At 38.2% G+C, this 57,551-nt stretch overlaps 1 protein-coding gene and 2 long non-coding RNA genes across 14 annotated transcripts; 2 read left to right on the forward strand and 1 right to left on the reverse strand.

Moving 5' to 3' along the window:
- Positions 1 to 229: 229 nt before the first annotated feature.
- Positions 230 to 29,070, forward strand: LOC112176061. Of its 4 annotated transcripts, none has more exons than XM_024313878.2 (9): positions 230 to 487; positions 677 to 909; positions 1,171 to 1,698; positions 1,964 to 2,827; positions 4,089 to 4,241; positions 20,004 to 20,105; positions 20,347 to 20,394; positions 20,499 to 20,935; positions 28,340 to 29,070. In XM_024313878.2, the coding sequence occupies exons 3-9, from the start codon at positions 1,278 to 1,280 to the stop codon at positions 28,955 to 28,957; spliced, it is 2,643 nt and encodes an 880-aa protein (XP_024169646.1). In that variant the 5' UTR covers positions 230 to 487; positions 677 to 909; positions 1,171 to 1,277; the 3' UTR covers positions 28,958 to 29,070. The 4 variants fall into 4 exon arrangements, with proteins under 4 accessions (XP_024169646.1, XP_024169647.1, XP_024169645.1 ...); XM_024313879.2 differs by having other exon boundaries at positions 584 to 909; positions 28,527 to 28,754; XM_024313876.2 differs by having other exon boundaries at positions 231 to 487; positions 584 to 909.
- Positions 29,071 to 44,173: 15,103 nt separating this feature from the next.
- On the forward strand, positions 44,174 to 44,813 carry LOC121050342. The gene is made up of 3 exons (XR_005802711.1): positions 44,174 to 44,192; positions 44,391 to 44,518; positions 44,605 to 44,813. It is a non-coding gene; the product is annotated as an uncharacterized LOC121050342 (long non-coding RNA).
- A 3,640-nt stretch (positions 44,814 to 48,453) lies between these two features.
- LOC112180681 lies at positions 48,454 to 53,352 on the reverse strand. 9 transcript variants are annotated; one of them, XR_005803522.1, is made up of 5 exons: positions 52,884 to 53,352; positions 51,785 to 51,934; positions 51,071 to 51,153; positions 49,701 to 50,945; positions 48,454 to 48,770 (listed from the first exon to the last, which is right to left on the reverse strand). It is a non-coding gene; the product is annotated as an uncharacterized LOC112180681 (long non-coding RNA). The 9 variants fall into 9 exon arrangements; XR_002928406.2 differs by having other exon boundaries at positions 48,454 to 48,798; positions 52,884 to 53,351; XR_005803524.1 differs by adding an exon at positions 51,592 to 51,687 and having other exon boundaries at positions 48,454 to 50,945; positions 51,822 to 51,934; positions 52,884 to 53,341.
- Between the last annotated feature and the right edge of the window lie 4,199 nt (positions 53,353 to 57,551).

Consider the following 57,551-nt stretch of genomic DNA (forward strand, 5'->3'; position numbering starts at 1 on the left):
TGATACTGAAACTTCTCTACTAAGTCTCCGGACACCGTTGATTAATATTCAGTGAATAGTCAGTGAGGTAAAAATGCAGAGGCAGATAAGGGAGAGAGAGAAGAGAGTAAGGGTAAAATAATAAATTCAGTGTCAGTGCACCGTACTGTCGCCAGCGAACTAACATGCAAGTGGCACATATGTTAACGACACATATTGAATGATAGGACGTCCGTTGTGGCACATCACACATTGAATTGATTGTACGAGTCTGACGAACATCACCAAAACTCATTCAAGTCGATCCCCACCCAATTACTTTCGAAACCAAAGCCTTTAATTTTTGGTCGTCGAAGTCTTTTTTATTATTATTAATATTGTTTTATTTTATTTGAAACGATCATAAAGAGAAATTCAACTAGAGTTGTATCTATAAATATGAAGTTGCCCCTGATGCCTAGCGGAATCTACAAGCAGCAGCGTTGCCGAAGATTTCTTCAATTCAACTGTGAGTACAATTAGCTTCATTCATTTTTCTCAATTGTTCTTCGTATTTTTACATATGCTGGACATAGATCTGATTAACGTCTGGATAAATTGACAGATTCATAGCTAGCATGGCAAGTACTCTAGTTGGCTCTAATGCACTTATTCTGGAAATTCTTGACCGTACTAACTATAAATATTGGAGATCCAGATTGAAAGCTTATTTGTTGGCTGAAGATCTCTGGGAGGCTGTCGAAGCAATAGTGGAACCTACAATACTCAAAGATGATCAAGCCGATTATAAGGCCTGGACCAAAAAGAATGCCAAGGCTTTGTATGCAATCCAAAATTCATGCGGGAGAGAGTTGTTCCCTTTTATATGTGACATTGAGACGGCAAAAGTTGCCTGGGCGGCTTTGGAACAAGAGTGCAAAGTTGTGCAAGGTATGCTCTTCGTCAATTACGTACGGCACATTTTTATGAGTAATTATTTGTTGTTAGTTGTTACTTCTCAATATCGAATTTTGTGCCGTTTTGCTTCTTGCGGCACTACTCTAGATCTTTTATTAATAAACTTATCTGTTGTCTACTGCTAAAAAAATGGATAGATCGAATTGGGGTAAAACTAGCTAGAAAATAATTGGAATGGCGAAAGTGATAAAAATTAATGAAGATAACAACTTTTGCAAAACAATTGGCCTGCAGGATATGATGAGAACAATGCCGACCACTTAGTGCGCTTTAAATTGTTCATAGAATCAGTGAGCAGTGGTGATTGGGATAAGGCAAAGAAGTGTCTTGGAGAAGTTGATATGCGCAGTGTAGTATTAAGGGCAGTACGTGGACGACATGGAGTAATAGCTCTTCATGTAGCAGCCATGGAAGGGCACGCGCATATCGTAAAAGAGTTGGTGCAGCTGATGACACAAGAAGATTTGAAAACGAAAACCGCTCATGGTCACACAGCTCTTCACGCAGCAGCATGGATGGGGCATGTGCATGTTGTGAAAGAGTTACCGGTGCCGTTGATGGGAGAACTAAAAGACAGTGATGGTGACACAGCTCTTCATATAGCAGTCCAGGAAGGGAAGGTCGATATTGTTAAAGAGTTGGTGTTGCTGATAAGACAAGAAGACTTGAAAATAAAAAACGATGCTGGGTACACGGCTCTTCACCTAGCAGTCAATAAGGGGAATGTGCCTATGGTCAAAGGGTTCATGAGAAAAGAAAAAGGTAATTAATCTCGTCTTTAAAAAGACTTTGATCTTTAAAAAGACTTTGATCGATCATTTGCATAGTCTTCGGTTTTTTTTTTTCCTCCACTTATTAAATTTGTCATGATCCATGTCAAGTAAGTTAAGTACAAACGGAAAAAGTTGTTGGATGAATGATTTAACATAATTCAGGGTAAAACAAAACAATTTGAATTGTATCTGGCACTGGCAATTATATTAGATCGAGTATATGACTAACTAATACAAATTTTATTCATTTGCAGATGAGAATAATATTGGCAAGGACGACTTTAAGCATTATATATCGTTTATCACCTATGTGACAAATGGTGATTGGGATCAGGCGAATGAGTATCTTAAAGAACTAGATAATCCTTGTGGTGCAGTAACAGCAGTAGATCCAAGAAACAACTATCGAGATACTGCTCTTCACGTAGCAGCCCTGAAAGGGCATGTGGATGTTACCAAAGGATTGGTATTGTTGCTGAAAATGAGACAAGAAGATTTGGAATTGAAAACCGCTGAAGATTTCACAACTTTTGGTTCTGGTATAACTTTAGGGGTCAGTGAAGAATTCCTCATGGAAAAGGCCAAATATATGGTTGGACAGTACGAGAAAACACTTGGCAGCTGTTTGGAGATACAAAACGCTGAAGGTTTCACAGCTCTTCACCTAGCAGTACTGCGGGGGTATAGGGATATTGTCAAAGAGTTGGTGCCATTAATGAGAAAAGAAGGTTTAGAAATAAGAGACGCTTGTGGACGCACGACTCTTGACATTGCAATCTTACTAAGGCATGTGGATTTTGCGAAGGAGTTAGTGCAATCGATGAGACCAGAGGCTTTGGAAGAAAAAGACGGTCAAGGTTTTACAGCTTTAAATCAGGCTATTCAATGTCTCAATGATGGAGACGTTCAAGAAATGGCTAAATACATGGCTGAAAAGAATGTTAAAGTATTTGGCATATCCTCGGCTCCCCATGATGACATTCCAGTTGTCGACGCTCTTCGTCGGAATAAATGGAAATCGGCTCGCTATATGTATTCTGTCACTCCACTTGAAGCTCTCGAGGGACCCAATGGCAGTTTACTTATTTGCTTATGTCTCAATGCTAGCAACACGATTGGTAAGACTATTTTCAGTTTTTAATAGTAAAACCTGAATGAACAAAAATTTAATCATCTCAAACAAATTAAGAGCTAAAAATTTAACTATCTCACTCTATGTAAACTACACATAATTTATTTATTTATTTTAATTTTCCAAATAAGACACACACATATCATGTTTTCCTTCTAGTATTAAGTTAAGAAAGAGTATAATAAGTTATTCAAAAATTTAAGCATTTATCAAGGAGTTTGCTTGATCTGTACTATAATTAAGAGAAGCAGGTTTGTTTCCCCACTTTGTCCAAAACGAGAATGACGACCCTTTCATTCTAGAAAAGTTTAATGATAGAAGGATATATAGTAGTAATTAGAAAAATAAATATGTACATAAATACCAAGACCCATATTTTTCTCCCACTTTCCTGCAGTAACCAACTTCTTCACCAGCATTTCTCTCTGCAATAATTATTTTTTTATTAATTTAAGAACAAAACGTGACTTCTCCTATCTCTAATTCTCTATGCACTAATTATAGTGTGCGTACTGTGTCTAGTTTGTGCATATTTCATTATTTTGTAGAGTTAAAAAAGAGCGTGAGAGCCCGTAAAAAAAAAAAGAAAAAAGTGTGGGGTATTTGGGATTTATTTTGATACTTTTTTATTTGACTTTATTGCCCTTTCTGAATAAGTTGATATTTAATGTATTTTAATATTAAAAGCGTATATATGTCAAGAAATCTAGTTTTTGATTTTGGTTAACAGAAGGTTTTCTGTTACATATAGTATGGATGATGATGATATAATCATATATATATATACAGTCCGGCCATGGTGCGGATGGTACGGATTTCTCGTTTTCCCTCACTGTCCGATCAAATTTTCACATCTTAACCTTTCAGTTTTTAGGTCCTAATGTATAGATCACCTCTGTAAAATTTCAGCAAATTTGGTGATCGTTAAGGTATCCAAAACTGCAAATTACAACAATGTACACGAACGGTTCCGGTTTGACAGATTCGGTTCGTTCGTGTAAATTGCAGTTTTGGATGCCTTAATGATCACCAAATTGGCTGAAATTTTGCAGAGATGATCTATACATTAGGACTTAAAACCTGAACGGTTAAGATCAAAATATGTGATAGGAAAGTGGGTGAAAACAGGAAATCCATACCGAAATTTCGGTACAGACGTCCGCACCTGAGAAAAATCCTATATATATATATATATATATGTTGTGAACTAATTGTTATGCAACTCTTCCACTTTTACTCTACTTTAGATTTGGCATGGGACTTGCTTCAACATTTGCCAAATTTGGCTTTCACTATCACTAAATCGCCTGAATCTACTCCTATGTTGAAATTGGCTCGCATGCATTTTGCATTCTTAAGTGGAACACGACTCACACGTTGGCAGAGATGGCTTTATGATCGTAAGTTCAAGACATTTCATTTCGTTTATCTTAATATTAAGTAATTAATATCTTGTATATTAACAATTAGGAATACATAAGAATTACTCCTCTATGAGTTAAACTCAGTATCTCACTTATAACGGGATTAATAATGCTATTAGACCAAATGATACTGGTCTAAACAGTCACTATCTTATAATTGTGAAATAGAAAATATTTTTTGAACGAACAAAATTATATTCAACGTTCCTAATACATTATGCAAAATACTAAACGAATTCAAATACATTCAACGTTCCTGATACATTTTGAAAAATACTAAACGAACAACAAGTGAAGAAAATATTAATTATGGTAAAGAATAAAATTAAATTGGTAAATTTTAATTTACCTCCATGATCTTTACAACCTAAATCAATTGTGCCCCTACATTTTTAATTTCATCAAATATACCCATGTACTTACTATTTAAATCAATCTTGTATTGATTAGTTAGTCTGTCAATTATTTTGTTAATTGATAATGTTACTTTAAAGGCTCCTATTCTATGATGATGTTTCATTGATGTGGGATGCAAAACCATATAACACGTGACGATTTCAAGGAAAAAGAAAAAAAAAATCTAAGGGTTTGATAAGATTGATTAAAATTGGTGAGTTTTGGACACATCTGGGCATTTGATGATATCAAAAGTTAAGGTGTAAAGGTCAGGAATGTTAATTGAAATCTACTCAATAAAAATATTTATAAATCTATAAATTCACTAAATTGTAATACCCTTGCTAAAAATGGAGAACTGTAATTTAAAAAAAAAAAAAAAAAAATATGGAGAACTACAAATAGACAACTACAAATGACTACCAGACAACCTTTTGTTTAACACAAAAGTCCACAACATTTCCCCTTATACAATTAAGGACACACCCTATTCTCTTTTTACCTTTTCACAGTTTTTCACAGCATTAGTCAATATTTTCTGCTAAAAATTCTTCACACAGTATCACCCTAAGGACTAGCCTTCAACATGCCACAACTTCACCTAACGACTTCCTGTCTAAGCGGCTACTAACAGTGCGGAATTACTGCTGCCTTAGTATGACAATGGGTTCAGATTTTAAACCAAAAAACATAACAACTGCTACTGTAACAAACTGCTACTGCTACTTTCAAAATGCAGAAATTCAAAAATATTTTTGTGACAGCGTAATGGGCGTAAGCTGAATTTATTTATTCAAACATAAATACAGATACAGAACTCAGAGCCTCACTCTTGGGCAAACAGCTAGACGCTGTTTAGCTACTCATAATTGATTACAAATACTTACTTGCAATAGGATGCACACTGCATCCAAAGACTTATTGAAAGCCTGCTGCTACTGCTTATAGCTTTGAGAGAATCTAGAACTGATTTAGCTATTTTTCAGTTTAGAACTAATCTCTCCTCTCTCCGAATGCCTTCTAAGAGAAGCTAAAGCTCCTTATATAGGGTGCGGAACTCAAAATACAATTGAAAACAATTAAATGTACAGGATAACTCCGTGAACTCTTGCTTTTCTGAGTGCTCTTGCGGGTAGAGGTCAGACAGGGAAAAGCAAAAGTGGTTGGGTGAAAAACGTGAAATGTTTTTCACCTTCCTTTTGAAAAGCAAAAGTATATTTTTGAAAAGATAACAGTTGCCTTTTTGACTTGGTGCTTTTTTCTTTCACCCGTGGTTTCACCCGTGATGCTACATATTCTCATCTGTTTCTGAATTGTGGCCAAAGACAAAGGAGTTATTATCTGCCTGGGCCATTCTAACAGTGGTAGCATTATCTTCGACGTCTATATCAACATACATCTTGTAGTGGTTGCCATTTTCAAGCTTTTCCACCCAGTGCATGCATGCCATTGTCGAATCTATCTCTTTTCTGGTGAGAGATAGGAATAGGTCACTGCTGACTACGTCAGGATGATCGTATGCAGTGATAATAATTTTTTCTCCTGTTGCCAGGAAGGTATTGCTGATATCTTCAGAGATGATCTTTTTGATGTAGTCTAGAGCCATGGCCTTCATCCACGGGATGCTTGAGTTTGATTGGCCATTGTATCCTACACAGGCTGGTTGAAGATATTTCCTTTGAATAATTCTCACATAATGATATGGAGGAATATATTCAACCTCACCGTTTGCCTTTTGGATCCATTCTGGAGGAGTGGATCTGAACTTCAGACGAAGCATACAGTCATTTTTTTTAGATATTTTTGACTGTGTTGACAATGATAGGCGGCAAACCCTTTAGATCATCATTTGTTTTTGTCCACAGATTATGGACAAACCCATTTTCAACAAGCCAGAGCTTGTGTTCTTGAGGATGTTCACTCTGAACATTAACCAAGTATCTTCCAATATAGGGACCTGAAACAATGAAGAGAGTTGGAGGAACTAGGTCTTCTGAATTATGTCTTCCTATCAGATTATGGAATTCATGCCAATCTGATTCATTAAGTGCCATGATAGGGACCCTAGCACTTTCTGGACTTTCAAGGAAGAGAATTTTTTCTTTCTTTACAGCACTCTGCTGTGTATGAATTTCTTCAAATTGTGGCCTTCCATTTTCGTAGAGTTCTTCAGCTAATGCAAAGAGGGCTGGGAACATTAGACCACTGCTTCTTTCTTGAAAGGCAAATAAGAGATTATCCAGGATTGCCTTCTGGTGATAAGCTAGTCTCCTGCCAGTTCTGAACACAGGAGTATCAAAAGTTCTTAATTCATAATTAAAAATATTTATAACTCCAGTTGGAGTTGGTCTGCTTTTTGGCAAAGCAGCAGCCATCAACGGTCTTGATGAGCCTTTATCGTCTGCCGTTTGAGACGGGCCAGCCAATCCTTTACCCTGGGATTGATCAGTTGAGGCCAGGCCTTTTGAGCCAAGCAGAAACCTTTTAAGGATTTTTTCCTTGGTTTCTTTAGGATCTTCTTCAAGTTCCTGTTCTTTCCCAGTTCTTCTGCTTTTGGGATTACGACCTTCGTCGTCTTCTCTTTGGCTGGACATTGCCATTTCTCTGGTTAATGCGTCTGGAAGATGGTTTTTGTTTCCTGCAATTAATTCAACAATATAATCATATTGGTTAAGAAATAATTGCCAGTTGGCTAATCTTCCTCTATCAGCAGCTTTATCAAGTTTGAAATTTTTGAAATTCTTTACTCTAGCACAATCGGTGCGGACAGTAAAGGATTTTCCAAGAAAAGCTGGAGAATTTAAAATTGTTTTCTTGACAGCCAAAATTTCTTTTTCCCCTGTGGGATAATTTAGTTCTGCAAGGCTGAACTTGCCGCTACAAAATTTACAGATCTTTTCAATGTTAGTTCCAGGCGCTTTCGCTAGAACTACACCGGACCAGTAATTATCACTCGCATCTGTTTGGAGGATAATTTCATCATTCTCTTCTGGTTGTTGAAGAGGAGGGAGGTTTTTGCAGAGATTTTTTATCTGCTTCACGATTTTTTCATCATCTTATGTGAAGTTCCATTTTCTTTTAGAACTTGTCTTCGGAGATAACATTGCTGTTAACCCTGAGATTTTAGGGATGAAATCTCTCCCATAATTTATGACACCAAAGAATCTCTCTAGACTCTTAGCATCAGAAATTCTATCTGGGAACTTCCAGATCTTTTCAAGAATATGTGGTTGGAGTTTTATTACTCCATTCTTGATGTTTATTCGTAGGAAATCAACTTCATCGAGGATAAAGAAGATTTCCTAAGATAATTCCATGCTGAACTATCAGCTTTACTACCTCATAGAGGTGTTTCATGTGTTCTTCACTGTTTTTGGAGAAGACCAGAATGTCATCTATATAGACGACGCAGAACTCCGCAATATGTTTGAAGATGTTGTCCATCTTTCTCTAGAAGATTGAGGGAGCTTGCTTTAGACCAAAAGGCATTACCAGCCATTCGTAATGACCTTGTGGTGTTCCAAATGCAGTGAGAGGAATACTCTCAGGATGCATCTTGACCTGCCAGAATCCCGACTTTGCATCGAATTTCGAAAAGACTTTAGCTCCTCTGAGCTGGTTGATCAATACTCTTACTTGAGCGATTTGATAACCGTCTTTGACAGTCTTCTTGTTGACATCTCTGTAGTCAATCACCATTCTAGCTTTTCCTCGTAAATTTTATGCATGATTTCTCACGTAGAATGCTGGAGCGTGATGAGGGCTAGTGGAAGGTTGAATTAATCTCTTGTTCAGGAGATCTTCAATATCTTTTCTGAATTCCTTTTGATCTTCCTCTTTGTACTGAGGAATGGCTTTGACATGACAGATAGCATTCATGTCATGTAATCTCAATTCACAGACCACTGGGTCTTTTTCCCAAAACTTATGAGGATCTACGTCGATATTCTGTTCGAGTAGTTTCTTGATTTTTTCAAGAGTGGGAATTTTCTGAGACTCAAGCTTGTTCTGAAAGTGCTTGAGGTTATGCTTATGGATGAAACTAGCTTCTTCTTCTTCACTAGTTTCTTCTTCTTCTTCTTCAGAAGATGTTTCAACAAGTAATTCTTCTTGTTGCTTGATTTGGAGTATGGGTTGAAATTTGGGTTTGTAGGGGGTAAGATCACCACTATTCTGTTGCGATTGCTGATATTGAGTAGTAAAACTAGGACCTACTACACTTTTTGCGTGTGTAAGTCGGTCTGCCCAGAACACCCGTTCTCCTTTTCTGAAGCCTATCGCTTCTTCATCCTGAATGAATCGTTGTTGGAGAATAAAATCATTTTCCAACAAGAAATCAAATCCTTGGCCTTCAGATTGCCAAACATTCTGGATGATAAATGTTCCTCCACCAATGGTGATTTGAACATTTTTTGCTACTTTTTTCATGGTGAGATGGCTCCCATCAAATGTAACACCAGTAGCAGATTTTTTCTTATCTTCTTTCCAGAGTGCATCTGGAATTGCAAATCTCTTTGCCACAGTAAATCCTGATCCATTATCTACAAAGGTATGTAGATGATATTTTTTGTGATCAGGGAATTTTAGTCCAATCTCTATGTAGTTGCTGTATCTACTAGTAGAGACGACCTTCGATTGTTGAAGCTCATTTTTCTGAGCTTGTTCCTTTGGAATGAATGGTTTACATTCTTCTGGAACAATTTCTGGTGTTTCAACCAGTTCAATATTTTCATCGATTTTTTCTTCACCGATGATTTCTTCCTTTATTTTTGAGGAAGATGGTTCCATAATTTCTTGGAACAAAGTTTCTACTTCTTTCGCTTTTTGCTCAGCGAAATATTCTTCATATTCTTGTTCAACCAACTGGCTGACAAGACCGTTCTTGGTTTTTCTTCTTGCTTCAGCCATGAAGCATTCTTTGTGATAAGTCTTCTTAGACTCTTCACAAAACATAGGGAGACCATTCTTTTCGTGACATAGGTAGTAGTCACCAATGAATGTACCAGGGTTCACCTGATAAGAAGACAATAATGAGTCTGTCTTACTTTCTTCCCAGTTTTTGATTCTCAAAACATTCATTTGTCTGGATTCGAAGTACTCTACTTCAGAATCTATCTCAGACGACTCTGATGAATCTCCTTCTTCAGACCAGGCAGAATAAACTGACCTGTTGTCTTCTTCGTCATCAGAATAGGCTATTTCGTAGCCTTTCATATTTGCTACTTCTACTATCTGCTCATATTCTTCAAAGAGAGCTTTAGTAGATCTTTTACCCTTTTCCGGGCATTCATTGGCATAGTGCCCTTCAGCTTTACATAACCAACATTTGCAAGCCTTCTTGCTTGGTTGTTTATGCTGATAAGTATTCTTCTTTTTCTTGAAGAATTTCTTTTTAGGATCTTCATCCTGCTGTTTCTTGTAATTGGAACTTTTCTTGAATTTCCAATCTCTTATACTCTTTTTGAATTTTTTAGTGTAATATTTTTCTTTCTTTTTCTTGTGGAATTTGGATTCATGACATCCCCAGTTTGTGGGCATATCCAGTATTCCATAGCAGAAATTTTCAACTCCTTTGAGTTGTTTCTTGGCCATCTTAGCTCTAAGATTGGCTTTGCATTGCTCTTTCAGTAATTGCCGGATTCTGTCGGCAATCCCTCCAACTGAAAATCTTTCAATTGGTTTTTCAGCTATGCTATCTCTCACAGCTGTTCTCCATGGTTCAGGGAGCTTTCTGTGCAACAGATTAACTAGATCAGTGTTCTCTAGTTCACCAATTGTACAGTAATATTCCTGAAATTCATTCAAGTATTCCTCGAAGTATCTCATGTCACAGATTTTGAGAGCATAGATATTCGATTCTGCCGTTTCTTTGGCTTTTTCACTCAGATTTGAAAGATCTCCACAGAACTGATCGTACAGGGGTACTGCAAAATCATAAGGAGACTTTGAATTTTTTATCTCTTCAAGCCAGTCTCTTCCTCTGGCAGTTTCTTTGAAGGATAGATAATACTTTTTTGCTACTCCAGTAAGAGTAGTTTCATAGTATACATGCAAATCTGGTGCTTCAAATTTGCCAAGGGTAAGTGCAGAAGCCATCATCAGGCTATCTACCCATTGGTCAATGGTTTTTCTTTTATCTAGACTTTTGTCTAGATTTAACCAGATGCCATAGTTCGTGATAGGAACTCTTGGCAGATTGTCCTCTGGGACAAATCTTTGGGAATTTCTTTCCCCTTTTTTACCCGTGGGGGCTTTCTGAAAAGGGATTTTTGTTTCCCTTTTTTCTCTGCTAATGAAAGTTCTGGAGCTTTCTCCATCTTCCATTTCAATATCTTGATAAGGAAAGACTTTTCTCGTCTTTCTGATTTTGAATTCTTTCATTTTTTCGATTAGTTTTTCTAATCTTTCAGGATTTTCACAATTCTCAGCTTCTTCATAAAGATCATAGAGCCTCTCAGCTCTGAGCATATGGACTGGTTTGTTTAGATAAGCTTCCAGATCTTCTTCTGATATTGGTTCTTCAATAGTGGGTTTTGTACCACTGACACTAGCTTCTCTAGTGCTGTAGCTTCTTCTCAGAAGACTGCTGTTTATCCTGAGGTTCTCAGGACAGACATCACTCTTTCTGTGATTGTCGAAGTTGAGGCTGATTTCTCCAGTTTTTCTACTCTCGTAGATTTTTGCTTTTGCTCTTTCCGGTTGCTTTTTTGGACCGGATAATTTCCATTCAAGAGGAAAAGTCACTTCATTCCAAGTAACTTTATGAATCTGTTGTGAATGGTTCTTCTGATTGGTGAGGAATCCAGTAGTAAGACCTGGGATATTTGTTATCCTTGTCTTAGGGGCTACTGTAGTACTCATCAATTTATAGTATATTCTATATACTATTGCCAGTTCCTGCATATCTTCTTTCATGGATATGCCATATGTCTTGACTCTCAGTCGTAGACAATGAGCTGCATCTTTCAAGCTGGTGGTGAAGTTGGGGAAGCAGTTGAAATATGCCACTTGATCGCATAAGGATGCTTCTAATCTTCCCAACAGACTAGCTTGGAAGTCTGTTAACCTGTTGTCCTGTAGAACACATAGGACTGAACAGTTGATGCCTTCACGAGCAAGCAGATTTATGCCTACTTGGACTGCTCCAATATGCATAAATTGATATTTTTTTGCTTGAGCTCTGGCAACTTCTGAAGGAGTGATCAATAGAAGATCAGTCTCTCCTCCTGCTGTAGCGGGAGTTGTAATCTCCAATAGTTTAAAATAATGGCTGTCCATTAAATCAAACTTTCCCCGTTTGTAGATCTGTTTAAAATCTAATTTGGGATTGAGGAATTTTTTACCTCTTGTTCGATTTCGTTGAATTCGAACTCTTTAGCATTTAGGAGCTGTACTCCTTTCTTTTTTCCAAAGATGCTTAACATCTTCATTTCTCTTTTCTCCGGGTTTTCATACCGGATACTAGTCTGACTAGTAGATGGTTCCAGAAAAATCATGTTTGGAACAAGATTTGAGTCTGGTTTTTCTAATGGTTTGAATCCATTAGACTTGTTTTTTACTGTAGGCACTTTCTTGTCCTTCAGTAAATTTTTCATAGAATCCAGCGTTTTTTGCTGTTCATTGATTTTTCTACTGACGACTGTCAGCTTTTCTTCTTCCGTTTTTGGAAGTTCCTTGATATAATCCAGTTTGTTTTCCAATCTATCCAATTGGTGGATTATAGCAGGTAATTTTTCTAGATGAGTTTGACATCTAGATATTTCTAGTAACAGCTTCTGATATTTCTCATCAGAAGATTTCAATAGAGAATTTATTTTCTCTAATAACAATTCTGACATTGTCCCCATTAAGGAGGGGTTCTCTTTTGAGCTATTTTACAAGCTCTGATACCAGTGAAGTGTGGATCTAACCAATGCTCAAATAATCCAGAGGTTTTTGTTCCTCTTCAAGCACATATAAAAGATTATCAATATTTTGCTCAATTCTATAGATGCTTGTTTGGATTCTATAGATAGTTTCCCAGTAATAAGGCGTACTTTTGTTGAGATTATCTCTAAAGATTTTCAATTTTCTCAACTTTTCTCTTTCTATTTTTAATTCTTTGCTTGTATTCTTACAAATAGCAAGTAACTCTAGTCTATCAACAATCGAAATTATGAAAAGTAAAATAACTGTTTACCTTCAAGTATAGAGGATGAGTTTATACCTGCAAATGTTTAAACAAATTCTAAAGCATGGGCCCACTATGCTCCGACAATTTTATTTTTACGAAAGGAAGAGATAAAAATTAAGGAAAGTAAAAGACTCACAAAAGACAAAATGTCCTTAAGTGTAAACTTTTGTCCTTAAATGTGTAAAACCAAATGGTGAGGAGTTATTTGTGTTTAGGAATCTTAGTAGGGGGGTATATGTAGTTTACTAAACTACAAATGACATTTTGAAGAGATGAGGTCCTGAGGTTGTCTTCAACAGTAGTAGTCAGAAGTGGTACGGTGAAGTTTAAATATGCTTAGAATATACTGATTTTATCTATACTATATTAAAAATAACCCATTTTATCCAGAGTAGGTGTACAAAGTCAATAAAATTCTTAGCCCTTACATTAATTTTAAATTATTTTTTAGTACTTGATTAGCAGTATGGTAAATAGAAAAATAAAAACTAAACTAAAAAGAAAAGAAATAACGTGGTCACTTTTTTCTTCTTTTTAATAATTAACTTCGTCACACATACGAACTTGTGCCTAGACAAGTAATCAAGTTGAATAGCTTTCGCTCCACTTTAGACTCTTTAGTTCATATATAAAGCATTCAACCTATAGTTATATGACTCGATAACTCGATCATCATCAAGATAATTAAATTATCATAATATAATTACTCAAAAAAATAAATTAATATTTAAAAATTATTAACAGTTATCTTTATCTCTTCTTTGTCTAACGGCTATAATAGGACGCCAAAAAATTTAGTGTTTTCTTAGTTCCTACGATCACTCCATGTAAGCAAACCCTCATAAATTTCCTTTCTGTCACTTAATATCATGTAATGCAGTAAAGCAATATTCTCTCAGAAGTTGTTCAAAACGAATTTATTCTACCAAATTGTTGACCCGGTGGATAAGAAAACTACCAGAACTGAAGTATAGGTACTGAACCACGTGGTGTGGTGTGTTGGTCGAGCTGCCTAGTCTGGAACCCCCAGGTCTAAAGTTCGAATCCCAGCTCCATCCCATGGCCAGCAGATTTGAGGGACCTGGGTTAGTTAAAACACCCAATGGTTCGTGTGTCTGCGGTGCAGTGATTAGTCTGGCTATGCTGGGATACACTGCATGGGTGTGTGTGTTGGTTCTATTGACGTTTTCCACTCAAAAAAAAAAAAAAAGTATAGGTACTGGGCACAGAACTCAAACGGCTCAAAAGTCATTTTTAGCTATTGTGTATGAGTTTTAGGTCACTAATCTCTATCTAGGGGTCATCCTTAAATTTTAGGGTTAAGGTCGGGTAGGGTCAGCGTCAACAATATTTAGGGCCGGGCTGGGGCTTAAATATGCTAACCTTTATCCACCCATTAGGGCCGGGTCGGGTAAGGCCGGCCTTCCTAATAGTGGGCCGAAAATGGTCTTATTTAGTTTAATAAAAATAAATACATATTTTTTTCCCTCAAAATGTAGCTTAATGATTATATAGGTAATCAAAGTCTCATTTTTTTTTTTGCTCATATTTAATATATATATATATATTCTATGGCACCTAAATTATAGTTAGAATTATATTCCAAGTCTTGTTCATTAAATCTACTGAAAATCAACGGTTGAGATTAAGACAATTTATTAATTCTTTTTGAATAAATACAATATAAAATATCAATTCAAATAATTATGCATTAATATTTTTCTCTCTCTCTCTCTCCTTTAAATTCTTCTTAATTAATATCTTTCATAACTACCCTCTTTTGGAATATCCAATAATTACCAAAATTAGGAATTTAAGCAACATACGGGCCTAACCTAAACTTCATCTCCTTCTTCTTCTCCACGAGAAGTTGAGCTCTTTATCAATGAAGCATATTGAGAAAAATTCTGACCTAGTCGGTGACCATCTTTTCCTTATTGGCCTCTTACAGACAACAATTATTCCACGTGGTCATACTTTTGTTGTGCCGCTAGGATGCTATGGGCTTCAAATGGTGGAAGTTTATAATAGTTGATTGCTTCCTTGTGAATGAAAAGTATGAAATGTTTTACCAGGTTAAGCAATGAGCCTTTGCAAAAAATAAAAATAAAAAAATTCAGCAACAAATGTTTATACGAATGATCGTCAAGATCAGTTAAATTGATTTAAATTGATATGCACTGAGAGTATGATGTGCTCTGTCATCTTGATAAGGGAAAAAAGGGAGAAAGAAGTAGAGAAGAGATTGAAACTCAATCAATTTTTATTGTGCTCCGTCAAAGACTTCATTTAGATAATTTTTCTTTTCTTTTTCTCTGCAGTAGTTGAGTTTCAATAGGAAAACAATTAAGCTATTAATTTCTTTCCATATCGGAGTAGTTTTCATTTAATTTTATTATGTCTTACATAATTAGATTAGATTAATTAGTTCTATAAAAGATAAAAGAAAAGGAAAATAATGGATAATGATTTATTCTTAGGACTCATCTCAACTGTTAATTGTTATTAAATTTAACGGATAAGATTTAGAGTATAATCCTAACTATAATTTAGGTTGCCACAGATCTGCCCCCGATATATATATATATATATATATATATATATATATATATTTTTGACAGAGTAATAGAGATTTAATTTAATCCCAAAGCCAGAACGGCACATACAAATAAACCCTATATGCTTGTACCCTAAATCAGTGGTCAAGCAGGTAAGGGAATACGGGTACCATCCACTAGTACAATGATGCTCATTTGAATTTTACGAGCCTACACAACTACAAATCTCAGTGTACACTAAGAAAACTATTTCGAATCTCCCTTCGTCATTGCACTCAATTGTGGTACTCCAGGAGATTTATTAACTTGGTGTAAGAAGAAACCATAGCAATATAGACTAAATCCCACTAATAAAGCAGGCCTAAACTGGGCCAAAACCCATTACTTTCCCTAAACAAACTAGGGAGTTATTGGATAAAAAAAAAAAAGAAACCTTTAAAAAACCCTAAAGCCCAACAGAAAACCCTAGCCCAAGATCCACCCGTGGCCCAGCCCATTCCAAGCATCCCTTCCCTGTGCAGCACTGCCGTACACACCAAACTCGCCGCTAACTTCACGCCGCCGCAAGCAAGCCTGAGCCACGACGCCTGAAGGACGATCACCAGAAAGCACCGATGAAGCCTGAACAAGCAAGCCAAACTTGGATCACCGTCTCAAGCTGCTACCAGCTCCCCCCGAAGTAGCCATCCCCGCTGCCGAAACCCACCTCACGCTGTGAATCGCCTCCCTCGAGATGATGTCCATGGCCTTCATGGCGTAGAGAAGAAAGATCACGAACTACGCTGCCACCACAGTCAAACCCCAGGCCAGAAATCTCTAAGCCAATAGGGTACTAGCCCAAAACCATTCCCGTCCGGCAAACGATACATCAACAGCGAGACAGAAACCGCCAACGCCGTTGTCGATCGCCGCCGGACGAGAGGAAAAGATCATGAGAGTCCGACTTCTCCTTGCCTCCGACTCGTTCATGCCTTTACAATAATCAGGATCCAGATATCCGTTTTTTACAACTTACATATGGAGAAGTTCAGCCTATCCTAAAACCGTAGCATGGTGTATTATATAGATTAGATAAATTAATTCTATGAAAGATAAAAAGAAAAGGAAAATAATGGATGATGATTTATTCCTAGGACTCATCTCAACTGTTAGTTGTTATTAAATTTAACGGATAAGATTTAGAGTATAATCCTAACTATAATTTAGGTTGCCACGGATATGCCCCCGATATATATCAAGAAAGATATTTAAGATGGCTCGTATATTGTGACTTGTAATAAATGTTTCTCCGTAAAGGAAGGGAAGAGCCATTTTTTCATTTCAAATTTATTCCTACAAAACATCTAGGAACAAGAAGATTTAATCGGAAATATCGACAGATTCCCGCGCAGTCCAAAGAAATATGAAAATAATAATAAAAAAAAATCCGATTTTATCTCTATCGAATTTTAATATCAGAATAGTGAATAGAATTATGATGCAATGGGTTAGGTCCACTTACCTTTTCTTTTATATATATATATATATATATATATATATATTTTTTTTTTTTTTTTTTTTTTTTCTTGGCTAAGGATGTCCTTACCTTAGCTTAGGAACGGATTTCCAGTTTTTGACAACTTTTCGATTATATATTCACATCTTAACCATTCAATTCTTAGGTCCTAATGTATAAATCATCTCTGCAAAATTTCAGCCCAATTGATGATCGATAAGGTATCGAACTCGATTAAACCAATGAACGAATCGAATCTGACGAACCGGAACTGTTCCTGTTTATTACTGTAAATTGCAGTTTTTAATGCCTTAACAATTATCAATTTGGCTAAAATTTTGCAGAGATGATCTATACGTTAGGACCTAAGAACTGAACGGTTAAGATGTGAATATATGATCGAAAAGTGGTCAAAAATTGGAAATCCGTTCCTAGGGCTAAGGTAAGGACGTCCTTAGCCAAGAAGAACTGTATGGACCCGCCCTGAATTTCACCCTGAAATCCGAGGTGGCCCTGTGGGGCCCATCTTAGGAATAACTCTACCAAAAAAAAAATTCGGCAAAGGCACCCTTAAATATGGACTACCCAAAATCTGTATAACACATTCACACTTCTAACAATTCATCCATAATCTCTTGGAGCCACCCTGCTCCCAAAACTGAACAACTCCACAATTTAGAGTATTAAAATTATCCAAGTATCACAAGTTACAAACAAGTCAAAGCTTACAATATTATAACAAAGTCTCATGGTTATCAGAGCAGTCTAAAGCCACAAAAACAACGATATACAAAGTAGGTTAACGGTAACCTACGAAGGATAGATGGCAGCGGTGGTGCTAAGTCTTAACCCCTAAAGCCGAACAGCTAAGACCCCGTTTGGGATTGCTTCGCTTTAAAAAAAATCAGCTTTTATTCAAAATTTTAGATTTTATTGTGTTTGGTAAATAAATAAAAAGCAGCTTTAATTGAAAGTTATAGGTCACTGGCAGCAGATTTTAGAAGCAACCCAGAGGTTGCTTTTAGAAGCTGCTGTGGATCAAAACACGCTTTGCAGTTGTTTTATGTACTGACAGCACTTTTAAAAATATTATTTACCAAACACGAAACTGTTTTAATTCACAGCTGATTATTCTCACAACACAGCAGTAATAGTTTTTTTTAAAAGTCACAGTAATCCCAAACTAGCCCTTAAATCCTTAGATACCATTATGATATTTCCCAAAACTTAGGTATGAAAGTTAATAGTCTGGAAAAGTTCAGGTACTGTTTGAACGATTTTCCTTTATTTACAAACTTCCCCTTTCTCATTTCTTTTTAACAAGACTTCTTAACTAACAAATGGGTGTCTTTTCTATCCAATAAACCCATCTATCTCTCTTTACTAATAGAACAAAAAACTAATGTACTTGCATGCATGCCACACTAAAATTTTCATAAACTCACGATAACACTTCTTGAACGCAAAAGAGAAACGAAACCAAACTCATGGAATAGTTTAAATTACTTCATAAAAATATCAATTAAAATTTGGGGTATTACATACTGCCACCCTAATATTGAATTTAGTCTTGTGAATGCGACGTACCTTGGAATAGATGCGGATACACGTTCCTCATTTCTTCTTCCATGGCATTGTTCCTTGCGATCTAATCTGAAATGGTTGTTCTTCAAAACTCATGTCATTTTTACTACGAAGTTGTTCGAAGTCCACAGCGTGAGAATGATCTCTTAGGACTGGGCAAAATGATCCAAGAAATCGAACCAAACCGGCCGGTTCGATGCAGCTCTTGATATAAAATCGCTTTCCCTACCACATTACTTAAAAGTACAGGTTTGTTAACCTAAGAAACAGTTTTAAGGGACTGTGAGTGACAAATGCATCTCAACCGCATGTATTAAATTAAAAGGCTGAAATTATAACAACTTAAAACTGTGTATTTATTTTCAGCCGTCAGATTCACTTGTTCCTCGTAGTCCATAAAAAACTGTCTCTTACGTAAGTAGGCCTCCTTGTAAGTAATGTTTGAATTTGGGACTAAAATTTTATATACATGACAGATGCTACATAATTGCCAAAATACACTCTAAATTTGGCAATAATTGTAAATTTTGACCTCCAACTTGCAATTGCGAAAATTAACACCTTGAATTTGGGGAAAATTGTCTATTTGCATCTCTTTCGTCAAATTCAACATTTTCCATCCAAATATGAGGTAGTAATATGGTCATTTTATATTTATTTCTTTGAATAATAAAAATAAATGAAAAGAAATTCTTTAGAGGGAGATTCATGCCCTTCCATCTACTTATTTATTTATTTTTGTAATTTCATCTACTTATTTACTCATTCACTTCATGACTCTCTTTTTTTTTTGGCAAAATTATGCCTACATTATATTATTTCGATATAAGAAAAATTAAGTTGAGAAATAAAAATCAACACTGCAATTTTGGACGCAAGAGATAAGCCTATCTTACCAAGCCTTGAGAAATTGAGGACTTACCTTATGCTAAGGATTGCCAAGCAAAGATAAACCAAGCTAAATTTTATTTCTCCACTTAATTTTTCTAATTGAAATAATATAATGTGGGCATAATTTTGCCCAAAAAAGTCGTGAAGTGAATTAGTAAATAAGTAGATGGAATTGTAAAAAATAAATAAATAAATAAGTAGATGGAAGGGCACGAATCTCCCTGGCTCTAAAGAATTTTTTTTTAAATTTTTGATTATTATACAAAGAGATAAAATAACCATATTAGCCCTCAAATTTAGATGGAAAACGTTGAATTTGATATAGGGGTGCAAATCAGCAGTTTTCACCAAGTTTAATTTTCGCAATTGCAAGTTAGGGACGTAAATTGACAATTATTGTCAAGTTTAGGGTGTATTTTAACAATTACGCCAATTATTTATTACCGTTCCATTTACTTGGTGAGAATTAAAGGAGTGTTTTTATTTTTTGCAAAATTAAAAGAATGAGTACCCCCTAATTTTTATGATGACTATGTACTTCTAATGTTGTTATTTTGAAATATATCAAAGATTCTCACTTCAAGTTAACGGTTCAATTTGTAATTGTGCATCTATGTTTTTCTATTGTTTTGTGGAAATAGGTATACACATACCAGAAGTTGATGTTAACATTCATGATATCTCTATAAATGTTGCTGAATCAGAAAATGATCATGACAATAAAAGGGATTTCATTTCCTCAGGTACGCAGCATCAAGTTCTCTTATCTTGTCCCCTTAATACGTATCATCCATCCCTTCAAAATTATTAAAACTTTTGTTTGGTTTTATTTTTTTTTATAAGTTAAAATTAAGTGGTTCAGTAACAAAGTAAAACAAGTTTAATTCCTTTCTGTTTTATATATATGTTGTTATGATTATAATTAACATGTTAATTACTTCTAAGAGCTTGCACCAACCAGTGTGGTTTTGGAATCCAATGCAGTTATGACTTTGTTTAGAAGATTTGCCAAAAGTGTCTATATATTTTGCGGTACGCTTCATCCACACCTTATTTTAATTTTTAGTTTATGCTTTAAATGTAAATGTTCACAAAAAAACAAAAAGAAGTTAATATTGTTTCCAATGTTGACCTAGGACTTCATCGTATATATTTAATGAAATCAACACATAAATGGATCATTCAATTTCTACATTGCATGGGTGAAGCGACAACAGTTTTTGGTCTCACACCTGATCAATACGACATGGTGACAAGATCAATTTTCAAAGCTATAGAACAAGGGCATCATGAGTTTGTTATTGAACTGTGTAAAGCAAATCCACAACTACTCAGGGACACTTGTGATGAAAAGGGGATGACTATATTTGATTTTGCCATCCGATATCGTCAAGAAGAGGTTTATAATCTTATATATGAGCTTGAGGAAGAAAAGCGAAATGACATTGGAATTCGTCTAGTGAACTCTGACAATAGTATGCTACATTTTGCCGCTGATTTGTTCTCGTTTTCATATTTTGATCATATTCAAGATGCAAGTTTGCAAATACAGAGAGAACTACAATGGTTTAAGGTAAAAATTTCTCATTACACGCACACACATATTTACATTATTACTTTCCAGATTAAACGTTTAGTTAAGTAATGTTCCTTCAAACCTAGAAAAACAATGTTCCATCAGTCATTTCATTAATTAAAAAAAAAAAAAAACCATATGCCTAACATATCAACGTGGTAGTGACAAAAATATGCAGCCAAATCAAGTGCGGGGAAATTAATTTGCTCTGCGTGGAATATTTTTTGAGCGGAAGACAACATAAATATTATATAAAAAAATTACAGGCACTAAAGCATGATTGGATGCATAGAAGTGAAAATTAGCCTAACCCCCTACAATTGTGATAATCTTAAATTGGAGCATCTGTTCAGATAGGCCGAACCGTAGATCGGTCGCCATCGGCGTAGAGACCTCGCACAACCTAGTGTTTCTCTAGAAAGAAAATATCTATATATATATATATGTTTCCTAAAATTGTCCTTATGACGACTATGAATCAAAATCTGAAACCGATCAAGACCCGACCCAGTTCAAATAAGCAAATATAGTAGCTTGGGAAATCTCGATTTAGATTCCAACCGAATCCCAGATTTTGAAACGAGTTGACAAAAGGTGCACTCTCCTTACGCAACTCCACCAACCATTGGCAACCATCTAATGAAAACAATAATCCATCAATAAGTAGAATTGACCAAAAAAAAAAAAGCCTTTAAACACATTTGGATCTACCGTTACTCGAAGTAACTTGTATGCAAGACAAATGATGAAAAAAGAACAAATAGCTCTAACTAGCAACCTGAAAGCACCCCGAGCCAAAACTAAAGCCCAATACCATTTAGTCTAGTTACATTAGCCCCCCTTTTATATGTAGAGGGTGCTGAGTTCGATTAACAAACTAGTTTTTGTGTATTCTTAATTGTTATATAATAAAAAGAATATTACAAAAGTAAGTCTTCAAATCAAGAAAAACAATTTAGTCCGGTGACATAAGGGTCCATTAATATAAGTAATTCCACATGTTCCACCAGTGCAACATAAGCCTAAGTAATTCCATGTGTTCTTTAATATCTAGTACAGGATGTGCACAAAACTTGGAACCAAAAAACTAAATAAATTTGAACCTCAAGGCTCTAATCCAATGGTTGTTGTTTTAGTCAAATTTAATCTCCAGGTTTTTAGGCCCAGATGGGTTTTTTTTTTTTTTTTTTTTTTTTTTTTGAAAATGGGGTTTGGAACTCAGCCTAACTAGGAGGCTCAGCCCCACGCCTGTTATTTATATTATTTAGATTTTGTTGCATCGAGGGGGACGTAATACCTGAACCCTGAGCAATTATAGTTGCGTTACAATTATCCTCATAGAGGACATCCTGTATGAAAGAAGGAGCCTCATCTAAACAAAGATCCACAACAAGATCTAAACTAGTAAAGTGAGCCAATCTATTTGCTACACTATTTGCTTCACGAAACACATGTCGAATCCTAATTCAATCAAAATCTTGCATGTAAACTTTGCAATCATCTAGAATTCGACCAACCTCCGAATTATTCTCACCTTGTTGGTTGAGAGCAGCCACTAAGATGATGCAGTCACTTTCGACCTCAACTTCCTTCCACCCCTGATATATTGCCAACAGTAATCCAGCTCGACAGGCCTCCGCTTCGGCATGAAAAGCCGAGCATAGATGTGATAACCTCGTAGACCATGCACCACAAAAGCAACTAGTTTCATCCCGCGCAACCACCCCACAACCACCACTCCCATCACTTTTGTAGGCACCATCAACATTCAGCTTAAGCCTCCCACGAGGGGGAAATATCCACTTTGCTATTGTTCTTTTGTTCTGAGCATGAATCTTCACTGGGTGCAACCTCTGGTATTCAAAAAGTAGGTGCATGGACGAACTCACAGTGTGCATGGGATTAAAAACACCCCCATTCCAAACAAGTTTGTTGCGTTCAGACCATATAGCCCATAATAGCATAAAAAATACCTCTATCTGCTGCTTGTTGAGAATGCCTAGCATGTCCATGACCCAGTCTTTAATTGACGTAGCAACATGGTTTCTGGCACGCAAACCAAGAGAGCTATGTAGCCACATGCATGCAATTACATTGCAATCCTTGAATACATGCAACGTAGACTCATTATCCCATCTACAGAAAGGACAAGTTTGATCCTCTAAGCTTACCCTTCTGCTCAAAGCAACCTTTGTTGGCAATATATTCCTTACCAACCTCCAAACAAATGTCTTAACCTTAGGCTGGACTTTGGCCTGCCAAATTAGCTTCCACAACCCCTTATCACTCTGGGCATTTGACGTGGACACTTGAGAAGATAACGAAGCGGCACATCTAGCCACATGGTACCCGCTCTTTACCGAATACAACCCGTGCTTATCAAAATGCCATACGAGTCGGTCCACGGGACTTCTCACACTGAGGGGGATTTTCCGAATTATATCCACTTCATCAACAAAGAAAAGTTCCTCTAATAAGTCCACCATCCACTCACGTGTCTCATGGTCAATCAATTCCGCAACTTTCATATCTTCCAATCCATCCATAGGAACATAATACGGCCTGAATGTATAAGGTCTGGGAAGCCATGGATCAAACCAAATAGAAATGGATGAACCTGTGCCAACTTGAAAACAGATTCCCTTCTCCAAAAGCTCCTTGCCCTTCATTAGACTCCTCCAAGTGTATGAGTTGCCCGGGTGCACGCATGCATGCAAGAAATCGCTAGTAGGGAAATACTTCGCCTTCAAAGTTCTACCCAAAAGTGAGTCAGGTTGTCGTAACAGCCTCCATCCCTGTTTTGCTAGGAGGGCTTGGTTAAAAAGCTCCATGTTACGAAACCCTAGCCCTCCCTCTTCTTTTGGCATGCACATCTTGTCCTATGCAAGCCAATGGATTTTCCTACCTTGGTCTGAATCCCCCCACCAAAACTCCGCCATACAACGCTGCATCTCATGACAAAGGTGCCTCGGAAGCTCAAAGCAACTCATGATGTATGTGGGCACTGATTGAACAACAGCTTTGATCATCACTTGTTTTTCGGCTGCACTTAGAGTCTTGTCTTTCCAATTCTTCATCTTATTCCGGGTTTTCTCCATAATGTATTGAAAGGCTTCCGTTTTGGAATAACTAACTTCAGTAGGGAGCCCAAGATATTTATCATGTTTATCCACATAGACAACATTGAAAACAGCAGCCAATTCTTCCTTCTTTAGATTCATAGAGATGCATGTGGCCGACTCATAGAGATCCCCATAAGAACCACTTGTAAAACCAACTGATTAGCTGATCGTAGGTCAAATTCCCCATACAAACCAAAGGCTCTATTGTCTAGGTGTGATTTCGCTGAGTTCCGGCTCTGCTTGACGCAGTCGGAAGTAACCTCGGTTTCAAGCAATAAACCCTAAAAAGATAAATTTGGAGTCCACCAAAGAGTCTGAGAAAAAACTCTCATATTGTATGATAAAACTAATCTTAATACATAGCATGATGGTGCTTATATAGGCATCCAAGTCATAATCTAATCATAATCATAATCTAACAAAGAATTCTGAAGAATCCAAATAAAAAAGAAAACTAAAAACCTAGAAATAAAAGAATCATAAAACAAATGTAAAACTAGCCTAAAAATATTAAATTCCAAATTGGATAATTAATATGATATATTTTGGCTTAAATCTGTTAGGGCTCAATAATGTGAGTCTTGAAGATCTCGTTGTTCCCATTCTGGAAAGGGTCTCAAACAAACATTCTAGCCAAAAGCTGATCTAATCTGATTCACAATAAAGACCTGACTTTTCACACGATAAACTCGAAAAGTCCAAAACTAAACCTTCTTGATCATTCCAGCGGCTAGTAACCCCATTACACTTGAGTTACCTATTTTCCGATCATTCTTCTTGATTCTACGCCGCTTCTTTATTTTTTTAATTTTCCAGTTAAATCGGGCCCATTCTCGTCCTATATCATTCTCCTCCACTATGAAAGAACTTTCCTTCAAATTCGTCTTAAATAAAAGACCAGAATTGGTAGACAAGAAACTCGATAAAAAATTAGACACTTGAACCCGAGGGTTATTGGTCTGATTTTCTGCATACTCTAATGGCATAATCATAAACACAACACCAAAAATGAGTTTGTCATATGCATTTTGGCTCTCATAGGCAAAATAGTAGATTCTTCTCTGCTCTGAAGGTTGCATTCATGAATGACATCTAGTTCTGAATGGTTTATTTCAGGCTCCAAGACTTCATCATTACTAAGAACCATGTCTACATGAGCAATTTCATCTTTAACCTCTTCTTGGTCATCATGGATGATTTCTTGTGGAGCTTCTTCCATTAGAAATTCTTCTGGCTTTTCTTCAGTTGAACTATTACTCTCAATGGGCAAAGAAAACTCTTTGGACTTTGACTTCTTCTCAAAACCTTAAGAGTGTAATTCTTGATCGAAAAATCTTTACGCAGAAATTTTTCTCTAAGAAGACCTTTCATCTTCCGCCATGTCCAAACAAGCTCTTTTCCTTGCCTCTGACTAGACCTCTGCAGCTAGTCCCACCAATAAGCAGCGACCTTCCTCAGCTTCCGAGACCATCTTAACTTGCTTATTCTCTAGGACATCCATTAGATTGAAGAACCTCTAAACCTTAAAAAGCCAATCCAGGAATTCCTCCACGCTCATGTGACCAGAGAAGTAAGGTATATCAGCCTTGGTTTTGAGATCCTTGAAATCATAATTAATATCACCCCACCACCACGTGGAGCTCTATCATGCTCTCCTTCCCCGCCTCTATTACGGTTACTGTTGTTCCTTCCTTCCAACATTTCATAAAATTCTCTCATCTTATTGTTCATGGTATTGATGGCAGTAGTAAAGACTACGATAATAGATGCGGCAAAAGCATCTAGATCCGCTCTTGTAACTGGAGTAGCACGTTCGCCACCCATTGATAACAAAGGTAAATAATAGAGACAGGGAATACCTGCTCTGATACCACCTGACGCAGTCGGAAGTAACCTAGATTTACAAGCAATAAACTCTAAAAAGATAAATCTGGATTCCACCAAAGAATTTGAGAAAAAAAACTCTCCTATTATTTAATTTGATATGATAAAACTAATCTTAATACATAGCAGGATGGTGCTTATATAGGCATCCAAGTCATAATCTAATCATAATTATAATCTAACAAGGAATTCTAAAGAATCCAAATTAAAAAGGAAACCAAAAACCTAAAAATAAAAGAATCCTAAAACAAATGTAAAACTAGTCTAAAAATATTAAATCCCGAATCGGATAATTAAGACGATATATTTTGGCCTAAATCTGTTAAGGCTTACTAAAGTGAGTCTTGAAGATCTCGTCGCTCCTATTCTGGAAAGGTATCATGAGTCTTAAACTGACATCCTGGCCAAAAGTTGATCCAATCTGATTCACAATCAAGACCTGACTTTTTGCACGAGAAACCCGAAAAGTCCAAAACCAAATCTTCTTGGATATTCCAGTGGCTAGTAACCTCATTAAGCGTGAGTTACTTATTTTCCAATCATTTTTCTTGATTCTAAGCCGCTTCTTTATTTTTCTAGTTTTCTGGCTAAACTAGGCCCATTCTCATCCTACATCGCCACTGGAGATTGATTCCGCTAGTACTACTTCTGGTCCTCTCTGCTGCTCTTCCAATTCGCTAAAGGCTGTTAAGAGAAGAGAAAGTCATTAAGAAGAATTCCAAAATTGTTCGGACTTTACTCCTCCGACGCTCAAGTTAGGATGCATAATGACAGGAAAAGGGTTAGAAGTTTACATTGAGAAAGGAGATTACCCCACTGAATGAGGAGCAAGCTCCCATTTATAACCGTAAGGAGTTGGTGCCAATTGTAGCATTGACTCTCATTGAGTGATCTTGTCCGTCCACGTGTACGGATATGCTCCGATCTTTTAGAAGTCAATCTCTGATGCATAGAGCCCCGCGCGCGCGCGTGTTGATGTTGGGCCCCTCACGAGTGCCATTTCATATGCTCTGCAGGCGGGCACACCAACACCTACAGACAAGTAGACAACATAAACAAAGCAAAGAAATGAGTTTTTGACGGAGATACTAATTCCTCAACCAGTCTAAAGAGGGCATCCCTAAGAGCAAGTTCACCCGTTAGGTTACTGGGTCAGATACTATTCACTGCTTTTTAGTGTTTATCTTCACAATCTGGGTCAGTTTCGTGACCTACAAACTAACCTGGGTCACCGGGTCAATTTGCAGGTCATGAAATTGATCCAGAAAGTGACCCAAAGTGACCTAGGTCAGTTTGGAAACTGTGCCCGTGACCCAGATGGTGGAAATAAACATAAAATGTAATGAATAGTAACTGACCCAGTGACCCAACGAGTGGACTTGCTCTAACCATTTCTGAAAATTAAAAACTTTGGAGGAAAGTACAAGATGTTGTTGCCTAGTGGAAACGAATCACCTATTGGAGGAACAGAGGAAGATGGTAGGTTTAGCTGCCATCTACTTTTAGGGAGAAAGATTTAGATATCATTAGTCTTTTTCTTGATTCTATATATTATAGTCTAGCACCATGTTTTGTTTCGCTTTTTTTTAGAAAATAAAATTTAATTATTGAACCAAAAGATTACATCGAGAGAATGACAAAGTAAAATCTCAATCACTCCAAAAGGAGAAGAGGTACAAATATCCTTAATATAGAACGGCCACTATATATACCATGTGCTAATGAAGCTCAAATTCTAGCCACAATAATTGACTAATGCCGAGTGTCACAATATAGCCTAGCAACCAATATCAAGACGAACCACTTCACCTTCTTGACACTGTGTTCCAATACAGCCAGACCACGTGAAAAAATGTATTAAAAAATTATGAAAATAACCTTTAAGAGTGGTCCCTTTTTTTTCTTTTTTTAATGAATAAGTGATAAACAATTAAGATATAACTTTTAAAGATTTTACTCTATATATATACACGTTTAATTACCTTAAAAATATAAATGTTTAAGGATTTGTAGTCCAACAAAACTAGAGTGCGGCTATTGTCACCCTACTAAATTTTTTGTTTACCCTACATGTGCTTCATTTATTGAAAGCAAAAACTCTAATACAAAATTACAATTAGAGCCAATGTTCTATTAGAAAATAAGTTTATTTATTACATCCTACGAAAAATTGGCACATATAGAAATCCTTCATTCCAAATCTCATGAGATAATAAACTTTTGTTTTAAGTTTGAGGAAATGTTACACGCAAATTGGAAAATATAAATGGATAACTAATTGAATTGCAATTCAAAAATTTATCAGTAGGGTGAAAAAGAGTTTTGTTGGCCCCTAAAACTAATTGTCATTCCTATTTGTGGTTAGATGTTTAAGTTTACATTTAATCTAATGTAGGAGGTGGAGAGATGTGTACCTCTTGAAATGCATGAATATCGAAATCGTTCAAATGATTTGACAGCACGTGAACTATTTACCAAGAATCACAAGAGATTGATAGAGGATGCAAAAAATTCAATGAAAGAAACAGCAAGTTCTTGTACACTTATAGGTGCTCTCATTGTTACAATCATGTTTGCTGCAGCTTTCACACTTCCCGGTGGAAATAATGATAACACAGGCCTTCCCTTATTACAAAATAACAGGTTGTTCAAGGTTTTTATAGTTTCAGATGCCGTATCACTTTTTTCTTCCACAACTTCAGTAATTACATTCTTGGGAATACTTACGTCACGTTTTGCGGAACAAGATTTCCTCAAATATTTGCCCACAATGATGAGGACCGGCGTATTCACCCTTTTTTTCTCTATTGCCACCATGATGATTGCATTTTCTTGTGCACTTGTCATTATGCTTGATGGAGAAGCATGGATTGTTATACCAAGTATTTTGTTTGCTAGTGTTCCATTGATATCATTCGTATGGTGGTTGTTCCCTCTCCTCGTAGATATGTTCAAGTCTGCTCATGGACCTGGAATATTGGCCAAAGAAAAAGATAATGAAACCATGATTTAAAAATCTGACATTATCTATGATATGGGTTTTTTTTTTCATTCAACATTGTAATTGTAATGACTTGAATTTTCGTTGTTAATTTCTTGAAATTAATAAAGGATCAGTTTGTACAATTTCTTGTTTTTTTTTTTTTTTTTGAAAGAGAGGACGCCATATTTGATCGAGAGATACTAATTGTTACAAAAGAAATTGCCAGTTTCTGGAGGGACATGCCCATTCCAAGAAACATGCAATCTTGAAGCCAAAGCATACTTAACTAGTCTTTGAGCTAGCATATTTGACTCTCTGTAAACGTGAGAGAAAAAAGAACCACCAAAGAAGAAATGGACAAAGAAATATCGTCAACAATTCTACCCAACTATGAAGTGTCATCTCCATCAGTTTGGATAGGTTGAACCAACTGCAGGCAATCTGATTCAAAAATAAGTGGAGCTAAACTTATCCTCCACTAGCTTGCAAGCTAATCTGCTTGCCAGGGCCTCCATTACGTACTATTGGCATCAACACATCAGAACATGTGAGATCTCAGAATTTCAGTATCCTATTTTTGAAATGAAAAATAATTTCGAGCTATTTTTATTTGAATTTTTATTAATTTCATTATTTGCTATTGAACGTGAGTAGCATTATATGCTATTGACTGCCAGTAGCATATGGTTAGTAGAGTTGTTTTTTATAGAATAACAATACATGTTATGGGCTTTCTAGCTCATTTAAGAATCTTTGTTTGCTATTTTGTTTCAACAAGATTTTATGATCTTTTGATTCACATTCATTTTGCTCTATTTGGTTTGGTTTGGGCTGTAACTTGCACATTTATTATTGATAATCAATAACATTATTTACTATTGGCGATCAATAGCATTAGCTATCTTAGCATAGCAATGCAACCACAACTAAAATCGAATCTCTAGTTCTTTCAAAACCACATTCAACAAAAGGCTTAATCAAAATCTTTCGACATGTCATCCATCTGTTGAAACCCCAAAGCAACAAATTCTGAACTATAGTGGTTTGATCCCTTCACAGGGTATGTAGCAGTCTAGAGACCCACTAGATGCAACCGCAACTCCAAACATAATCTTTGACTCCACCAGTTAAATTCGGCCAGTTCCAAATGAATCACTTACTCCGGTGAAATTCCCCTAACACCAAAAAAACAAAATCATTCCCAAATCAAGCAAATAAAGTCCTACCAAATTCGAGGGCTTTAAACCCTCTCCCAAACACAAATTCAAAATAAATGGGTCATCGACCTATTTAAATCTCAAATGCCGGAACTACATGTGGTTTGATCCCACAAAGGGTATGTAGGCAATCTAGAATCAAATTTATCTAGATGCAACTGCGTCCTAAACACAAAATGTCCATTTCAACCAAATTCGTCCCAAACACTATTCTCATTCTAAAATCAAAACTCTCCTATGAGTCATTCACTCATTGGAACTCTTGAACTATGAGTGGCTTGATCCCTCTCCAAGGGTACGTAGGCAACCCATTCCAAAATTAGGGTGTAACCGCAAAAACAAACAACCACACATTGGTTTCTTTATAAATAGAATCAAAGGGTGTTCCCTTGTAACAAGAGATTGTAATTAAGAGACACATTATGTCTTGAATGGGCCGAACCCAAAATAATTAAAACTCTATTTTGTTAATGAATACGAGTGAAATTACGTTGGGTGACATTTTACATTTTATGCAATTTTTAACACCCTCGACTGTGACTCCTCAGGTCATGAAGATCACATAGAGGTATGTCCATCTTCTGCTCCAGATAATCAAGGTGTGACTAACCCCACGAAATATGTGGTACTTAGTCGGTTTACCTGTGGTCAACCTGCAAAGAAATATGAACCATGTCTCAAAGCAAATGCTAAGTATCCCATAGCAAACTTTGTATCTCACCATAGGTTGTCAAAATCATTTGAGTCTTTTGAGAATCAAATATCCTCTGTGTCTATTCCTAATAAAGTGCAAGAAGCCTTGGGAGATCCGAAATAGGCAAGAGTAAAGAAGGAGGAGATGGATGCTCTATAAGAGAACAATACCTGAGAACTGGTACCACTTCCACGTGGTAAGAGGATTGTTGGATGTCGGTGGATTTTTATAGTCAAACATAATGTAGATTGATCAGTTAACAGGTATAAAGCAAGGTTGGTTTCCAAGGGATTAACACAAACCTATGGCATTGACTATGATAAGACGTTTGTATTAGTGGCAAAGATCAATACCATTAGAGTTCTACTGTCACTAGCAGCAAACATGAATTGTCCATTTCGGCAATTTGATGTCAAGAATGTCTTCCTCCATGGTGACTTGACTGAAGAAGTTTATATGAGTCTTCCACCAGGTTATGTAACAACTTCAACTATAGATGTTGTGTGCAAATTGAAGAAAGCACTGTATTGTCTAAAGCGGTCGCCACAAGCTTGGTTTGGGAGGTTTACACAATCTATGCGGAGTTTTGGGTACAGACAGAGTAATGTAGACCATATATTGTTCATCAAACATCAGAAAGGAAGATTAACAGTGCTGATTATTTATGTAGATGACATGATAATTACAGGCAACGACCTAGCAGAAATTGGTAGGCTTCAGCTACAGCTCACTTCTGAGTTTGAGATGAATGATCTTGGTGATTTAAAGTACTTCTTAAGGATAGAAGTCGCAAGGGGGAGGAACGAAATCTTCTTGTGTCAGAGAAAGTATGTACTTGACTTGTTGGTTGAAACAGGGATATTGGAATGTAGTCCAGCAGACATGCCTATTGAGCAGAATCATAAGTTGGCAGAATATCCTGATCAGATTCCCACTAATCAAGCCAGATATCAGAGGTTAGTAGGATGATTGATTTACTTGTCTCACACTAGACCAGATGTTGCTTATGCAGTCAGTGTGGTAAGTCAATTCATGCATAATCCTAGTGAGAGACACATGGAGGCTGTTGTGAGGATCTTGAGGTATTTGAAGTCTGCACCTGGAAAAGGGTTGATGTTTTCCAAAAATGATCACCTTGGAGTTAGTGGTTGTGCAGATGCAAACTGGGCAGGTTGTATTACAGGCAGAAAATCTACTTATGGGTACTTTACCTTTGTGGGTGGTAACCTTGTTACTTGGAGAAGTAAGAAGCAAAAGATCGTGGCCAGGTTTAGTGCAGAGGCTGAGTATAAGGGTATGGCACATGGTGTACGTGAACTGTTATGGTTGAGGAATCTGTTAAGTGACTTAGGGTTCAAACCTAAATCAACCATGGAGCTGCATTGTGACAATGTTAACGTTTGGATCCGTTGGGGATCTAATTAACGATAAGTAAAGAGAGAGAGAGAGAGAGTGACACGAGATGTATAGTGGTTCGTCTCCCGCCTTAGCGGGAAACTACGTCCACTTGAATGTTACACTAGTGTGTTGAGCCTTGCGGCCCAAGGGGATTACAAAAGATGTAATGGGATCGTCTTTAAGTGGGAGGAGGCATTCCTTTTATAGGTGAAGGAAGCCATCTCCTTTACATGGTTTTCGATGTGGGACAAGCAACCACCATTTGTAGTCTAGAAAGCCTACTTGTGAGGGCATGTTGGCAAGGCTGGAAAGATGGCTTCCCGGCGACGGATTTGCGACTTCCGGATACCGTAGCGTAGCTTGAACATAGGGCTACAAGATGCAAGTAGCGGTTGGGCCTTACCATGGCTTGTGGGTGTCCCAAAGAGGGTGTTACTTATGCTTGGTGATGTAGTAAATACTCCATATTGTTGGAGGTATGTACAAGTCCCCGAAGTCCCCAAGTAAGAGGACCTTCTTGGTTGGGGAGTTATAATCATGAAGTTACCAAGCATAAGTAAGCGGGCGGCATGGAGCCCCTACAAGTCCCCGAACTCGGTAAGCAAGAAGGGACTCGTTAACCTGCACAACAAAGACAAAAAAACAGGCATACGTAGAATGCTCGTTGCATTGGGCAACAAATGTGAGTTGCAATGATATGCGTTGGCATATATGAACGTATGGGGTGCGTGATACATGTTGATGTATACATGCGAATGGCGCCGAGTACGATCAATTATGACGTACAAACTCGAGAGCGCGTATGGTCGTGTGAGCATATGGATTGCATATGATAAATGTAAGTTGCATGAGCGGTGCGAAGGTGAGCGTTTGTAATTCGTGAATGATGAATACGTGAACGCTTGTGTCTGTTTGGTTTTCGCTCGTATTAATGGAACGCAAAAAGAATTTGATTTGCCGCGGTCGGTAAACGACAAATGGTAGAAAAATTCAATGTTCCATTAACGTGTGGTGTGTCGAGTAGACATGAGCGTAAAGCTCGATGATTGCCGGGAAGGCATGAGCGGAAAGCTCGTGAGCGGGAAACTCGGGGTTGCCGGGAAGGCATGAGCGGAGAGGTCGTGGGTTGCCGGGAAGGCATGAGCGGAAGCTCGTGGGTTGCCGGGAAGGCATGAGCGGAAGCTCGGGGGTTGCCGGGAAGGCATGAGCGGAAGCTCGTGGTGTCGGGAAGGCATGAGCGGGAAGCTCGTGGGTTGCCGGGAAGGCATGAGCGGGAAGGTCAAGGGTTGCCGGGAAGGCATGAGCGGAAGCTCGGGGTGCCGGGAAGGCATGAGCGGGAAGCTCGTGGGTTGCCGGGAAGGCATGAGAGGGAAGCTCAAGGGTTGCCGGGAAGGCATGAGCGGAAGCTCGGGGTGCCGGGAAGGCATGAGCGGGAAGCTCGTGGGTTGCCGGGAAGGCATGAGCGGAAGCTCGGGGTGCCGGGAAGGCATGAGCGGAAGCTCGGGGTGCCGGGAAGGCATGAGTGGGAAGCTCGTGAGCGGAAGCTCGTGGTGCCGGGAAGGCGTGAGCGGAAAGCTCGGGGTGCCGGGAAGGCGTGAGCGGTGAGCTCAGGGTGATGCCCTGAGGCATGAGCGTGACCGTTGCTAATTATGCTGGGCTGTATGTACAAGTCCCCGAAGTCCCCAGTCAAGGAGGGTGTTCTTGCGGGTTGATACCAAAGCGTAGCTTTGTGCCGTATATCAAGCATAATTAGTGCGAGTGCGTTGTCCATCTAGAATTGGTTGGAGCGAACGCTTTTGCCCTTTCGGGTGGGCCCCTGCCAGGCCCTGCGAGGAGTCCCCCACTCCTGGCTATAGACCTCCGGATGGTCGGAAAATTGTTTGATGAGGGGAGCTGCGCGGAGCAGAGGGTGTTGGGTAGCGAGCCCAATCTTTGGTACCCAAGCGTCGGGGTTAACTACCGGATCAATGGCTGCCGTGGGCTATGTAACTAGTCCCTTTGCTATTTCTCGGAGGAGAAACTTGACTGCAATGCCGCGTAGCGGTCATTGTCATTATGAGGCGTTGCCTTACCGCTTGGCGGTTGAATGAAAAATGATAAACACATAGAGCAAGTAATAATATTTTGTTCGAGTGTCCCATGTTTATTTAATTGAGTTGCAATTAAAAAATAGAAGCATGGCATATGTGTATAGCATGTACTTGTAATGTGGATGCTAATATCATTTTTGCATTTTTTGTAGATATGCTAAAGGATCATTGAGATCGGTAAGTGAAGCATGGCATATCTAGCATGTGAGACCTAGAAAGTGTTGCCAAATCTACGAAATGTTGTAGGCATGCTTAAAAGTTATGGAAGCATGTAAAGATATATCAAGTGTGATATTCTATAAGCATGCTTAAAAGTAGTGAAAGCATGTAACGGCTCTAATTGCGAAAGCGTAAGAGATAAGACATAGTAACTTATCTTATGCCGATTTGGAGGCTAGCGGAGTTGGCCGATCATGACGGTCCATTGCGTGTGGCGGATAAAGCATTTCGATAATGCACGTCAACTCATAGTTGCGGTTGAATGCTCAATAGAAATAGTTGAATTTCCTTGAAACAAAATAGGTGATTAATATGTGGATTTGTAAAACCAACAACAATAATTTGCATGTGTACTTTGATAAAATTATAAGCAAAGTGTATAAACGAAGTATTCGTTGATGGAAAAATGACATATTTGATTACATGTATCCATTTTGGAATGTAGTAGATGAACATGACACAATTACCCGAGCATGAGGTCGTAGATAATTGAAAGTAATTTAGAATTTCGACTTATTCTTGCTGGAAGAGTAAGATATGTTTAGATTCCCTTGTAATTTATAAATTAAAGGCCTGGATACATAGCACATATGCATGTGTAGCCATAATTGATGCATGGCAATTTTGATAATGATGGAGGCAAGTTAATTAAGCACCAGTTAAATGCGTACACAAGAGTTTGCAATGAGCAATATATATATGTGTATATAAGTTGGTGCCCATAAACTATCTGGTCAAAAGCATGAGCCCTTGTCAGGTTTTTAATTGTGAAAAACCAAATGTGCAGATAACAAGTTTATGTGGTTGTCAAAAACTAAATGTAAGCATGAGGCCCACAAGCATGGCTGCATAGTGTGAATACAATTGAATATGCGTTTGTCATGGTCTCATGTATAACGGATGGCATGGGCTTATAATATGTATACATGTGCATGTATATGGATGCATCATAAGCTAACGATTTTCAATGCATGGCACATGTATGTAAGGCTTGTGGTGTTTTAGATGTCCAGGTGTGCTGAGTATAGTAAGCCAGCCAAGTTTTGCAATTAAGGAAAATATATAAAATATAGATGCTTGGTCATGCTTGAGACACATATCACATATGCCTGCGCCCCCGAAGTGCTAAAAGCATGTTTGAACTTTTAATTTAATGAGTTTTGATAACTTATCAATTGCAGAGCCGGCGTTCAGAGGTAGAACAAACACGCTAGCTTGGCGGACCAGCTCCTTGACGGACCGATCCTTGAAGAAGAAGTGCTGAGCATGACGTCAATTGAGGAGTTTGACGGTTTGGTGCTGGGTGTACAGAGTAATTTTCGACTCTGGGTGCTTTGGAAGGTTGAAGCCCTGCCAGAAGATTAAAGCTCTGGTGCATGTTCAGCGGTGGAGCCTGGCAGTTGGCGGAAACTCCGAGCTCAGCGGAGACTCGACGGAATTGGAGTTTAGCGGAGCTTTGAGCACAGCGGAAGCTTTTGGCTAGCGGAGTGGAGCTACCCGGCGGTGAACTTGCAGCGGAACTCGACGGTGAAGTTCGGCGGTGAACTTCCAGCGAGCTGTGAACCGGCAGTGTACAGCCCGGCGGTGTCCGCTTGGCGGAGGAAGCCCAGCGGCGATGGTTGGTGAAGGAGCAGTTTGGCTAGCGGAAGTTTTGCTCGACGGAGGCCTGGCCAGCGGAAGAGTTCAGCGGTGACTTGCCAGCGGAGGTGCTGTGCCGCTAGAGGTGCCTTGCGTCTAGAGTGGGTCAGCGGCGGAACGAAGGCGTTGGGCAAAGAGTTGGGCGGAGGGAAGATTGGCGCGCAGCAGTGTAGCGGAGCATCCCCGACGGAGCTACAACGAAGCCTTGTAGAGCGTGACGAGTTCGCTGGGCGGGGCAGTGGAGCACTGGGCGGAGCGGTTGGGACATCAGCGGATCGTGAAGATGATTTTGATGCTGTCATGGCAGCGCTGGGTTGGCAGGTGGAGGCTATGCGCTGGTGCTGGGTTGCCTCGCGGAAGGGAAAGCTCAGCGGAGGGTGGTCGCTGCTGGTCGCTAGCGGAGGCTATGCGGGGCTGGCGGAGCGGAGCCCCTGACTGGTTGGAAGTTGCGTTCAGCGGAGGTTTTGCTGGCGGAGCCTGTGGTGGCGGAGGTTTGGAACTGAATGAAGCAGAGGTGCTCGACGGTGGAGCAGTTTTGGCCGTCGGTTTTGCGACTGGCGGAGGTTTTGCCTCCGGTGTCTCCTAGCGGTGTGAGCTTTGCCGTTGATAGCGTTGACCGGCGGTGGCTCCTAGCGGAGCGGAGATTGTCCGGCAGAGATAGTCCGGTGGAGGGAGGTTAGCAGAGGGCTAGCGGAGCGGAGGATTTGCAGCTGGCGGAGCTGCAAGTTGGGCGGAGGTGCTGGTGGAGCAGAGCTGGCTAGCGGAGGGAGCAGCAGTTGGGTCCGGCGGAGCTGCAGAGTAGAGCTGAGGCTCCGAGCTCGAGTTCAGCAGAGATGCTCGGCGGAAGAACTCGGCGGTGACCTGGAGGTTGGCAGAGGATCCTGGCGGAGGAAGAGTTCGGCGGAGCCTGATGGAGGGGTGCCCAGAGAAGTTTTCTGGGTGTCCAGAGAATTTTTTGCCGCCCTTTTTTTTTTTTTTTTTTTTTTTTTTGAAGGTTCAGCTTTGACCAACCCTGTCAGCGTTGACCGGACCCTATGGGCGTTGACCGACCCCGCCGGGCGTTGACCAGCCATGTTGGGTGTTGACCGGCCCCAATTTGATGTTGAATGAGCGTCGACTCGACATTTTCGGGTCAAAGTTCGTGGTAGGTGACGAAGCCTTTGTGTTGGCTTCCCACAGACGGCGCCAATGTTAACGTTTGGATCCGTTGGGGATCTAATTAACGATAAGTAAAGAGAGAGAGAGAGAGAGAGTGACACGAGATGTATACTGGTTCGTCTCCCGCCTTAGCGGGAAACTACGTCCACTTGAATGTTACACTAGTGTGTTGAGCCTTGCGGCCCAAGGGGATTACAAAAGATGTAATGGGATCGTCTTTAAGTGGGAGGAGGCATTCCTTTTATAGGTGAAGGAAGCCATCTCCTTTACATGGTTTTCGATGTGGGACAAGCAACCACCATTTGTAGTCTAGAAAGCCTACTTGTGAGGGCATGTTGGCAAGGCTGGAAAGATGGCTTCCCGGCGACGGATTTGCGACTTCCGGATACCGTAGCGTAGCTTGAACATAGGGCTACAAGATGCAAGTAGCGGTTGGGCCTTACCATGGCTTGTGGGTGTCCCAAAGAGGGTGTTACTTATGCTTGGTGATGTAGTAAATACTCCATATTGTTGGAGGTATGTACAGACAACAAGGCTGCAACAGATATATCACAGAATCCAGTTCAGCATAATGGGACTAAACATGTAGAGGTAGATAGACATTTTATCAAAGAGAAGCTTAATGCCAAAATCATCAAGTTCCCATTTATACCTACTGAGGAGCAACTTGCTGATATCCTGACTAAAGCAGTTTCAAGCAAAGTTTTTCATGACTCACTTAGCAAGTTGGGAATTTGAGATGTGTATGCCCCAACATGAGGGGGAGTGTTAGCGTGAGTCGTGTATGGTAGGAATCCTTGTATATATTAACTTCCTATTGTATCTCGGGTTGTATTTTGTATTGTTGTACTGTTGTGTAGTACAAGTATCGTAGATTGTATGTTTATATATAGTGCCTCCTAGAGAGAAGAATACAATCAGAGAAGTTATTCTCCATATTTGTCTTCAAGTTCTGTTCTTTGAGTACCAAAACATGTTTATAGGGCTTCCAACTATATACTTGTCTTGCTTGGTTATTTTGTTTCAAATTTGTATTATATTTCCTTTCTTTCTGGTCACAGTGCTATTTTGCTCTAAATGTTTGATTTTGGATGTCAGCAACAATTACTCTACATTATTAACTGTCAATAGTATTTTTTATTGTTGAGGGTTAGTAACATTTTCATATTAAGATGCTATTTAGAATACGCAACCTTATTTCTGAAAAGCTAGCGATACACATGTACTAATTTTGTTTGGTTATTTTGTTTCAAAGTGACTTTGGATCTTTTGTAACCACACTTTCGTTTTAGTTATTGACCCTAATTGCGAATATTATTGACAGTCAGTTATATTGATTTTCATGTGATAATGCAATAAGTATTCTAATGAAACCCTGAAAGTTTTCTTTAGCAAAAATTGAAGCTCTTATGCCATAGAGAATGAGTGCTCTTCAGCTCACTTTGATTGAATAGTTGTTTAGCCTGCGTGCCTCTCCTCTTTGTCTTTGTTTGCCTTGGTGGTTTTGTACGTCTTAATTTGTATTGTATGAAATCAAACATTAGGAATTGATTATATTTTAACAATACCTTCTAAGGGGTGGCTAGTCCAAGATGCCAAACAATGGTTATGAACTTATAATCTTTAATCTGATGATCGAGTCGATTCCATGATTATACATCGATTTATCTTATTATCGTTCAATCTAACACAGCGCTAATAGCTTGTAGTGAACAGCCCCCTTATGAAACCAATCGAAAGCAGCCTTTGCTACTTAAGTAGTTAAGGTTATTGTTGAGTAAAAATTGGACACAGTGACCCAACATAATTTGACTCGTATTCATTTAGTGAATAGAGTTTCTATTATTTTGGGTTTGACCCATTCAAGACAAAATGTGTCTCTTAATTACAGTCCCTTGTTACAGGAAAACGTCATTTGATTCCATTTATGAAGAAATCCAATTGATGGGATGTGTGCTTGTTTGTTTTTGCAGCTGTACCCGGATATTTGAATGGTTTGCCTACGTACCCTTGGAAAGGGATCAAGCCACTCGTAGTTCAAGAGTTCTAATGAGTGGATAACTCATTGAAGGGCCGTGATTTTTGATTGAGAATAATGTGTGTGTGAATTTGGTTGAAGTGAACCAGGGATACAATTTTGTGTTTAGGACGCGGTTGCATCTAGATAAATTTGGTTCTAGATTGCCTACATACCCTTTGCGGGATCAAACCACATGTAGTTCTAGCATTTGAGATTTAAATGGGAAGATGACCCATTTCCGGCATTTGAGATTAAAACGGGTAGATCACCCATTTATTTTGGACTTGTGTTTGGGATAGGGTTTAAGCCCTGGAATTTGGTTTTGACTTTATTTTTTGTGATTTGGGAATGAGTTTGTTTTTTATGGTGTTGGAAAAATTTGACGGGAGTCAATGATTCATTTGGGACTGGCCGAATTTGACTGGTGGAGTCAGGGATTCTGTTTGAAGTTACAGTTGCAGCTAGTGGGTCGCTAGACTGTCTACATACCCTGTGAAGGGATCAAACCATTGTAGCTCATTAGTAATTTTCGGTTTTGTACCAGTTTTTATTTAACGGATATATTTTTGAACCTGCCGAATAAACACATTTTTTTTGTGAACCACGTCTGCTAATTTGATATGGGCACCCAATGTGTTGAGCTTTGTAGTGGGCCTTGACAATGGGCTTCATGTCGCCCTTCTTCTTTTCATCGATAACCAATTCAGTCGGGCCCAAATTTCTAAAATGGATTGGCTTAGAGTGGGCTTTGTAGTGCTTCGAAACTTGTAGACGAGTGATTCAATATAGCACAAAAGCTTGCAGTGCGTAGATTGACTTGGACACCCATCAGTTTACTTCTAAATCAATTTAAACCCAGTTCACAACTTGGACAAGATTGAAACCCAAAGACGATAAACTTTGGTAGACCGTAGACATCATCCCCATCTAGGCAGACTACTTGATAAGCTTCGGCTTAGTTTGGGATTACTGTGCTGTGAGGAGAATCACTTTTGAACTTGCTGTGAGAGGAAGCACTTCCGAACTTGCTGTGAGAAGAAGCAGTTGAGGTGTTTGGTAAACTGTTTTGAAAAGTGTTGTGAGAACGAAAAGCAATTTCTCGGTGTTTGGTAAATTGCAAGGTAAAAGTGCTTTGGCTGGGTATAATTACCAAAATGGGCATACATGCTAAGATATGCTACTAAAATACATAATTTTGTTTTTTGATTATGTAACCATACCAAATAAAAAAAAAATCTCATGTATTATTCTTCTACCCATGGTTGGACCGAATAAAAGATTTACTTTAAACCCTTCAATATGCATTTTATGTTTTACTATTACACAAAATAAGTCTAGAATATTTGGATTAATTTCCCTACCATAGTTCAACGAGAACCATTACACAATATAAATTAAAGTCACTTGAAATTTGTAACTAAATGGAACTAGTAGATGCATTCATTAGACTTTGTGCAATTGCATTTCTTAACACCTCCATTTCTTGTCTTCCCGGACCATCTCCATCATGTTCATTATCCCCCATCTCTTCACTAGTCTCTTCACTTGAGTAATTTCCACTTTCATCAAAATCAATATCTCGTTGAGCATATCTTCTTATGTAGTTATGAAGAGCCATAGTAGCAATAACTATCTTCACTTGTTTTTCATCAGGAAAGTGAGGCATATCACATAAAATACTCCATTTCACGTAAGATAATGTTCTATATTTTAGTTATGTGTAATCAAGTTATGATCATTGTTCTTTACCTTCATTATATGTTACTGCAAATGATATAGCAAATGCACATCATTTTCTCTAAGATGACTTGAAAACAACAGTGATTTTAACTGCACTTAATAGCCATTTCCTATGTTTAAGTCAGTCAACATAGCTTGTATGTAAGAACGGGCTGGAAATCTAGAAACTAATCAGTTGGAGAACTCAAATACCAAATGGGCGAAACAAGCACCAACTACTGAAGATTAGTAATCAAAACAACATTTCTTTAATGTATGTAAAATTTTCCAATTCAGCAGCCCTTCTATCACATTTGAAGGTTTATTATTTTCCCATTACCATCTCTGCTGCTCTTTATTGGTCAAAGAGCAACTGAACAACCATAGATATGAGAACCAAGCAATACAAGGAAAAAAAAAATAGTACAAGGCACATGGATTAAGGTCTCAATTATGAAAAACTACAAACTTCATGATTTATCGTTTTACAAAAGTACTGTAAACATATCTTAAAGGGAACCAAATGAGAACTAAAAAGTACACACTACTGCCTCCTCTTCAAACTCTCAAATTGCTGCACTATCATATATCAGACTTGATCTTCAGCATGAGCTGATATTATATAGGAAAACAACATCAGTCCCAATATACATATCAATCTGTGATGAAAGAAGAACATTCCAAACCAGTCCAATGACACAGAGATCAATATATTACACATCAATAAATCCACTGAACATGTAAATAACAGAAAATTCAAGTAATTAGGGGACACACTGAGTTTCATTGCACATAAATGAAGACAACTGTGGTAGCATTCATATTGAACTTTGCAATATCACAACACAATATTATAATACAGGAACTGAGAAAACCAGAACTCATACTTCTTATCAATCATTCTTCAGACTGTAAAGCTGAGTGTGTTTGCTTTCATTTACGTGTTTGATTAGTTACTGATGCAATACAGGGGCAGAAATATTTATGATGCTTAATAGAATTGAATTTTAGCAAAATAGGTGAAGCAAATGATTTTCAGCCTCTTGTAACAACTATATGAATTGGGGGTGAAAGAGATTTCATCAACACCATATTGGAAATTTACTTTAACTCCATAATTCAAATATAAATTTTGCTCCAGGAGTGTTGGGCTGGATACCTCATACTCTTGATGAACAAATCACGTCATCTGATGTTGGCAATGAAAATACTTTTGTACGTCACTTTTCTTTCTTACAGGTTTGAGAGACCCCGAGTTAAAATGCTAACCTAGTTAACTCACATATATACTAGAAGTAGTTAAGAAAAAATTTCAACGTTTCAAATTATGACATTTCAATAGAGATAAAGTAACATTAGTTTCATGGACCACAGATGTGTTATAAGACTCCTACAGTCTAAAATGACAGTCAATATAATCTACCAACACGCCTATCCTTGGTTTGCAACTTTCAAAACAAGCACACTGCGTTGTACTTTTGTTCAGCAAACCATCATGATAATTCAAGTAGAATCAACAATAAGAATATCATAGAAGAATACCAAATGCTTAAAAGCACAATCCAAACCCGTTCCAATCTCTATCTTAAGCAGGACAATTGCACTAACTCACAAAATGAAAGTAATCAAAAGACTAATAAATTAATATTCTTTCTCTATTTGTAATCGTTTCTTTCATCTGGTATTCTAGTAGCGGTTCACATGAAACAAACACATATATACAATCTGGTTCAAACTGACACCCAGCCAAAAAGGGAAAGGCTTCCTCCTAATAAGGACCCCATCATTGCTTTTTGAATCAAAATGTCAATGCGTCGGTGACAATAAGATGAAGATCTTCCTTGTGCAGAAATTGGCCTTATCAAATAGCACTCAGATTATGACACAGCCTCATTCCATCTAAGTTGGATTAAAAAAATAAAAATGAAACGTGCTTTTGAGAAATGTAAGATGCAACCAAAGTGACACATAGACAACCACCAATCTGATAAATGGTTTGGAGCATCCATATGCAGTTTTTGAAGACAAGCGTCCTGACATGGGGATCATAGCAAAATGATGTATGACAATCTAAAAATTCAAAACATGCATCAAGAGATCGAAGAACAATGGTTTTCAATGGATCAGAGCATACGCCCAAAATCTACCAAACAGATCTATGAACAAAAATCTCAAATCTAAAACCAGACAAAGATACACTACTAGAATTATGCCATCAGACATCACCACTATTAAATCGGTCAGAATTGCACGCGATGTAAAAAACCGTGCTAACATCGGTTTATAAAATTTCTGATTTCTATTGTTATTATTAACATCAGTTATCAAATTAACCGATGTCTAAACTTTCATTCAAAATTGTTTTCAAAAATGCGGAGGGACTAAGTTAAAAAATTTATAAACGCGGGGGACTAATCTTTCATTCCCTCCAACACTAGGTCTTTTTCACTTGTCTGAGACTTTCAAACCTAACTCTCACTTGACTACGATTGACACCAGCACCTCCTTCGACGCCTCAAGCTTATTCTCCGATCTGAGCCGCCTTGAGCTCGTTCTCTGACCCGAGCTCGTTCTCCGGGTTCAGCTCTTTCTCTCTCGCTCTTCCTTAAAACCCTAGAGCTCTCCTCCTTCTCTATTTCTGCGGCTACTGTCTCTCCTTTATTAACCTGGCCTCCTCTGTCCCCTCACTGGCGTCATCGCCTCTGACGGTGCTTCTCGTCCAACGCCACCACTTTTTTGCTTCGAGATCTGAAACCAACCGGCCTCCAAGGAGTCCATCCTCCTCGATTGGTGCGACTTCGAGCACCAAATGCCGGCGATAGATAAGAGTTTGAGTAAGAGGAGAAGAGAGAGGAAAGAAAGTGAAAGAATGGCGAGCAGGTACTGGGTGGTGTCTCTGCCTGTCCAAAACTCAACGTCGTCTTTATGGAACCACCTCCAGGATCAAATCTCCAAGCATTCCTTCAACACTCCCCTCTACAGAGTAACTAGTTTCCAAGATCTGACTACCCATTCCCTCCCCTTTCTTGTTTGTTTTGTTAAATATTGTTTCATTATTCTTGCAGTTCAATATTCCCAATCTCTTCTCTCTCTCAGCGGCGATCTCTTAAAGGTATTCCTCCTCATCCTCCCAATTGCAGCCTCTCTATGTTCAATTTTGTTCTTTAGTGTGTTATAATGCTGCTGTTGTGATACATATTATATTATTATTGAATGCGAATTGAATTTTCCGGATGTAATTGCTCTTGAAATTTCAATGCTATTTTGTTATTCGATCTGTTCATTGACATTGCAATTCCGCAATTTGCAGTCCAACAACTTTGTAGAGGGTGTTTCTCACAAGATCAGGTGTCAGATCAAGGAGCTAGAGAGGGTTTCAGGAGTCAAGAACAGTTCTCTCACGGTGGATGGAGTTCCAGTGGATTCATACCTCACTAGGTATTCATCACATCACTTATCATTAGCTTTTCCATAATGTGTGTGTGTTTGTTTACCCACTGAATTTTGAGTTTCTCTCAAGCTAGGTTTGTCTGGGATGAATCCTAGTTCCCCACAATGTCTCCTTTGAAGGAGGTTATCGACAGAATTCATGGTCAAGTTGCAAAGATTGAGGATGATCTCAAGGTAATGCTTTTTACCAATTTTCATTTACATTCGGGTTTGGGTCATTTTGGTCATCCTCTTTGTTGTGACTTGTGAGGAGCTTTGTTGTTGTTGTTCTGAAAAGAGCAAATAATAGCATATAGGACTAAATGAGTATGGAAAGGGAGTTGCATACTCCCAAAGCTTCCAAAGGTAGTTGCATTGCTAGAATATGGAAAGGGACTATTATTCATATCTTGGCAACTATGACATTATCCTTTGAGCGACAGAGGTATCTCCTATGAAAGCAGGATCCTATCAATTTGGTAGTAGATTCTCAAATAAGTTTGATCTAGCTACAACTTATAATAGTTGTCTGTAGATTCTAACAGGATACTGTCAGTTTGTTAGTAGTTTAGTTGCCTTTGCTTATTTTTTTTCTTTAATACTGATTTTTGGGTTGTAATGAATGGAGTTACTAGCACATGTTGACATTACTCTGCATGGTAGGGTACTCGTGACTTTGCAAAAGAACAAATGACAATGAGAAAGAAGGAATTTTCGATAATAGAAGATGTTTCCGAGAGGCTTGGTGCCACAGCCCTGGATACTCCAGTTTTTGAATTGAGAGACACTCTCATGGGCAAATATGGGGAAGACTCAAAATTGATTTATGATCTTGTTGACCAGGTAATTATCTCTATCTCACCTTTTCTCAATTCAATCGAAGACTTGAAGTCCTGCCAAGTTTTGCTTGTCGTGCTTCATGTAAATGCAATGTGAAGTGGCATGGAAACATAACATTCTAGACACTGTTTCTGTATTTAGCCATGTTGTTTGCACATCTGATGTGCTTTGTGTTTTATCTTGTTGACAGGGAGGAGAGCTTTCCTCACTACGATATGATTTCACTGTTCCATTTGCTAGGTATGTTGCTATGAATGGCATCACATCCTTTAAAAGGTACCAGATTTCGAGGCTATCTATGTGCTAACAGAACTTCTTGATGAGCTAAATATTGGAGACTATGAGGTAACTCTTTATTTTGAGGCTATCTCCTTTGATGTGCATCATTTTGTACAAAGTTTCTTTTTAAGTTGAAGAACTTAATGGATGATAGTCCCAGTGCTCCTTGTGGATATTAGTTTTACAGTGATAGGTCACTGATATGAGATATGGTTCATGTTAAACCTATATAGTTGATGTAAAGTTTTGAGTGGGAAAGACATTAAAGCCTAATTCATCATTGCAACAAAATGATATTATTTTAATCTGGTAGTTGTAGAGAGAGTTGAAGCAAAGATTTTTTCTCGGTGCTATGTATGTGGAAGCAAGATTATATATAATTTTGATACCCTTCACCTTTATGTAGAGATGGACTGTCACATAATTATTGTCCTCACCTTGTAAGAGGTGCTATGCCAATATAACAAGTTTTCTTCATTTGATTTATAACTGTTGTTGAAGTGTTTTCTAGACTAATTTTAGACTCTTTTTAAGCAAAGTTGCAGCCCATCATTGTTAAAGATCATGACCCTCCCCTACCTTAAAGATCATGACCCTCCCCTACCCTTCACCTATGGTTAAAGTGAGTATCTATCTCCTCTTTTGCCTATTTCAGGAATTAGAAAAGGTTGCTTCTATGTTTGAATGACTGGAGTTGGTATTAAATATTCATAGCATCTTGGTTAATCATTTCTTGATAATCTTTAACTTATGAGCAATATACTTGCAGGACAAGAGGCTAGAAGATGTAGAAGCACGGTTGAATATGGAGCTCACTAAAGGGGCTGTTTATTCTTACTGAATTCTGGAGCAGGTTCCAAGTTATTAGAAGCAGGTTCCAAGCTCACTATGAGTTGCAGTGGCATCCCATTATTATTCGTTGTTATTTTTGTGAAGGTTCTTTTAATTACTCATTGAGCTGCAATTGCTCATTTGTTTCCTAAATCTTCTTTTGCAGATCCTGAGGGTGCAGGGTAGGGAATGAGTGAAGAGCGCATGCATAGAGACTTGTTTTATCACTCTTTTTTTTTTAGAGTAACCATCTTGTTTACCTTTGGGTCTGGCTTCTGCTTGTAAGATCTTGTTATTATGCTCTTCTGAAAGCTCAACTTTGTATATTTGCAAATATAGAAAAGTACTGGAACTTGAAATGGAGCAATGTTTTATATTCAAATATGAAGTGCTTTCACTTCCTTTTCGTTTCTTTCCTTCTGTTAGTTTTTTTCAGTTAATTGTCAAAGTTCTTAATTCCATATATATTGGGATTGAGAGAAATACATTGAGAGAAATACATAAGTCTCAAAATAAAAATCGATGTCCCATTAACCACAGGAAATTGAATTATTATGTTGGAACCGATGTGCCACAAACTACTGCACATTGTTTTTTAGATAGAGATCGATGTCCAGTATAAGTATTGTCATCGATGAAGACCAGAAAACCGATGTGTGAAACAGTATCAGTTATCGTTTTTAAATGAATAACGATGTTAAAATGCATAGTTGTGCTGTGGGATCTATATTTCTTTAAGCATTAAAGACAATAAAATGAAGGTTTAACAATAGTTAAACAAACAAATTTGTTATCAATTAAACGTGTTTACATCGATTTATAATAGGTAACCGATGTGTATACTGATACTAGACATCGGCTAAAAACTGATGTCTCGATTTTCCGGACCTTTCTCATCACCCACTAAGACATCGGTAGGAATTCTTTTTCTCATCGGTTTTTGGCCGATGTCTGAGGGTATAATTCTAGTAGTGATAGTTCTGTAAAAGAGTTGGTATGAGGTTTTACCTTTTAGAATTGGAGAACGATGTTGCACTACCAAGTTTTTGAAGAAGACCAGAAGAATGCTTGAATAGTTGACCGTAGAGAGGGAAGGATGGGAAGACAATCAGAAATAGCTCCTCTCGTATTTCTGATGATGCTTCTCAGAGACGAAGGGAGGAGAAATAGAGGGCTTCTCTCCCAATTTGTGCCGATGAGGATTAGGGTTAGGGATTTGACGGCAAAGAAAGGAGCAGGAGAGGAGAACGATAGAGAGGGAACCATCTGCAATGAAGGGAAGAGATAAGGCTGCTGGGTTCAGTGTGATTTTTAAGAAAGAACGAGAACAAAATAGACAGTTCAATAAGTTTCATTAAACCCTCCGTGTTTTTTCGGAGCGGTTCCGCAAAAGCAATTTTGCAAAGCAGCAATTTGCTGCTTCTCAGAAACTAGCTTTTCGGAGAATTCACTTCCCCCAAAATCAGCTATAGGACATACATGGTGTTTGGTAAATTTAGGCCCAAAAGCACTTTTAGGCTCAAAAGCAGGTTGGGAATCAATCCCAAACTGGGTCGAAGGTTGGGATTCACTTTCAAAAGCATGGTGTTTCATCTCCTTTGAAGAATATCTATAGCGTGATCAGTATAAGATTGGGATTCACTTCAAGATGGAGGCCAGCTGTTGTAGTTTGATTAGGAGGAGGAGATGTACGACCGAGGTACGTATAGATGGAGGTTTGGATTCCACGCTCTTCCTTGCGCACCAAAATGGGTACAAGTTTACCTTCTTCTTCCTTTACCCCATAATTGGAAGCATTCATGCTAATCAATATTTCTTGTTTTCTTCTCAACATAGGCCTTGACTTCATACCACTACCCGAGAACTGGTGAGAAACCATTCTTTCAAGCCAATTGAATTGTTGGGCATCGTACTGCACTCCAATTCACGCTTTATTTAAACTAGCGACATTGCCCGCGCGATGCTGCGGCATTATTCAATATAATAATATTGAATTTACAAACATTAGGCACGTTATATAATTGCGTTATACATATACATCAGACATTGTTTTACATGATCCAAAATTTGGTACTTCAGCCAGATTTCAAAATTGCATATACAACTACACATTATTTTACATGTTCTCAAATTGGATACTATAGCCAGATTTCAAAATTATATATACATTATACATCATTTCAAATCTGGTACTATATGTACATATTACACATTAGACAGCAAAAACTTGTCTATGATTACAGTTGAGACTTCGCATTTTTGGCTGGTTCCTTGTTCGCAGCATTGGTTGGTTTTGACTCCACATCCTTTACTGCTTTCAATTCCTCACAGAGGTTCATCTAATTAGTCAAGACAAAGTAAGAATGCAGTAGAAGCCGAATAAGAACTGATAGTTGAATATGTAGCAAGTACCGGTAAGTTTGCAGATAACAGAGAAAATATATAGTTCTTGAGACAGCGATATTAGAACTAAAAGAAATTTCAGGTTATAAAGAGCTCTCTATCAAAACCTAAACCAAAGGCTAATCATTAGAGGAAAATTCAATGCCCAAAGCTGCAATTGAACTAAAAGTTCCAAGTGCATCCAGCAGGTATCAAACCACAGTAGTTGAACAGCTAGAACTGACTCTTCAAAAGGATGCAAGGAATCGACAGTGCATGTCATGTATATAATGTGAAAAAGGAAAATGGGAGAATCATCAAGGTGATTCCACTCCCCTGCTCCTATTTTTTAAATTTATTATCATCGGTCAGGCTTATAGTGATTCTCTCCTAATATATGTTGTTTGATCATGCCCACCACAAAGTATTCTGATTACACTATCTTTTGTCTAACTTAAGACTCCAAATGCAAATGAACGTTATAGCAGATAATAAAATTTTAAAAGAAGATAAGCATATGTTATACTGATCAGTAAGATGTAAGCTTACTTACATGCAAACTCTAATTGTTACAGACCTAATGGAGACAGGACAAAGACATAATAAACAGAACAGAATGAAGAAATTAAAAAAAAAAAAGCACTACCCTAATTTCAGGTGCTACCTTAAATTTTTCAAAACCAATATATAGAAGATCGAAAACATAGAATGCATACAGTCATGATATGACTAAGATTAATGCAGTCATCTAAAAAAAAAAAGCACTACACCTTTATATTGTTCATGTAAGGTATTGCACATTCCATTGTTAACCATAACAATGATATAAATATGAAAAACAGAGGAATATAGTTATTACTTGATTTTGAAATACAGGACAGGTGGCAAGAAGGAGAAGTTCTCGTCTCTGATCTCTTCTGATATTCTGTTAACAGACCCTGCCGTAGGGATTCTTTTGATCATACTGATATGACTTGTAATAAATATTATTTTAAAGCCTTCAGACCCTCTTAGAGAGTCCAAGCAGTTTTAGCTTTGAGAAGAATTCCTCAAATTTTGAGGTTTAATATCACATTCAACAACTGCTAAACATTTTGATCTTTCTAACGAAACAGAGTTATCACTTCTTCAATCTTCACGAAATGCACTTGATTCTTTTGTCCACGTATACACAATAACAGAATTTATTTCATGACATATGCACTTGTTTTATGATTTTGTCTCCCCCTTGTTCAAGAACTATAACCGCTGAACTCATGAAATAGTGCCATCCTGATATCTTTCTTATGAACGCAATACCAAAAATAAAGTTAGTATCAAATAGTGTTTGAGACTGACTATTCACCCAAGCTCAATAATTGTGACCAATGAGCCAGTTAACACTTCCACTAATCTGAAAGCCCAGGAAAGCAAAAAGGCATAAAGCAATGGAACTAAAAGGTTTTACTATTTACCCAAGAACTGGAAAGTTCAATTCAGCATGATATGAAGATTCAGATGTCCAAATGTAAATACTTTTAAGACTTAAAGAGTAAAGGACAATAAATGTAAGTTAGAGACAGCATCAGGCCTTTTCAGCTTTGCTGATACTATTCAAACTTCTTTATCTCCACAGGCCTTGTTGCAGAATATGGTTTTCCATAAGCATCCCTTGGGATTTAGAAGAGGAAGAAAATAAGTAGTTGCAGCTACTCTGTCAGAGAATTTTAATTAAGACTTCATCAATATAAGCATCATTTATTTTTCTACTTTTACTCGAGTCTCTATCAAAGGTTGGTTTTCCTATTTTGAGATTGCTCTGTTGTTAAATTGTTAACATGTTATTTCTTAGGTCTATGAATACAAAGCCTACAAAAATCTCAATTCCAGATCCAAAATCTAGATTCTAATAAAGCAGATTGTGTCAGTCAGCATTCTAGAGATTGAAAATCACTATGAGACTAAAAGGGTATTCAAATATACCTGATTTTCAGAAGCGGGTTTGGATTTGAAGTTCTTGAGGAAATTCACCTGAAGAATAAAATACATCCTGCGAGACTATTTATGAGGACATGTCTGTGTGACTACACTTTTCAAACTTCTCGTGTACCAGAACCCGACAACACTGAAACGAACCATAAATCACATTAAGCAATAATGCCATATCAATTCACATGGTTTAATTTTCAAATTTCAAATGACTAAGCTAGGATGTAATATCAGTGTTAGAATATATAGCTATTGCATTACTTATAACAGCTTCGACAGGTAGCTGTATGAGCTACAGGTTGTACCGTTGTACTCCACAGTTGTAACAGAATGCATAACCACACCTACAGAATTTACATTGCCAATCCGTCAGTAAAACAAAAAGCCAATCTGGAAATTTATCTCTGCAGCAAAACAACTTTGATGATGAAGAATATTAAAACGAAAACATTATATATAGACCGAAAGAGAATGTCTATCTAAGTTGAATTGAAGTTGGCTTTGTGTCTAATAGAGCTGAAGTTACTTTTGTGTCAAATAAACTATGTCCCTAAACATACATGGTCCTGCATAAGGTACTTTTCCTCTAATACACATATATTGCTTCTAAACAATTGCTCAGGCTTGACAATGTCATTCTCAAATCTCAGTTTTGACAGTGTTGTGTTGGTTCCTTTTGTCTGATCTTAGTTTTAATGGTGCAGTTTGGGATAAGACTCCATAAATCCTTAGGGATCTAGATGATTACTACTGTTGTACTTTATGTGCATTCTGATACCTACCATTACCACTGTCCTGTAACCCTAAGTCAAGGGCTTGTCGGCACATGCTGTGGTTGAAGGCACTTAGGAAAAGCTTGAAAATATGACCTTGACCCTCTAACCGAATCCAAAATGTTAATCTTGATGTTTGCATTAAATCATATGAAAAAGCTTAGAAAATGGCGTGCAAAAGGAAAATGGGAGAGCATGGTACCCTTATAGAATCTTATGGACAAAATTCATTAACAGACCTCCACAGCTCGCATAGCGGCAGCAAGATCTTCGTCATACATGAAATCATCAATTTGTTCTTCCCATTGTTTCCATTTTCATATTAACACTTTCTGCAAGGTAGAAAATTACCCTGCCAATATGACAATCATAGCAGATACATAAATTAATAAGCTTCAGGACAAAACTATGAAAAAATTTATTCCGGATGAATTAACGAAGCCATGAATACACATTGTTATACTTGTAGTGTTCAAGCATCGTAAACACTTTGTGCTAACATTCACACACACTTAGAGATCTAAAAGAATGCAATATTCCTTTCAAAAAAAAATGAATGCAATATTGTGCCACTCATTACAAAATGCAAAAGCATGCCCTAACAATTCCAAAATTATCTATCGAAAAGTGAAAAATTAACACCTTATGGCATCAAAATACTAAAATCTATAAACATTTAGTAGGTACTAATTATTTCCGACTCTCAACATCCTCAACCATTCAAATGCAAAGGTCAATACTTGTGTAATCTTAATTTCCTAAAGCATAGTAATTTCTTAGCAGCATATCACCAGTATAACAATCAGAACCAAATTAGAAATCAATAAAAGGATACACCAAAAAAAAAAGCCATGAGCAAATGCTCCAACCAACGCAGCAGTAAACAAACAGTCCCGTACATGTGGATTCTTCCGAAAGAAGTCAAACCAAGAGAAACAAAAACCCGGATGTTAAATACGAACAAAATCACAAATTAAATCACAAAAGCTGAACAGAATTGTGGGACTTACTGAGAGGAAGAACTGGGGCGTAAATGAGAGGAATCAAGAACTTAATTTGATCGGACTATTTTCTCTTCCTCAAAATGAGATGAAAAACCAAAGCAACTAATTTCGAAACAGAAAGATTGATTTCAACTTGATGTACACAATAAACTGAGAAAGCAATGAGATATATTCCAGAAAACTGAGCAACTGAATGTATCAATTTCCATTTAGAGCAAAAAATTCAAATTCTATACGAAATCCCACAGCTTGTCAGCTACCACAAAACGCAAATAAATATAGAGAAATTACACTTACACTTGTTTTGGGGCAACCGACTTTTAAAGCTGAAGCCAATCTCCAAAATTGCCAAGTTTTAAGCTTCACAACAACTTTAACCTCATCGTCATCTTCTTCTTCTTCTTCTTATTCTGCTTCAGCTGCATCGCCCGGAATAACATCAACATCGCCCTCTTCTTCATTGTCCTCCTCCTCTTCCTCATCTTCACCTCTCTCGTTGTACAAATCAAAATAGCCAAGCCTTTACGATTGGGTGGAGAGCGGAAAGAGGAGGACTTCGATTCGATTGGGTTAAGGGGGTTAGAAATTTTGGAGAATTGGAAACTGGGATACCAAGCTTTTTTTCGCTGTTGATGTCGGTGGCTGACCCTGACTCTAGACAGAGGCTTCCAGACCTCGCGGTTATGCACACACCAATGGCAGCCTGAAATTACGACAAAAATCCAAGGGCAAAAACAGAATTTTACTGTACTTAGAACAGTATAACAGTGCATCGACGCTTTATATATGTATAATAATATATCACCGACCCATGATTCAATGATGCCACCGATTGCTCTCTTTACTTTCCACCTACGTCTACTATGACTCAATTGCCTTTAATTAGAATATTTGATAATCACACAATCAATTATACATGTTTTAAGGCTCTGACTTGCAGCACACATACGTTTAAAGCCTTTTGTTTTTATGTGCGGGCCTTGAGCATTCCTCCACCGCCAAGCTTAAAGTGGCTCCCTGAGAGGTGATATCTTGCTGCCATATGTGACTTGCCAAAGTTCAATGCTGTCATGCCGTGTATGGGATCACAATTTGTACAGAAAAGTCAAAAGAATTTCATTGTTGGTCTTCTCTGCCACTTGCTTCAATTTTGAGAATATCAAAGCATGACGCCAATTGTAGACTTGCAGATGCTTTGTTTTCTTTGCCTTTTGATTATAACGTTGCCTTACAGACACCATACAAGTCGTCACTCCACAAGAGGCAGTCATATTTGAAGCTTCGACATTCCATCCCTTGTACCAACTGGACTTCTCCATTCACTATGAGCTGTGAGCTTTGACATTAGTTGTCTCCACCACTCAAAACACCTTTGCAGTCATCTTGTGCGGGTACTATACTTCTCATCTTCCCTGTATCTTTTCTTGGCTACTGCAGTCTAACTTGTGAGCCAACTTTGCATCCCCCAACATGACTCTGGTGACTACTTTGCTTTGTATGTGGACTAATAGCTTGGCATTGAAACACTGCACGGGGATCACTTTGGAGCAGCTTCCCTACTGTTGTGAACTCCAGAACTCTACAGAACTGCCCTTGGCGTGAACTTGCAGAACTGCAGTTTGCGGGCAATCCACAGGCTTTCACTTAGTGTACATACATGGTATCTGCCGGCCATAATCAGCACTCATACTAGACCATATCACTCTGTCGGATTGGTCTTGGCTGTGTGACCTCCGGGAACACAGCAAGACAACCTTCATTGACAAACTAGTTCCAGGCCAAAACATGTCTCAACGCGCCGACATGCACCACTCAAAGTCATCTCTGCAGAAAGGACCAAAACTTACCAGATTGAAGCATATTAGTCCCACATCGAAAACAAGAGTGAGACAACTCACTATTTCACCCATAAAAGGTCCACTTCTCTCTCTTCATTTACTACGCATTTAATAGCTATAAACCGCTACTTTGTCAATATAAATACATTGTCTAACTTTAGCATCGGATGAGTGAAGACCACCAACCGCGGTCTACCCTCTTAACGCCGTTGTATTTCTCTTGACAGATAGCGAGATGTCACAAAATCGCTATATATCGGAAGATTGGACCCTAGTCCTAGTTACTGGAAGCTGACACCAAGTGGCGGTATCTGAGCATTAACATTGGCGCCGTCAGTGGGAAGTCTTTTGAACTAAAAGTCATCTCCCCATAATCTACCATGGCTAGCAGTAGCGGCGATGGCGTTGAAGATCAAACAAACCAATCCGTCAACCCTCAGCCCACAAACCCTGCCAATCCAACAATCGCCATCAACCGCGAATTGTTCACTACACCAATCAACACCGATGGTGAAACCCTCAACATCCCCGAGGTGCCCCCAACACAATCTGCCGTGAGAACCAAATCGGCACCAGCCTCCAAGCACCAGGCTGAGATCTCGCCTCCAGGTTGGAATTAGCTTTGGCGGATTTGCACAAAGCAAACAGAGAGCAGGAAAAAGAGCGAAAGGAGAAGGCGAAAGCTCAAAATCAAGTGGCGACACTATTGTCAAAATTCGACCCAAAGCGAACACTCTCAAAGCGTAAGGCTCAGCCCAAACACAAGGATAAGAGCAGCGCCTGTACCAGTAATCCCAATGAGTGTCGCTTTGAATCCACCTGAACTGGCGGGACTAGGGCCAGCGCCACAGCCACAATTGATACAGAAGCAGGTAGCGGACTCACAGCCACACACAACAAATGTTGGCACCCAATCAGCCTCTTCCCAGGCCTACTGTTGACGCCACAACCCTGATCCTAGAAAAAAATGCGGGAACTAGAAGAAAGGTTATTTAGAGCTAAAACAGGCACCCTACTGCCAACTCAGAATCCACTCTTTCAGGCACGACCAGGCCCATTTACCGCCAAAATTTTGTAAACCGTCAAGCCCACATATGCAAAAACTCCCAAGATCGCCCAATTTGGCGGATCAACAGATCCATTCGTGCACATGGACAAGTTCAAAAAGGTAACCAACAACAAATGATTCGATGACGCAACTCTCTGTCACCTATTCAACGAAACGTTGGATGGTGAGGCAATGAGTTGGTTTTTTGAATGCCCCCAGGCTCCATGGATTCATTCTCAGCTCTGTCAAATGCATTTCTGTCACGATTCATCCTCATGACGGAGGGGTATCATAGCTCAAGTCAACTGTTCAGCATCAACCAAGGTACTGATGAATCGTTAAAAGCATTTGTCATAAGATGGAGGACCGCCTGACTTGATACACATTTACGCAAGCGTACGTATCATTGTCAAGATAGGGAAGTATTATGCCCAAAGTTATCATACCACGGGGATTAGTGGCTAACCCACAATCCTTGGGTAATCGGAAATAAAGACACTTAGCAAACAAAAGAAAAAGAAAAAGAAAATAAATAAAAATGCTACTCTAAGGCACCAAACCTTAGCAATGCTCGGCTTTGGTTTGCACCGAAACCTAATCAAAACTAAGACTTAGTGATGACTATTTACAATGAAGTAGAAAGTGTCACCGAAAATGTAATTTGCATTTCTAATAACTAAAGTGCAAGAATTTAAATGGAGACTCTAATTAACAACTAAATTAAATAAAGGAAAGAAAACTAAAAAGTGAATATAAATATGGGATTGGTAGTTAGGGATGAATCCTAACCCTAATTCAATGCTCTAGATGCTAATTTAATTTACGTGCAATTTATTAAAGATGGTAGAAGCCGTACCTAAGGCTTTTCAAGGCTCAAGGGCCGAAATTCCCTTTTATGGTATTCCTACTCCGGTTCAAGGGTCGTAGGAACTCACTTGACATGAATTAGAGCCGGTTCAAGGGTCACTAATTCACATCAAGAGGCCTAGAGTTCGAGGAATTAGGCAACCAAGCTCACCATAATTGCGATCAAGCTAATCATGTAGTGAACCATGCTTGTACTTCCCACAAATATTAAATCGGGGTTCTACCTCTAAAATCTAAGGATGTCATCCCCTAAATTTTAATCTAGACTTATTAAAACACATACCCAAGAGTTGACAATTCCTAAGTATGCATTCTAATCAATTATCACAAAACACAAGCATCCAATAATTAACAAATTCCATATATAAATTAAATTAAGCATCTATTACATCAAATTTGGGTTAGGGCACACAACCCTAACCCCAACAAGGAAATTACTCACAACCCATAATCATAGACATCAAAATAACAAAATTCAAATAGAAAAGAGTAGAGAAGTGTAGGAGAAAACAAGAATAGTCACAAATAGCTAAAAAGCTATCATGACTAGTCTTGATTTACAACTCCCATAATTACCCAAGTCTTGAATCTTGTAAAGATTGAAATCCTTGATGAATCCTTGAAGCTTTGGGTGAGATCTCCTTAAAATCCCAAAATAAAATACAAAGAAAAGAGGAAAAATGATGGAGAAGGATGGGAGAGAGAGCAGCCCAAGGGGCTGCCTCTGTTTTGGTGCGGCTACTGTTGGTTATCCGGTCTCCACAGAGGGCGAGGAGTATAGGAGTATATATATGTGGCTGGTTGTGTGGTCTACGAACTAAAGAAATAGATGAGCTCTGCGTGTCAACACTTAATTGGTGGGCCAAAAGCAAAACAAAATCCACGCGTGAGCAAGTGTGATAAATATCTGGGAGCCTTCAGTTCGTGAAAGGAAGAAGAGGTAAGACCATCTCCAATGGTTATGTCATTTGCCAGATGGACACTCCAACAACTACTTTTGACATGTTATTTTCCTCCAACCCTTATGTCAGATCTGACGTGGAAATAACATATTCATTTAGTCTGTCAAATTTGACAGAGGCAACCTCATATGTCTTTTATTTTTTTATTGTTTCTCTCTCCTTCTCCCTCTTTCCTTCTCTTCTCTCTCTCTTTCTTCCTACCCATAGATAGAATAGAATATATTAAAATAACAAACAATTTTGACACATT

Source organism: Rosa chinensis, chromosome 7 (genome assembly GCF_002994745.2).
Source record: "Rosa chinensis cultivar Old Blush chromosome 7, RchiOBHm-V2, whole genome shotgun sequence".
Taxonomy (NCBI): domain Eukaryota; kingdom Viridiplantae; phylum Streptophyta; class Magnoliopsida; order Rosales; family Rosaceae; genus Rosa; species Rosa chinensis.

Excerpts from the sequence above, each read along its gene's own strand:
- LOC112176061 (XM_024313876.2), top strand. The coding sequence starts at position 597 with ATGGCAAGTACTCTAGTTGGCTCTAATGCACTTATTCTGGAAATTCTT. Across the intron at positions 910-1,170 it reads AGAGTGCAAAGTTGTGCAAG|GATATGATGAGAACAATGCC; the intron begins GTATGCTCTTCG and ends ATTGGCCTGCAG. Across the intron at positions 1,699-1,963 it reads GTTCATGAGAAAAGAAAAAG|ATGAGAATAATATTGGCAAG; the intron begins GTAATTAATCTC and ends ATTCATTTGCAG.